We start from the raw sequence: 61,221 nt of genomic DNA on the forward strand, positions 1-61,221 counted from the left end.
CCAGCTGTTCAGAGTCATTGACAGCTGTATACTGAGCTCCAGGCTAGCCTCAGCTATATACTGAGCTCCAAGCTAGCCTCAGTTATATGTGGTTCTGCTTCAAACTAAAAGAAAATATAAAAATAAACAAGATGAAGGAGAGCCAGCAATAATGACTCAGCAGGTAAAGGTGCTTACATTTCCAACAGCCTAGTAGTGGAGTTCAATCTCCAGAACCCACGTAAAGGTGGAAGGAGAAAACCAACCCCACAGAGACATCTGCTGACCTCCACATATACTGTGGCAAGCACACACACACACACACACACACACACACACACACAGAGTGATACTAATATTAATACAACAATAATTTGAAAGAGGATGACAGCATTCAGAAGGATGGGGGAGATGTGATAGATGATGGATGCGTGGGCTGTGTGGAAGTCTCCAGCTTTTGCTCCATAGACCACATCATGGTCCTTGTATAGACCTAGTGACCCTACTCTAGTCTGCTTGCAATGAGAAAATCCTCCTGGACAGCCCTTGGCCACCCTGAGTGCACAGGGCCCAAACTGTGGAAATGCCACAGCCTTCATGCAGCTGCATCCCTAAATTCCTCCAGAAATGGCCTGGTGGGGTCGTATCTGCAAATCTCCAGGGGAGTTGGTACCTGGAGCATCTCTCCTCTCTCTCGACTCAGGTTGCTTTCCCTTTGGAATGTTTCAAAGGCCTCTTTTTGGGTACTGGTGAAGGAGGGCAGACACGGTGCCAAAGAGCAGAAAGTAAACCCCCACTATGCCTGTCATTTCCCTCTTTTCTTCCCTCTCCTCTGCCCCTCCCCCTCCTTCCTCCGATTACCCTTCCCCCCCTTGAGACTTTGAGTCAGATATTTTTACTGCAATGAGTATGTGTTGTCAATTTCTCCTGTGAGCCTCCGGGCTTCTCCTTGAGGTCCCAAACAAGGCAAATCCTATAAGGAAGGATTTCACGGAGCTCTGAGGGCTGGGGAGCCTTTTCTTTCCATCTGTCACTTTACTATAAGCTTTGACCTTTCGGTTCCCACACGAGGCAGGACCAAGAAGAGACTCAAGTCGGACTGAGCTGCCAGCAGACCTTAATAAGTAGCCTAGGATTCGGGTGGCATGAAATTGAAACATTCAGAAAAACATGCTCGCTTCAGGGGTTCACGGAAGGCTGGGTGACGAGGACGCCAGTTCTCGAGAGGTAGAGGCAAAGGATCACCACAAGTTCGGGGCTACCCTACTCTACAAATCAGTTCCAGGTTAGCCAGGGCTACTTAGGGGTGGACTGGGACAGTGAGGTAGCTTAACAGGTAAAGGGGATTGACTCGAAGTCTGACAGCCTAAGTTCAACTCCCAGAACCCGGAAGGGAGAAGAAAAGAACTGCCTCACCCGGTCGACCCTGGATGCCTAAGCACGTGAACACACACATGAACATGCTTGTGCACACATACATTTGAAAGGTTTATTTTTAAAATTCAGAAGTAAATAAAGGAAAATACAAGACAAGCTCCATTGACTTAGGAGCTCCTATCCGGAAGCTGGGGGGGGGGGCAGGAGAGCCAGGGATCCTCTGTGCAGCCCCCTTGCTGCCGGGTCAGAGGTGTCATTTCTACCCAGAAAAATCCAGATAATGGAGGTTTGAGTTCTGGCTCCTCTAGAAGCCAGCAAGCTGCAGTCACCTTGCACACTGGCTTGGGAAGTCACTTTGGGCGAGCCCCACACTGTCTCCAGCTGTTTCCTCACTGGAAGGTCTAGGGTGGTGACACAGACTTCGCAGGACTGTGTTGCAGACGGGAGCACTGAAGGGAGGGGGCCTTCGGCCTGGGCACTAGCATCTCTCTGAAAGTCAAGAGGCAAGAGCCGCTGGCCTCAGTGGCACCCTGTGCCCTCCAGCCAGGACAATCAGCAGATGGGAAAGCAAGCTTGAGACTTTGATGCCTGTGCAAGGCCATCTTCAGACCAACTTTCCCAGGCCAGGCCAATAGGAAGGCTGAAAAAAGCAGCAGAGTCTCCTAGACTCCGGGACAGAGTCCCCAGCAGGCCCAGCTCAGAAAGGGCACAGCCTTCAAGATTCACAAGGATTGCAATTGTTTGAACTCTTCCTACCATTTCATCTTCCCAAGACCTTGTTCATTTATCAGGGTTCTTAAAACGCTTTTGTTCACAAGCTGGTGTTGAGCACAGAAAAGGGTCTATCTAATATCTGAGCCCAGCTGTTCGGGGACCGAAGGACTTGGGGGGAAGTCCTTTAAAAGGGAGAAGAGGGGAAATACAACTGGGACACAGCCTGGGGAGGTGGCGGGCACTGCTGAAGGCCTCACAGGCTCCAGCTGCCTCTCAAGACTGTGCTGTTTGGGGAGTGTGAGAAAAAGAATCAGCTGGCTGGCAGCGAGGCCTCTGCCAGGCCCTGCAAATGCACAGCCCAGGCAGGGCCTGAGAGCTGGCCTCCTCCTGACTGTGGGGTTCCTGGCAGCGGCACCCCAGGCCCTGCCAAGCCCCTAAAAATGTTTGAAGTAGGTGTGACGCCTTGAGGAGCTCTTGTGAAGAGCTAACGTGATGGGAGGTGGGAGACGGCAGGGAGGGCCTGTGGGGGTGGCGAGTCCGGGGTGGGGTCTAGTGGAAAACTTTATCCAGCCCAGGGCACAGGAGATCAGGGAGCCTTTTCTAAAGAGGGCTTTGATTGCTATGAAAACATAGGACAGTTTTCAGGGCCAGCAGTGCCAGGCCAACATGGGGACCATGTGGTGTGGGCCACTGGCCATGTGAGCTTGGGACAGACTGCCGCGGCGTCTAGGCTGTCCTCTCAGCTCTGGGTTAGACCTGTGGAAGTGCACGGGCACAGGTATGGGAACACACATCTGTGTTTATGAAGTGCCTAAAGCAGAAAAGGTTTTCAGTGCTATTTTCTGTCAAACGTCACAATGCCGTGTGAGTGGCGCTTCCGCATTACAGAAAGGGTGAGTTTCTGAGTAAGAAGTACTGGACCGTAATACGAGTGCTGTGTGACCTTCAGAAATGTTTCAGCCTCTCTGTGCCAAGGACGTCTCATCAGCACGATGAGGATAGAGGCAGGTCCTTCATAGCGGCTGTGAAGGTCACGTGAGTTGTGATGGATGAAGCGTTTAGGAAGGTTTGGAACTTTGTCAGCCCTGAATATTAGAAGCTATAATTTTAAAAGGCGGGGTCCGTAATGAAACTTTGTAGCCATAGAGGAGCCAACTCAGGAAACTTGGATGGTCTCAGCTTGGCCATGACTGGGGCTTGTCACAGCACCTCTGTGTCCTCTATTGGAGGTAAATGATATTTGTCCCCGCGATGAGATGTGCCTGTTCTAGGCATAGAATCTTTGAAAGTGCAAAGCCACTAAGAAGTTGGCCATCCATGTAAATGCCTCGTGCTCACAGGCTGACCTGCAATTCCAGAACTCAGAGGCTAAGGCAAGAAGACGGTCTTAAGCTAGAGGCCAACCTGGGCTGCTGCGTGAAGCCCTGTCCCACACCAATGGCAGCGAAGGCATTTCTGAATGTGATCCCCAAATGCTGTCAACTATCCTTGCGTTCACAGGCATTCAGATCCCAGCGCTTGGACTTGGAATACCAGTTATGCCTCCTACTTGATAAGCTGTGGGCAGAGAGACAGAGAGGAGAAGGAGGGGAGAGCGGGGAGAGGGACAGAGGGAGGGCAGTGGGGAGGCCCCATCAGGGCAAGTCAATGATATTGAAGAATTGTTGCTGACCTTCTCCTTGCAGCCATGGGCCTCACGTGTGGAGCGGTGAGAGACAAACTGTGGTGTTTAGATTGGCTTTAAAGGCATCAGCGCCAGAAGGAATCAGAATTCAGAACAGACGACCACAGAGGTTAAGTGAGGGATCATGGGTATGGTGACTCGCTCCTGCAATCCCATCCCAGCATCTGGGAGGTTGAGGCAGGAGGACAGCTATTAGTTTGAGGCCAGCCTGGGCTGCAAAGTAAGTTCTGTCCAAAAACAGACAAGCAAAAACTCCAAAAACAAGAACAAAAAAAAACCCTGCAACAACCAAGACAGAAAATGAACAAGAAAATGGGGCTGGAGAAACGGTTCAGGGACTAGAGTGCTCCCTGGCTAAAACTGGAGCTGAACCCCAGCACTGCACCTCAAAATGTTAGTTCTCATGGCTCTGAGGAATACCATGCTTCTTTTTACCTTCTTACCTGTGCACCTGAGCACACACATACGCATGTACACACTCACACACAGACACACTCACACATACACACAAATTAAATGAATCTTTTCTGTTATTTTGTATATGAATGTGTGTGTGTGTTCTCGTGCATACACCATGACACACAAGGAGATCAGAGGACACCTTTCATTATGTGTGTCTTGAAGCTGAAACTCACGATATTAGGGTTAGTAGTGTCTGTATACCCAGAAGCATTTTGTCAGTCCAGTAAAACAAACAGACAAATAAACAAACAAAGAAAGGAAGACCAGTCATGTGGTGGTACATCCTTTAATCCCAGTGTCTGGGAGGCATGCAGATCTTCGTGAACTTCAAGCCAGCCCACTTTACATAGTGAGTTCCAGGCTAGTTAGGGCTACACAGCGAGACACTGTCTTCAAAAAAATTACGGGCCAAAGAAATAACCCAGCAGGTAAAAAGAACTTACCTTGCCAGCCAGATGACCTTTTAGATCCCCAGACAGCACGCAAAGGTGGAAAGAGAAAACCCGCCCCAAAGTTGTCCTCGCCAGCCACACAATGCGGCATAAGCATTCTCACATTTGCACGTGCTAACGGTAAACACAATAAATAAAAATAAAGGCAAACAAACAACAACAAACCCAAGACAGCTCAGATACTAACAACACTGACCTTGCAGAGAACCTGAGTTTGGTACCCAGCACCCATGTTCTGGTTCATACCTACATGTGACGCCTGCCTTTCAGGGCACCTGCACTCAGACATATTCTCTCTCTCTCTCTCTCAAATAATAAATCTAAATTTTTAGTTTAAAAAAAAAAACACAAAATGGGGAGGGTGAGCAGGCACCGAGTACCTAGGAACCTGAGGGTGCAGGGAACGTGGGAACTGTACTGTGGGCTTCAGACACACTGCCTCCGTTCTCCAGGCCGTGGCATTCTCATCCTTGTCTCAAGAAGGTGAGACTCAAATGTCTTTTGACATTCACACGATGTGACTGCAGGATTTCCAGGGGTCAAGTATGTCTTGACAGACTTTCTGGACAGATTGTCACTTCTGAGGGAAAAGCTCATTCCAATGTACCAGAAGTTCACCCTGTTACAGAACCAGCGGAAGAGAAGGCCCACGCTAAGTAAAACATCTGTCCGAGCTGTGCCCTTTCTCCCGCCATTTATATGGAGCCTTGGATTTTATTTTTCATAGTAAAAGACCAGTCAAGGTAGATGCATTCCAAGCTTGGAAATTCTTCCCGTAGTCCTAGGTTTCACGAAGAAGTAACTGGAGAATCACTTGAATTCAGGAGATCAAGACTAGTCTGGCCAACATAGTTAGAGTCTCTGTCTAAAAAGGGACAAATGGAAAAATGACACTTGAGTCAATGGATAAAGGGTCTTCTGTGCAAGTCTGAGGACCTGAGTTTGGATCCTAGCACCCAGGTAAAAGTCAGGCACAGGGGTACACATCTGTACCAGAACAGGAGAGGAAAGAGGTAGATGCTATAGGCTCTTTGGGCAGTTAGACGGTCCAAATGCTGAGTTCCAGGTCCAGTAAGAGACCCTGTCTCAGAAAATAAGGAATGATAAAGAATGAGGCTGGATTTTGTCTTGACTTCTAGCTACAGGCACACACACACACACACACACACACACACACACACACACACACACACATATGTATAACACAGAAGGGGGAGAGAGAGTCCTGCAGGTCTCTCGTTTCTTCCCCAGCATATCTGATTTCTCCAGTGTTGACACCACATGGTTTTACTGCTGCAAAAGCATCCCTCCTGCTGACCGTTAGAAACACAGACTAGAAATGGTCTCTGAACAAATCAGTGAGCCAGCTTTTTATGGAGCAGCTACTTCACCCAGGTGCCCTTGTGAGAGGTTAAGGGAGATCCAAGGAGCTACGCCATTCTTTTTGAGACACAGATTAGAAGCACACTCCCAGACTCTGACACTTGGTGTTCAACGTGATGTCCACCCCAGCTTGCTGCTTGGTCCCATCGCTGCTCTGCAAGATGGTGGCATAAGTTATGTGGAGTCAATATGAGGAAGGAAGGGAAGAAAGGACAAGGGGCTGAAAATGCAACGGAACTCTTTATACATGGACTATCCAGTAAAAATACCCAGACAGAGCTGGGTGCACCTTTCCTTGAGTCTACAGCCTCCTCCAGCAAGGGCTGTCACAGCTGCGTCACCCTCCACATCCAGTCACTGAAGCAAAGGCAGGGACTGATCAGGATATCCTAACATGCCTTCCCACACCCCCGGGAGAATTTGCTCTACATGAAACACAGCATGTACACCGTGGGTGGTAGCTTTGGTGTGAATGGCCCAGATCACATGCACTGACACCCTGGCTGTGTGGCAGAGTGGTTGATAGCCAAGCCTTTGGTGAGACTGTGGTTCACCTCATTTTGTTGTTACTAAATGTAGGATTCATATATATACATATATGAATTATTCACATATATACCCATACATATACATACTCATATACATGTGCATATGCACATACATACACATCACACACAAAATGTACATGTGTGTGTTTCTTTGCTTGTTATTTGAGACAGGGTCTCTAGTAATTCTGACTGGCCTTGAACTTGATATGTAGCTGGGAATGACCTTGAACTCCTGTTTCTCCTGCCTCTACTACCTCCCTAACTACTGGGACCATAAGTGTATGTTGCCATGTGTTATGCCTGGTTTATTCAGTGCTGGGGGTCCAGCCCTGTGCATTGTGCATATCAAGTAAGCACATAGCCAACAGAGTCACATCCCATGTCTTATCCCTTCCTAGCCTTGGCGACAGGAAGAGAGACAGAAGCTGATTCTGTGACACAGCCTACCGAAGTCTCAGAGGGAGGAGGGGGAGGCCCTGGTCTGTGTCCTGGAATGCTTCTGTGCATTGGCCAGCATTGCTGACAGGTGTTATTCTGCTTGGGAGGTTTCTGGTACTCTACTTGTAGGTCTTCTTCCCCCTCACTATCGCCAGCCTCCCTCTGCATGGACAGCGAACACTCTGGCATTGTTGCTCCCAGCCATTGACTTCTCCTTGGCCTGTGATTGGCACCCTGAGATTCCAGCACAATCCAGGCATCCCAGCTATGTCAGCGTGACTCAGCTGGTGCGTGTCTGACATCCACATGGCCCTTCAGAAGGCTGGTTCCAGAGGAAGGTTATTTGGAACAGGGCTGAATGCTGGATGACTGCATGTCAGCTTTCTGGGGTCAAGCTATTGAAGGAGTATCTGATGTTTTGTAGAGTCAATGAGATAAGCAGTTGGAAATCTGTCAGTTGGTGAGATGTCTATGGACATGGATAAAGTAACCAGTGAAAATGGATGGGTCCCTCCTACTCCTGCAAACCCTTGTGTTTCTCTTCCACCCAGAATCCAAAACAGAAACAGTTCCCCTAAAATAAGCCCTGATGCTGTCATGGTAACAGCTTCAACAAAACTTGAGGCTGATGGGAAACCTATGAAGAACATGGGCTCACATACTGGGCTCATAGCATTTAAATCAGGGAGCTGCCCAACCCATCCTTAAATGCTCTACCCCACCTTCAGCACCCATCTCATGAATGCTTCTTCTCTAGACAAACCTGAGTCTCTCCAGGGCACTTTTCAAGTCCCACCCTCCCACATCTCCCTATTTCCACGTACCTCAGAGAAGGGCTGATGACGTCATAAGGTCTTGGTTGTCTGAGCACATTGTATGCTTCTCCACTTTTGTTCCTGGGCTTGCTCAGCTTTCCTCAAAGCATCTTCCATTTCTCCCTGCATCCAGCCACTGAGTCCAGTGCAGTGCCAGCACACGGCCAGACAGACAGACAGACAACCTGTCCCTTGACATCCAGGCTCAGGTGATACCTCCTCATGTAGACTTCCTAGTCCCCCACTCACCTGAACCCTTCAGTCTTCCTCCTCCTGTCTCCCCACAATATAAAATGTGCTGGTCAGTTTTGTGTTGACTTGACACAAGTTAGTGTCATGAGAGGAAGGAACCTCAGTCAAGAAAATGCCTCCATAAGATCAGGTTATAGGCAGGTCTATAGGGCATTTCTTAATTAGTGATTGATGGGAAAAGGTCCAGCCCATTGTAATGGTGCCATCCCTGGCCTGGTGGTTCTGGAGTCTAAAAGAAAGCTGACTGAGCAAGCCATATGGAACAAACCAGTCAGCAGCACCCTTCCATGGCCTCTGCATCAGTTCCTGCCTCCAGCTTCCTGTCCTGATTTCCTTCCATGATGAACAGTGATGTAAAAAGGTAAGTCAAATAAACCCTTTCCTACCTAAGTTGCTTTTTGGTCGTGGTGTTTCACCGCAGCAACAGAAACCCTAACTAAGATATCCAGTCACCTTCTATTTCCCTCTACACGACACTAAGGTCACAGTTACATATTTGTCATCTTTACTCCCCTATGGACTGTAAAGTTTTTGGAGACACACAGAGATGACCAACTCAACTGGCTTTAAAATCACCTAGGAAACACACTTCTGGGTGTATCTGCGAGGGTGTTTCCATAAGGGTCTAACTGTGAAGGGAAGACATGCCCTGAATATGGTGGACCATCTCATGGACTGTGGTCCTAGACCAAATGAAAGGATAAAGCAGAAAGTGGGCTTAGTGCTAGAACTGCTGACTCTGCTTCCAGATCCTCCAAGAAGCAAACAGGCAGCCCCACCCTGCTGCCACCATGTTCTTCAGCCATAAGGGACTGTTCTCTCCAACTGAGCAAACTGAGCACAAATTAGCCCTCCCTCTGATGCTTTAGCCAGGCTCTTTACCTAAGTGAAAAATAACTAATACATGACCTCAAGGTGTTTATTTTCTTTCTTGGACCAATTAGTAAGTTGAATAAGGACCATGAGTTCTTTATCTGCCCACAGACATGTGGATGCACAGAGAAGCAAGTGCTTTGAGGCTTGATGGAAATTTATTTATAAAAAGAAAAAAATCAGTGTGGCAGGGCTCACAAATATAGTGGTATGTTATTTGTTTTTTAATAAGTAAAGCATGCCTGAAGATCAGAATGCAAAGCAGCCACAATGGTCAGTCATATAGACCAGGCAGAGCTGGCGCACACCTGTAATCCCAGCAGACACAATTGTTATCCACAGAGGTAGGGTGGGGGTAGTGCACACCTTTAATCCCAGCACTAGAGAGGAATACAAGACGGGAGGAGACAGGTCTCATGCTCAGTCTCAGTCTGAGGACTCATGGAGGTAGGATTGTCCATTCTGGTGTAAGGTAGAGGTAGGAGACAGTGGCTGGCCACTTTGCTTTTCTGATCTTCAGCTTGAACCCCAATATCTGTCTCTGGGTTTTTATTGTTTGTGCTACACCCAAATATCCATGAAATCAAAGATGCTATATGGAAGAGCCCCCAAATGCCATGAAATCAAAGAAGTTCCTATGTGAGAGGGCCCCCAAATGTCCACCAAGTCCAAGAAGTTGCTACGTCCCTTTCTCAGCATTGAGAAACGTCCCACACAGAATGAACGAAACATGGGAAAATGTCAAGAGCTCACTGTGAAACATCAATTTGCAGAATATGTTTGGCAAGATCTCATTTAGGTTCGTAAGCTCTCACACTCCAAAACCAAAAATCATGAAGGGTTTTGATGTGATTGAGCAAGTGGTGGGTTATCTGAAAACGTTGGGAGAGTAAGATATCATCAAGAGTGAATCACACATACCTTAAGCCTTTTATTTGAAGTTAACATACATTTATTTACCAACTTCTTGATGTCAAGCCAAAGCCTATTTTAAGTCTGGGTCGGCTGATTAGAGTCCAGGCCCATCTTTCATGTAGAAGCCACACTCATGGGGCATTGTGTAAGAGTTCTAGGTTAATTTGCTTTCAAGCAGAATTACTTGGCTATATGGAGACAGCAATTTTTGACTCTTATACTCCAGGCTGGCCTCCAACTCATCACGGAGACAAAGGTGACCTTGAACTTCTGACCTTCCACTCAGGTGTGCCATCCCGACTGGATGAATCTTAATTACACCATGTGAAAGCCGCACTATCTGCTTATGCTTAATAACCTTGCAGACAGCGGTCCTAGTTACAGTTTTCCTCCATGTGACCAAAACACCCAACAGAAATAGCCGAAGGGGGCTGAGCCCATGTGGAGGCACAGGCCTGTAACCCCAGCACTCAGATTTTGTACTATCACAGTGGGGAATGTAGGATGAAGTGGTTCTGTCTGTGGCAGGAGCAACACATGGCAGAGGCTGTTCACACAGCACAAACCGGGAAGTAGTGTGCTCAGAGCCGAATAAAACCTTCAAGGGCCCTAGCGACCCACTTCTGTCAGCCGGACCTCCGGCTCCATAACCCTCCAAACAGTGTCACAAACTGGGGATCAAGTATTTGAAACATGTCTGGAGGGGGGCATTGGAGCCCGAAAGCATAACAGTACTGATTTCTAATCCCAGACATTGGAGTACAGTAACAACACTCAGGAGGGCTGGGGGTATTTCTTAAGGACAACACATACTTAACATGTGGAAGGCTTTGGGTTAAAATTCCTGGTCCAAAAATATCGTGTGGGATGATAGTGGTGGTGGTGGTGGTGGTGTGTGTGTGTGTGTGTGTGTGTGTGGTGTGTGTGCATGAGTGTGATGTGTGTATAGGGGGATTTGGGTAGTGTTCGGGGTGGTGTGTGTGTGTGTGTGTGTGTGTGTGTGTGTGTGCATGAGTGTGGTGCATGTATGGGGGAGTGTGGGTAGTGTTCGGGGTGTTGTATGTGCGTGTGTGTGCATGTGTGTGTGTATGTGCGTGCATGTGTGTGTGTGCATCTACAGGATGTGGTACCCATAGGTAGCTGAGAGGAGAAAGATAGTGTATACATGTAATACATGATGTGCCCTCAGGCTGATCTACCATGCTTTTTAACTCTGTCATCACAGGACAGGGGGAAGATGAAACAGAACACTGAGCCACCAAACCTTGGCACTTCCTCTTTCTTCCTCAAAGATGTTTCAGCTCTATAGGCTCCAGGTGGAAAGGGCCCTTGCCATAACATCTAAGAACATGAGAACATGCCATGCAGTGTGGTCATAGTTAGTGGCAGAGTGCCATGGCTTAGACGGCTAGTTTCTCCTCCAGAGGGTCTTGTAAGCTAGAAGCAAAGGGTCGGATCTGCAGGGGAAAGTAGTAACAGAAATGGTGATCGTGATACATTTAGAGTATCAATCTTCAGTTGCAATGTATCTTTTAATTCTAACAGAGTAGCTGATGCCACCCTAATATCTCATTGGCTCAAGCAATGGAAATCCTAAGTATGGGGACCGTAGGAGATACTTAAGTGAGCCTCTGAGTCCAGCGCTTTCTCAGCTCCGCCTCACTGTATGGGGTAGTCCCATTTTGATTTCATACTACATTCCCTCTAGTTAAAAAGAAAGTGGTTTGGGAATTCCAGGGCTTCTGTGCGAATCACGTCATCGAAGCATTGCAAGTCTCTTTCAAAGAGTCGGGCTCACATACTCAACTCCGACTCGACCTCTGTGGCAGGACAGAAGGGATTCTGTTGACCAGTTCAGGCCAGTGTGGACTGGCTCCTCCATTCACGTAGCCCTGATTCCCCTGTGGGCACTGTGCTACCTCTCTGTTTTGTTTGGTTGTTGGGTTTGGTTTGGTTTTTGAGACAGGGTTTATCCGTGTATCCCTGGCTGTCTTGGAACTCACGCTGTCGATCAGGCTGTCCTGGAACTCACAGAGATCCTCCTGCCTCTGCCTCCTAAGTGCTGGAATCAAAGATGTATGCCACCACCACCTGGTTTGTGCTGGGTTTCATTATGTAGATTATTACCTTGATCACTGAAAGCCTATGCACTGGGAGATGATGCTGGTGTCTTCTGTTTAAGACAGAGGAAACTATGACCCAGAGACGTTAAACAACTTTGCTAACCCTGGATTTATACCACTTACCCAGAGTCAGTCAAGGTATGGGTTCCAGGGAGGGTCCTGACAGGTGCAGCAGACTCTGGGGGCTTGAGCTGGTCCCTGAGCAAGGGAAGCACGAGACCAATGGTGTTCTGAAGAGGAAACCATGGTGCAGCAGATTTGACAACATTGGGAGCAGACCAAGTTTTCTGTGGGTGGCTGCTGTGCAGGTAAGGCATTACCCACAAAGGCTTGGTCACCGGCTGATGGTGCTAATTTGAAGATTCTAGAAACTTTAGGATCTGAGGAAGCCACTCAGAGCCATGGTCCCTCTTTGTTTCCAGTGTGCTATGAAGTAGGTCACTAGCCCCCTCCTCCAAAGGCTCCCATCACCCCCATGTTCTCCTGGCCAACCATGAGCCAAAAGAAGCTTCCCCTTTTAAGTTGTCTCATCCATTTGCTTCAACAAAAACACCAAGTCCAGCGGTGAGTTAAGATATCACCATTGATGAATCAAAGGCTCATGGAAGAAACAAAGGCAAAAATGGACTGAGATCGGATCCTGGGGAGCAATAAAAGTTGAACCAAACCCCATAGAAGTAGGAAATCCAAGGAAGGCAGAGCCATTGATGTTCAAAGATGACAAGTCTAGGAAGTGTCCTCTGTCTCCTTTCTCATTGACAGTTCCAGAATGAGGGAGGGCTGCTAATGGGTTCCTAAGAATACAGCGATAAAGACAGCTCTTTACTCTTACCCTCTCCAGCTGGACGGAATAGTGGAGCCATATGAACTCCCACTGTATTACTTAGATTGCCCCCACACGCTGAGCCTGTGCTCAGTCCCTTTAGTGACCTCCATCACTCTGACTGGTGTGTGCAGGCAAGAAGATGATGGCAGAGATGCTCACTCGAAGATCTTGTCTTTATTGAAGACTGCCGTATCCTGGGAGGTGTTGTCCCAAGAGAAGCGCTCTAGAACTAGGGCCTGGGGCTCCTTGCTGCCAGGATCCAGCTCCTGCAGGTAGAGCACTCATCTGCCTGCCAGTCTGGACTCCACTGAGGACGAAGAGCCAGCAAGAGGTGTGTGGGCAAATCCTGGCCGTTGCTTCACATCAGTGCCACTTCCATCTCAGACAAACGGCATCAGGTCCCAGGACTCACACTGTTGTGGAAAGAACTGTCTCTGCACAGTCCAGAGCTGGGCCCCGTGTCTATTGGCCCACCCTAAGATCCAGGCATCCTTCCTTGCCCCACCCTCAAGAGACCGGTTATCTCCCCAGTTGTCTGGGATCTTTCCAACCACAAAGACAATCCTCCAGCTAGTCAGATCTAGAATCCCAAAATGAAGCTGCTGTGGCAAAAGTATTCTTCCCCAATTGCTAGAACATTCTTGGGAAAAGATAAAGTGGGCATATTTAGTTTCTGAATGTGAGCCACCTCCCTGATCTCTTTCTCCTTCCAGACCTAGCCTCCCTCTTCTTTCCTGGGATGAGGGTACTACTCGTGAAGGTCCAGGTGAGTTTTTCAGCAAAGTGGTACTTGGCACACCACAGGGACCAGCCATCCTTATCAAAGTCATCCCCAAACATGCAGTGTCCACAGAAATGATGTGGTGATTTGAATAGGTATGGCCCCCATAGACTCATGTGTTTGGATGCTTGGCCCATAGGGAATGGTACTATTAGGCCGTGCGGCCTTGTTGGACGAAGTGGGTCACTGTGGGGGTGGGCTCTGAGGTCTCCCATGGGCAAGCTAGGCCTAAGTAAGTGTGGCACTCACTGTTGCTGCCTGTGGCTCAAGATGTAGAACTCTCAACTCCTTCTCCTGTATCATGTCGACCTGTGTACTATCAGGCTTCCCGCCATGATGCTAATGAACTAAACATGAACTGTAAGCCAGACCCAATTAAATCTTTTCCTTTGTAAGAGCTGTCACGGTCATGGTGTCTCTGCACAGCAATGAAATCCTAACTAAGACAATGGCATCCCAAATGGAACACTTCAGATTAAACTATCCAACATAAAGGTGAAGAAGGCTCCTGCCCTCAGGCTCAGCAGCCAGTGCCAGCTCACATTCACCCATCTCCTCCTCAGAGACTGGCACATCTGCCTCTTTCTCCTCTTTCTGCTCAGCCTGGGGTGCCTGCCCTTCCTTCTAGTGGGGTACCCTTTTCAGACAGGCTTGCTGCAAACTCCATGGCATCTTCTCACTGCTTTCACTTCCCCCAAGACAGCCCTGCCCCGGAGCTGTTGAAGACAGAGGAGGAACCAGAAGTTGAAACCGGGAAACCCTCATAAAAAAGAAGGTCTCAAATGAGCTGGAGTGTTGGCTCTGTGCTTAAGAGTGTTGGTTGCTTTTGCTGAGGACCTGAGTTGATTCCCAGCTCCTCCGTCAGGCAGCTCACAACCAACTGTAACACCAACTCCAGGGGCCTCGGTGTCCTCTTCTGGCCTTCAGGGACACACACATTTACATGCACATATACATAATTAAAAGACAAAAATGAAATTTGAAAATAAGAAGTTCCAAGACCTATTTAGAAAGCTGTAGACGGGTGGGGCTGGCATGGTATCAGACCTTGGTAGACATTCGAGCATCCATCCAGTTGCCCAGGATTCCCTTCACCGTCTCCTCTGCATGGTCAGGAGCGTGTTTGCTGTGGTCCATGATGCCCAAGATGGGCAACACCAGGGAACTGTGCCCGTAGCTCCTCATTCTCACTCCCACAATAGGCAACGACACCACTCTCAAACACACAAAATCTATCATCACCCTGAAATGCTGGAACCCTGACAACGGGGAGTTTGCGGAAAAACTTAGGGGTGAAGTTGGTTTGGCAAAGTGTAAGTGGGGTGTCTGGAAAAACACGCAGACTTGAGCCTCGCTGGACTTGTACTAAATAGGTCTTCTAGTTTTCAGAGGATGTATATACCCCAACCGCCATGGAGACCCTGCAGGGAAAGGGTCGAAGCTCCAGGTGCTCTGGGACCAAAATCTAAGCTAATAACTTAATGGCAGAGGGACTGATTTTGGCTTCTGATCCCAGAGGAGCCCGTTGATCATGCTAGGCATAGCAAAGCAGGTCACATCACAGCGATGGGGAGTCAGAGATAGAAGGGATTACAGGAAGGGGTCAGGGCAAGATGACTCACTTCCTCAGCTAGGCCTTGCTTCCTGCACTTCGCCACTTCCCAATAATCCCATAATTTTCAGGATCTCTGATGGGATTAATCCACTATGGAAGCCAGAGTCTCTAGGATCATTACACAATAGACCATCAGCAGGCAACCTAATATCCAAATCCAGGAAGCTCTTGGGAAGTTTCTTAGTCACACTACACTTGCACAGAGAGGCTCCTAGGTAACGTATATAGTAAATGCCTCATGGACTATAGGCGCTCAATAGATACTATATGGTATCTTGGGTACGACTTCTTACTGTTATTGCTATCATTATTATTTGGTACGGGGTGGATCTTGGACCCTTCACATGCTAGGTAAGCACTCAACCACTGAGTTACACCCCCCTCCTCAAGGACTCTTATTTTGAAGCGACTTATCCAAGAAGTTGATTACTGGTTCCAAAAGATGATCCAAACTTTAAAAAGTTCAATACAACTCTTCTACTACTCCTAGCTTTTTTCATTCTGCTGCAAATTAGAGATAAAGTATGCCAATGCTGGGGCAGGAGAGATGGCTCAGCAGTTAAAAGCACCTGCCGTCCTCCCAGAGGGCCTGCGCTCAGTTCTAGTTCCCAGTGGTTTCCAGTTTTCATATAGGGTGGCTCACAACTGCTTGGAACTCCAGCTCTTGGGGACCTAACATCTTCTAGATCCTTGTACACATGGACATATGCGTCATGTACCACTTATATGCACATATTCGTAAATAAAATAATAAATCCTAAAGAATGTCAGTGTAACTAAAATTAGGGATCTCTATATAAATATCTCCTCTCTCTCTCTCTCCCTCTCTCTCCCTCCCTCCCTCTCTTCTCTCCTCTCCTCTTCTCTTCTCTTCCCCCAGTAAAGCACACAAAAGAAAATAAATCCAGCAGCCCTATCACGGATAAACACTGGATGGTTAAGCAGCTGAGTGACCCAGCTAAGTCCCACCAAGCTAAATGTGGGACTCAGTCTGCTCATCTACAAAAGCAGAGATGTGAGTCAGATCACCTCGGTTTCTGCTCAATCCTGAGATTCTGTGAATGTGCCTCCTCTTCTAACTAATGCCACAGTAACTCTCTTTGCAGAAAAATACAATTGTATCTTCAGAAAATATTCATATTGCTGGTGTGACATGAAAATGGAAACTGAGAAAAAATATGAGTGTCGTCTTCAAGCACATGAAACCCGTCTGCCATATACTAGTTAGATTTACGTTGTGTAAGTCTCAGAGAGCAGAATAAAACCAAGAAATAAAAATAGCAGGCAAACTTTTGCAACACACACACACAAATGGCTTTTTTTCCAACTAATTTGGAGTTTTTTGTTTCTGTACATAAATGTTTACAATTGCTAAGTCTTGCAGGAGGACTTATTTTCCTATCATTATAAAATGTTCTTTCTTATAGGAAAGTCTATTTTGTCTGGCATAATATAGCCACTCCAACTCTTCTCTGTTTGTATAGTGTATGTTTTTTCATCTTTTAACCTTCTTTTAAAAAATAATATTGGGAATTGAGCCCACAGCCTCATGAATACACTTTAGCACTGCTGAGTTACATTCCCCATCTCTAACTTTTTATTTTAAACTAAATTTTCTTTGCATCAAAAGCATGTCATATCCAGAGCATGTTTTGTTTTTTTTTTTTTTTTACTTATCTGTTCCCTTTCCACTTAAGTATTTAGGCCATTTACAGTTAATGTAATCATTAAGTCAGGATTTATGCTTTCCTTTTGTCCTATCATTCTTACAAATATTGAGATTTTTTTCTTTCCTCACCAGTGTTTTATTTTATCTTTAACAGATATTATATAACATTTGAATTATTTTATTGTTTAATTTTGCAGATTAATTTTTAGTTATTTTCTTACAGAATATTCTTGGTACTATAATTAAGATCCTACTATTGTATAGCAGGAAGTGATTCCAACTTACATCAGCAGTCAAACACTCAACACCAGTGCAACATGGTTCGTGTCTCCTCAGTGCTGTTATTCTACAAACTGCATCTTTATACATTATACATTTAGTAAATCTTAATTTTAAATAATAAAAAAATGTTATATAAAAGAAAAAATCTACATATACATTTCATTTTTGGCACCTACATAATTACATCTTGGTGTCTTTATTTATTTGTGTGGATTTGAATTACTGTTTAATGTCCTTTCATTAAAGCTAAAAGAGCTTTCAATACTCTCCCCCTTTCCCCCTTTCCCCTTCCCCCCTTCCTGGCTGGACATTTAGCACAGCGCCTCCTCAGGTGCCAACTATGTGTATGATTATTGATCCACACTTTTAGCTTCCAGTCAGTATTTTATATAGGGAGATCTGCTAGCAATAAAAAATAAAATCTGTCAGCTTTTGTCTATCTGAAAATACCTTAATGCCTCCTTCACTTTTTATTTGTGTGTTTGCGTGTGATGTGTGAGTTCACGTACATGTGGACACCATTGTGTGTGCAAGTGTGTATCCTTGTGTATGTGTGTAGCCCAGAGGTGGGTGTCAGGAGTCTTCCTTGATCTCTCTCCACCTTCTATGCTGAGGTGGGATCTCTCGTTTGGTACCCCTGCCCCGCCCCTACTCCTGCCACCAGGGCACTACTGGTGCTGTGCATTTCCTTAATTGACTTTCCTCTGCCTATTGTGTAAAGTCTATGCTCTTGGTCACCTACAAAATCTACAGCTAATCTACCCCAAAGAGTCTGTTTGATTCCCTTGTGTTCAGAGAATGCTCAGACAAGCAATTCTTTACATGGTTTTAGCCAATATGTCTGTCTCCCAGGTTTTGCAGAGGAACTTTCTGTCTGTGGCAGCATGCCTTTAGCTGTCTGGTGTGCTATTGAAGGTTCTGGTGTCACTGTCACTTTGTGTCCTCAGCTGAAAAGGTGAATGCCTTCTCCAGCTTTTCCACAGCTTATATGGAACCGTGTCTGTGGACTTCCACATCCTTAGAAATACGTATGTCAGGTTCAGTGCTTAAGAGTACTGATGGTTCTTATGGAGGACCCAGATTCAATTCTTAGCACCTATCTGCTAGCTCAAGACCGTCTTTAACTCAGGTTCCTAGGGTTCCCTCTTTTAACCTCTCAGTGCACCAGGCACACATGTGGTGCACATGCATGCAGGCAAAACACTTGTGCACATAAATTAAATAACAAATCTTTAAAAAGAAAGGTTCCACAGAGCTCTGTATGGACAGCTGGAGTGCGTACGCGCACACACACACACACACACACAGGTCAGATTTCTGGCAAAATCTGTGTGACAAACACCTAAGTTATGCAATTTTAAGGTTGAAGGTGTGTCTTGGCTCACCATTTCTGAGGACTCAGTCCACTAATATTACTGGTTCCTACTAGTAATCAAGATAGGCTACTAGTAACCAAGATAGGCTTGGTCTATCACCTAGGTACCCTTTCCCTTTAAGAGACAAGCCCCGCCCACTTCCAATCCCACAACACCACCAACCCACACACACCCCGCTGAAGCAAAGAGATCTCCAGCCCCCCCCCACCCTTCTGGAGATGCAGCTTGTGCCTTTCCATCTTCTCCCCCACTTCTCCTCTTCCCCACCTCTTCTCCTCTTCCCTTCCCCCTCCACTAAATAAGCTCTACACCCCAGATCTCCCTGCATGGTATATCTCTCTGTCGCTCTAACACCGCAGTCTCCCACCCACCAAGGGGACCCACCGAGGCCTCAGGTGTCTGGGTGGCCATTGCTGCCCCTTGGGGGCTGTTATCTGGTCACCACCATTTATAAATGATAACACCACTGCTTTTGAATCTGCAGTGAGACAGCTCATGTCTTACTATTCAAGGCGGCCAGGAATGAGGAGGAGATAGATAACTGGTTGGAGGAGGAGCTAACTAGCAGGAGGAGGGGCTAGCTTACTGGTATCCCAATATGTCCTTCAAGGGATCTCTTTCAGTGACCCATCTTCCTTTCCTCAAGTTTCACCATACTCCACTGGCACCACTAGTTGGGACCAAGCCTTTAATGCATATGTAGGGGTGTAATCAAGGCTCAGACCACATGGGGTCAGCAAGATAGCTGAGTGGGTAAAGCCTGAAAGCACCTGCCACCAAGCCTGATGACCTGAATTTGATCCCAGGACCCACATGATGAAGGTGACAACCAACTCTCCCAAGTTTCCTCTGATATACACACAAATACCTTGACATGTACTCCCCCAACACATGCACACAATAGAGGTCCAATATTATGTAATAAATAAATGTAAAAATAAATGAATCAAATCAAATAAAAATTTTAAACTAAACTACAGCAGCTTATCTCATGGATATCTCATGGATTTTCTTTTTAATTTTAAAAAAAAAAGTCCCCAGGTATCAGTCCTGACTGATGTCACCTGGACAGCTGGAACATTAAACATAGGCCAAAGACTATTTGGACAAACGCGGTGGCCCAGGGCTCTTTGCAGAGAACAAGAACTGAGTGAGACCAAATAATGAAAGCCTCTAGAATGGAGTTCTTCCAGAGAACTGCCAGATAAAGTCAGGGGCTTTAAAAAAAAAAAAGTTAAAAGGAGAGGGGAATAGGACAAGAGCAAACCCACACAGAGAGGTGAAAGTCACGGGCAGCGGGGGAAACACCATGAAAGCAGAAGTGAGCATGAGAAGTGGCCAAGGTCAAGCAGGGAGGGTGAGTCATTGGTAGAGCAGATGCAGGAAGAAAGGAGAGGGATGAGAAAATTATGGCACCGCTGTTTAAATAAAGACAGCCTCCATGAAGCCTGCGCTTCTGAATCCGCCCGCTCTGCTGGGAGGAAAGACGGAGAAGGCCAGGGCTTAGTGCTTCCCCAGCTTGAATTGTTTGCAGACACCTCTGTCATTCTTCTAAAACACACTGCTTCTTCGCCTTCCATGCTGGAAAACAGAACCTCCTCTAAAAGCGTCAGTGCCGTGGAAACGCTAGTGAAACAGATGGAGTAATCAAACACCATCACGTCTGTGAAATCATAAGTTTAATATGTTACCCCCCTCATTTCATTAAAATAAACACCATGTCATTAAAGTAAAAACGTGTCTCCACGAACTACTCTCCTGGATTCAGAGAATGTGGGAGTGGACGTGTGAAGGTCCCTGTACTTCTAGGATGGTGTAGGTGGGTTTCCCATCCCTTCTACCAAAGATAGGGGCAGCTCTTGATACCTGTCAGTAAAGAGTGTGTGCTCAGGACTCTAGAATAGACTGGTTTGAAATTAAACCACATGGACAGTAGCCACTGAGCCTCCGGCCACAGGGATGGTGCTACGTGCCGTCTGCCTTTACCCCTTACAGCTCTTCCTGGAAGGTGCTATACCATTCTGCATTTGGGGAAGCCAAAGCCCTACACAAGTCAAGGCCTCATCGATTTATTTATTTGCTTATTTATTTATTTGAGACAGGGTTTCTGTGGATGACAGTCCTGGCTGTCCTGGAATTCAGTCTGTAGACCAAGCTGGCCTCGAACTCACAGAGATCCACCTGTCTCTGCCTCCTTAGAGCTGGGGTTAAAGGCGTGTGCTATCACAGCCTGGCAGAATTGTGAGGTTTGTTTGTTTAAGCTTTAAAGGAAATGTATATCTTTTCCCCCAACATATATTTTTATTAATTATTTGGAAATTTTGTACAGTACACCTCTATCTTACTTGCTTCCCATTCCTCTCAGGTCTACCCCTCCACATCCTGGTGCCTCCCCCTGACCTCCCCATACGCACACCCCCCAAAAAAACCCCACCAAATCCAATTTGTGTTACCCAAACTCACTGGAGCATGGTAAACTCCCAGTTGCCAACCCTCTAAAGAAAACTGAGTCCTTCCCAATCCCACCCTACCTGGTGCAGGAGAATTATCTGTATTCTGTCAATCATGTATTTTAATAAAATGCTGATTGGCCAGGCAGGAAGTATAGGTGGATCAACCAGACAGGAAGTAGAGGCGGGGCAATGAGAAGAGGAGAAGGCTAGGAAGGAGGAAGCCCAATCCTCCATTCCTGCGCAGATCACCGAAGAAGCAACATGTGAGCTGACAGCTGAAAAAGGTACCAAGTCATATGGCTAATACAGATCAGAATAATGGGTTAATATAAACTACAAGAGTTAACAAGAAGTCTGAGATAATGGGCCAATCAGTTTTATAATCTTATAGAGTCCTGTGTGTGATTTTCTTTGGGGCTTGCCAGCTGTGGGGCACTGGGCGGAACAGATACCCCAACAAGCCGGTTCCTCATGTTACACCCACCAGAAGCCATAAACTGTGAAGAGTTACACTTCAGCATTTTTATTATAGTTGTTAAGGACTCTCTTTAGTGGTTTCCTGTCTGGATCGCTTTTGGGGGGGAGGGGGAAGCGGGGACATTGTCACAGGAGTCTTCAATGTCTCCTATTCACAGTTATGTCTGCAGTCATCAATACCACTACAGAAGAAGCTTCATTGACCATAGTAGTCAGTGGCAGCACCAGTCATGAGCTTCCACATGGTTTCCAGCATAGGTCGCTTAATCACAGACTTTAACATGGTTTCCATGGCAGCTTGGATCATGGACATCAACGTGGCCTTCGGCAGCAACACAGACCTTGGACATCAACAGGGATGGCTCACAGACATCAGCATTGACCCTGGATACCAAAGTGGGCTCCAGCCACAGCACAGACCACAGAAGTCTTTCAGGAAGATTTAACTCAGAAAATGAACCATTATGTCAGATAATCTTGTTGCTCAGAGTCAGGGTAATTATGCTGTAGGGCAGTGTGTTTGGGGGCAGGAGCTGCACAAGCTTCAGGTTGCTATACACCACCACCCTGCACTCAGGCACTGGCCGCCCTGCCAGCACCCTGGGCCTGACCATTCTGCTCTCAACTTAGGCATCACCACTGTCCCTCCTCCACCAAGCGGGGTGGGCAGAAGGAACAGCGGCAGCGGTGGCTCCACTGCAGGACACGTGGCGGCACTGGCCTAGCGGGCAGTAATGTGAATGGACAAGGTGAGCCCAGTGGTGACCCACGTCTCCTGGCAGGCCTATTGGTTCTACTACTTACCAATGGCATGCTTCTTTGTCGACCACAGTGGCACTCCCGTAGCTGCAGCCAACACTGCATCTTTCTAGTTCAGTGTCTTTCTACCGAGCTGTTCCATTCCTTTTCCCGCCAGCTCCATGAAGCCACGTTTCAAAAGCATCTTCCTATAAACCTGCCTTCTTCAGTTGTCCAGGAGCAATGCAATGCTCTTCAGGCTCACCCTCCACTACTGCATCTCCCTGAATGCAGTATGAATTCATCTCCCTGGATTCATCATATGTAGCGGTAGGCAGCAATATGACTCTTACGGAAACCCTAGCTCTCTTCCCTGGGGCTGCTGCATACAGTTGATGGAAGGCGACACACAGTTGAGTTGAATCTGCTGATAATGAGCAAGTAGGTAAAAATCTCGGGTTTCATTTACGAAACCGGCCTGGACAAGATGGCAGAATCATTTCTCTCTTGATAGTAGTGTATTCGGGGCTACTGGAGGCTGAGCGGCTCAAGCAAGCCAGGGCCAGGGAGGCAATGATGGCAGCTCATGTTTTCCTAGCATGGTCTTCATGGTCTGTGGGTTCGAGGCATGTTCCAGGTTCCCCCTTTTTTCTAGCTACACCTTAGGAAGGGTACACACTAAGATGATATCAGTGAAGAGACAGTGCTGAGAACGGTAGCCTGAGGGCAAGGGGCTGATGTCCTCATAAAGAAAGGAAGAGGGGTTAAAGGAACTGCACACACAGGTACCCAGCCAGCTGAAAGACTGAGCTAGGGGAAAGTCTTGCTCTGCCATGTTTTCATAACAAAAGGCAGCCCATGAGGGTGAAAAATGTCAGGAAGAACCTGTGGGATGATGCCGTGAGTGGAGATGCCAAGTCTCATGTTCAGTCCCCAGGACTCATACGGTGAAGGAGAGAGCCCACTTCCACAAGCTGTCCTCGGATCTCCACTCATGTGCCATGGCAAGTGCATGCAGTCATACATGTTCACATGTGCACACACTAAAGAAGGGAGGAAGGAAGGAAGGAAGGAAGGGAGGGAGGGAGAGATGGAGGAAGAAAAAAAGGAAGGAAGGAAGGAAGAAAGAAAGGAAGGAAGGAAGGAAGGAAGGAAGGAAGGAAGGAAGAAAGAAAGAAAGAAAGAAGGAAAGAAAGAAAGAAAGAAGGAAAGAAAACAAGGCGTGGTGACACATCTTTAATCCGAGCATTGGAGAGTGGAGGCAGGTGGATTTCTGTGAGTTCAAGGCCAGCCTGGTCTACTGAGAGAGTTGCAGATCAGCCAGGGCTACACAGAGAAACCTTGACTCAAAACAAACAAATAAGCAAATGAAAAAATAAGTGTAATTAAACATTCTTTTCGATTGTCAAAAAGTTGGAGGTTTCCATCTCTGGCTAGCTGTGTGACCTCCAGTGAGTGGTTCCCCTGTCTCCGTATCTGACCATTACATGGTTGTAACATTCTTCCTCTTCTTGGGAAGAGGCTACGGAGCAAGGAGCTCGGGGCTCACCACGCAGTAAGCAGATGCATACATGCATTCTAACTCTGGCTTTGTAGGATGTGTCACTGGGAGGCTCCACCACCAGACCTGGAGTGGAGCCTGGCCACCGCTGCTGCTGCCATTTGCCCTGCTCACCCTGCTTAGGAGAGGAGGGAGAGCATGGGGCACGCATGCTCGTACCCAGGGCACCAAGAGCAGCATAGTGTACAGCGGCCTGGAGCTCGAACAGGTACTACTCCCAAACAGGCTATCCATCCGCACGATCAAGTTGGTCCAAGCTGCACAGAGCTGTAGCATGGGTGAGATCTGAGTGCGCCCCAGGGCTCCTTTATGATTAATGAGCCTACATGGGTGTTACTGGGAGAATTCATACCAGTAGTGAGTTCTTAGGTTATTAGGGGGACATTCTCAAAAGAGATTGTGAGGTTCATATTCATATTCTTCTATTCTCCCCCCTCCTCTGACTTCCTCTATGGCTATGTAAGCCCTTTCACACATGGTAGGCTCCCGAGGGTATGCTGCCACTAGCAAAGGTGAAACCAGTGGGACTGCCCGTAGTGGCATTTCATTTTTATTTTAATAAAAAAAGTTTGCCTGAAGTTCAGGGAGTAGAACAGCCACATTGGCCAGACTTACAGACCAGGCCGTAATAACACACAACTTAAACCCAGTAGCCACACTAGTTGCCATAGAAACCGGGCAGAGCTTTTAATCCCAGTGGTGCACATCTTTGATCACAGTTCTAGAGAGGAATATAAAACAGGAGGAGACAACTCTCAGTCACAGTCTCATTCTGAGATTCCTGGAGGCAGGATTGCCATTTTCAAACTGAGGTCGAGATTAGAGCCAATGGCTGGCTGCTTTGCTTTTCTGGTCTTCAGGTTGAATCCCAGTATCTCCCTGGGTTTTTATTAATTGTGCGTCAGCTATCTAATCTGGGACTCTGAAGGTCCAGAACCACGAGACAAACAGCCTCTTTTCTTTGCTTACACACCAAGCTGCCTCTTGCATTTCATCACAGCGATGAAGTCCTAATTAACTGCAGTGGCAGACAGGGAATTAGTACACCTCCCCTGGACCCCCGGCCAACACTCTCTTCACGATTCCATGAACTCAAAGAAATATGTGTGGAGAACTGTCTAGGAACTATACTACATGCAACGATTTATCTTCCGCACGTCTCTTTTCTTTAATAGCCAGATTGGAAATAGGACATGGCAGCACATGTCTTTGTAATTCCAGGGAAGGGGAGCTTGCTGACTTTCACTGCTGAGTGGACAATCCAAACAAATGGAGTTTCTGATATATTCCAAGATTCAAAATGAATGAGAAAAAAATGGGAGCCAGCAGGGTTCCCAGTGCATGCTGCTAAGTAGTAAGGCTTGCCAAAAAGCAAGAGAGATCCTGTCTAAACATAGCAGCTTGTGGGGAATCTGTGATGTTCTTTTACAGTCAATGGACCTGGTGCTATGTGAGTTCCATGCATCTCAAAAGGAGCTTCATTCAAAGAGACTCGAAGGGGTTATGGACTGCCCATCACTTAATCATCTGGAAGAGGATCTTTAATTCAGAACCCACTCCAAATCAGTTGTACGTGCTCTGTCCGAATTAGCCAGGATTTCCTTAACCATCCTGGAGCAAGATTATACTCCATATGTTTTCATACTCCATATGCCTTTAAGTTTTGATTTTATTCTGGTGGCTGGGGGCAAGACAGACACCACTGTCCATTGTTCATCAGCAGACAACAGGTGGAAATGAGTGAAAATGAGGTAAAAGTCTTCTAATTAGCGATGGAGTGAGAACATCACTATCATTTAAAATCTTTTAGGTAGGATATACAAAGGATGTGTGGATCTGTTTTGACAATGACTATAAGAAAACCAAGGGTGCTGCCAGCGATGCAGAACCGAAGAACTTAAAGATCACTTATTATGGTCAGCTGATTCTGTGGATGAGCGAACTCAGTCTTTTTGGATCACAGACACCAACCCTGGTCACAGTACTAGTTGAGGGCAAACCAGGAACAAGAATGGGAGACCTCTGGCTTCCAGACTAGCTCTGTTCCGCTCATGCACTGCCAAGGACAGGAGCATATTCTGGTGGCATGCAAGCTACCACCTACAGGGTTTGGGAAATATCTCAGTGATTAAGAGCATTGGCTGCTCTTCCAGAGGACTTGGGTTCAATTCCCAGTACCCACAAGTTTTCAGGGGATCTGACAACTATATGCAGTCAAAACACCAATGTATATGAAATAAAAATAAGTACTTTAAAAAAAAAGACTGTTTACTATATATTGGGCCATGTCAGGATAAACTACTTTAATCTCAAATCACACACAGCCCCAGAAGAGAAGTACACACTGACCTCTGCCCTGTCAAGTGCCACTACAGGATGCTCATGGGAATGAGGGGCCAAGGACACAGGTCTGTCTTTAAGTAGTCTCAAAGGACTCAGACAGACAATCAACTAGATCACAGGGTTTGCCGTGTCCCATTCTGGTCCCTGCTGTATCTCTAATACAGGTAATATTTGTAATATATTATAAATTAAGAGCATAGCTAAGAACGTGTCTTCAGAAGAAACATGATGCAACCCAGCCAATGGTTACTGGACTCCATCTGAAATGAAGTCACTACATCTCCCTGCTATGAGTTACTCAGGTCGGCACAATATCTCATCCTAAGCCCTTTGACCGACAGTTTCATTCTTATTTACTTGTATTTATTTATGGTCTCATGTGTCTCACACTGGCTCCAAACTCCCTATGTAGCCAGGAGTAACCATGAACTTCTGGTACTCCTTCCTATATCTCCCAAATGCTAGGAGGCACATACTCTTATGCCTAATTCTACTAGGTGTCAGGGATGGAACCCAGGGTTCCTGTATATCAAAAAACACACTAGGAGAAAGAATTACTTCCCCTGTGAGATTTTATTATTTTAAAAACCCACCTATTCATCTGGTTTGCTAATCCTTTCCCACACTTAATCACTAGAGAATGTGCTTCTTAGGGTCAGGAGCTTACAAATCAATTCTTTTTCCTTCATATTTCCCAACACATTTGTTGAGTGACTAGCAGGTATATGTCCATTCTACCACCGCGTTCAGCTTTTAAAAGGATTCAATCATAAGCAAATAAAGTGCCAAAGCCAGATGCATGGAAATCTTAGCATAGTCAACTCATCCATTAAGACCAATCAAGTTCTTCCTTGCAAGTCCAAATCATGCCCCCAGCATGCCCCGCTGAATCTGCACATAGACCTGCAATGCTATCAGTCCAGCATCTATGAGCTCTCTCAACATGCATAACCCTGATGGACGTTATATAGTTTCAACAGCAAACTCCTAAACACAGAGGCATATTCTATGACTGCCCAAAACTTCAGGAGGTTCAACCCTAAGCAACACCTCATCTAATCTATGGTCCAGAACAATGCTTGTCTAAAATTGGGTCTTCAGCTGTGTGAAACATACAGCCTGCAATCTTTAGCGACTGGAGAGGAGGTATGACTCTGGTTTCTCAAGGTAAGTATGGTTTTCATTTCAACTGTAGCAAATTTCACGAGCGTTCCATTCCCGACTCACTTAGACATAAAATCGCTGGTAATTGCACTACAAAGAGTAATTATGTGAACGTCTCTTTACCGAAGCAAGTAAATTGAAGCCTTATTCAATATTCTGCTGAGGAAATTTTAAATTAAACACACTATTTTGAAAGAAAAGAGAAGAATGTTTTTGTGTTTTTTTTTTCTTCAGAAGAGAGGAGGGGGTAGAAAAGTCAGTCCCTCACCCGTTTATCACCAGACATCGGGGGGCCATGTGCTGCTCCTGATACAGCTAAAGGTTCTCAGTTAAGTGATGTTGGTGAGAACCCCACACACGTTGGCCTGCACATCCGAGTCATGATGGAAGCCTCTGCCCTTAAAAAAATATTGGTTTTGGTTTGTTTGGTTTTTGTTACTTGTTTTTTAAAAATAATGAGGTTTCATGGTCCAGAAACAATTGGTGGCCAGGGAATGCTAAGGGTAAGACGTTCCATATGAAGCCTGCTGTAAATTAACCTAAACCCTTTGCTTCACAACATCCTTTTTGATACCAGGATGGGGCTTGGGTCCTGATGTTGGCATGTCCCCATTGTACTGACATTAAGGTTGCTCTTAAGTAAATGGCAACATATATGGCCGTGATGAAGGAACACCGCTCTGAAAATAAGGCAAAGACATTTTCTTATTCACTTTAAATACTGTATGGGTTTTCTTTCTTTTTTACCCTTCGTCTAGGCAGTGGGTGACTTAGTTTCAAAAAATGTCAGAACTGAATGTTTTTAGTGTTGTGTCCCCAAACAAAAACATAACCATCTGACAATAATTTTGAGGACAAGAAGAAAGTAAAGGTTCCTGCATGCACTCAATGCAGTACTGAGACTCACTGCTGCCCCTCATCACCATGACTAACGTGACCACCACACACACACTGGGGCTTGGAGGAACTATTTCCTCTACATGGTAACAGGACTCATTTGATCTGCAGCTCAGGGAACTATGAGGAAGAGTGTGATTGCAGACAGCTGAAAGCAGAAACAACTTTGGGGTTTTTTTTTTTTTTTTTTGCTTTTGCTTTAATTTCATCCTCCATATAAACTCCTCTGCCCCAGACTTTGTTTGTTCAGTGCACAGACACTCACTGTATCAAGGTCATGCAAAAGCGGATGCCCTGACTTAATGCTGAGCAAAGAGGACACACATTCCTCATAGGGGTCCAAGCTAGCGTGGGCTGTCTAGCAGCCCGACACAAACTCAGCCCCAACAGGTCAGGTCTGGAGCACTGCATCTCCCCTGAAGGTGCATATTTAGAAGAACGTGAAACCTGGAAAAACAACCAGATGCATAGTGTCAAGCTCATTCTGTTTCTTTTCTTTTTATCAGCAAAACCATACTAAGAAAGTAATCTTAGATATAAATTTCATCCTGCCTCTAGGAAAAAAAAGGAGGAAAAGTTAAGAGCTAAAAAAAAATCATTTCTCCTTTTTTTAAAAAAAATGATTTAATTGTGGAAAAGCTGGAGAGTGAATCTGATGTGCTGTGGGGATTGTGCAGAAACTGGGCTAACAAATGCTGACACTCCTTATGTTTAATAGCTGAAAAAATATGATAGAAAATAGAGAATAATGATGAGGGTATGTAAAGCTGCAGTTTGGCTGATGTGTGGCTCAACAATGCAATGGAATCAAATGTGTTCAACCACACTAAGAAAGTGGGCATTTTTTTTAGAGGGGAAAAATGTTTGGATTTGAGCAAAAGCAAAGTGTTTGGAAAAGAAATAAAATTGACTTTTGCTTTAAAAAAAATCTGGTTGGGAGAGTGTTAAAAGTTTTACAGAGAAATGTCCACAATTTAAAATGTCAAGTGAAGGTGAAGTAAAATTTAAAGCATGTTTGTCTGTGAGGTTCTTAAAACACTTCCTTTAGCTCTTTTCTTAAAAAAAAAATTAATAATCTATTCTGTTTTCCTACCTTGTACACACAAAGCAAATGTTCATCACATCAGCCACCTAAAAGCAGCATTCTTCAATAAAGGTTCCTCAAACTGAGCCTCAAGAGCAATTATTGACATTTTTATTAATTATAATTCCACTCCCTTCCCAGAAGAAACAAAGCAAAGCTGCTTGGGTCAGACTAGCAATCATTAAACGAAAAAGAACTAAATAATAATTTAAAAATAGAGAGAATGTGTTCAAACGAAGCAAGAAAGCATTGCTCATAACCACTCTGTCGTCTTCAAAAAAGAAATAATCTTTCCAAGCTTCGCCTCTGATTCAAACTAAAAATTCCCCTAACTTTTGAAACAAATAATTCCACATCAAGTCCATTTCAAAGAGGCCCCTGACACAAGCCCCTTTACCTCAGTAAGGTCGAAAAAAAAAACGTAGAGCCAGGTGGTATTTTTCTCCTCAATACCCCACTGTGGCTACTTGATTGTGAGCATCAACTCATCCTAATTACCAGGGGCTCAAGAGAAAATGACACATTTCAGCCCTCGCGTCTCTAAACTGAAAGATTAAAAAGATTTTGCCCAAATTCAGGGGAAAGGAAGACGCGTGGGCTCACCCTGCAACTTTCAACCCCTACGGTCTCTCCACGTGTACGGATGCCCTGTGGGTCTCCAGAGAGTGGGCGGGGAGGGGCCCTGCACTTGCGCTCATCTTTCTGGACTTCTAACGGAGGTTAGCTGTGGGTGCAGCAAAATCCGTGGGCGATGTTCCCATGCAACCCCAGGAGCTTCCGTGTGTCACCGTCATAGTAACCAGTTCAGAGGATGTTTAAATGGAATGTGCAGTGAGACAGGGAGGAATCGGTCGCGCGTGGAAAAATCCCGCGTGTGACAGTAAACAAAGAACTCTGTTCCCAAGGAGCAGAAGGACACAAGTTTGTCTTCCCGGGTGCAGAGAGGTTTAGGAAGCCCCTCGCTGGCCGTCGCCACCAGCAATCGCGATACTCGGTCGGATGTCAGGGACCAGAAGAACTGGACCGCAAACCAAAGAAACCAGCTTTTTTCTGGAGCAAAGGACGGGTCTCGATTTCAAAGTAAAAAAATAAATAAAAATAAGTGTAGAAGGTGGGGGGGGGAGCTTTGGGGAGTAGAGGATGGCTGGGGACACGGAACCAAACTTTGCAGCTGGGTCGCAACTTTGACCGCGGCACTCAGCGGGTGCTTAGGGACCTGGGACCCTCTTAGCGCCTGGGCGGCCACCCCGCTACCGGTCGCGCCGCCCCCCTCCCCCGCCGTTTCCTTTCGCTCTCCCAACCCCTTCCCCCACATGTGGGTGACGTCAAAATTCCGCGAAAAAGCCGCGTGGTGGCTCCCCAAGCAGAGGCGTGGTTCCGTTGCCCCGCCGTCCCCTCCCGGGGGCGCCCCGGGGAGGGAACCAAGACCCCCGACGCCGCCGGCCCGACGCCCCCTCCCCAATCCTCCCAGATCTTTCTAGCAAATTCACTTTTAAAAAGTAAATACGTTTCCAGGGCTATTTTCGGCCGGGTGAGGCGTGTCCAGAAGCTGAATCAGACAGGAAGACGGGGAAGTTTGGGTGTTTAATTTTTTTTCTTCCAAAGGAGAGGTGCGAGGTGGGTGAGCCAACTGCAGGCCCTGGCTTCTGAACCTCCTCATGTGCCGCCACAGGGACCTTCCGGGGGTCCACGCTGAAACCCACCCGAGGGTCACTGGAGTGCACAGGGCTGGAGACTGTGTTCATCAGGTCTACGGGTCTGCTGTCGGGGAGGGTCCCGGGTACGCTTTCCCACCTGGAGCTGCTTGGTCTCCCCGTGGGAGCTTCCAGTCCTGGGTCCTTTGCCCCCTCTTTTCCGGACTTTTTTCCCCCCAACTCTTCCCCACCCCCACCCACCTTCTCACATTTTAACCCTATTTTTTTTTATGTTTTCCCCACCCCTCTTACTGAACCTTTTCTCAGCTCTACAATAGGCAACTGTCGAGGTTTTGGAGTTGTGATTGACGTTGCTGGAGTAACCCAAACACAGCTCTATTCTTTGTGGGAGTCAGGGAGGAGGCGATGACCCCCATTCCTGGACCAGAATGTCCAGGTGACAGGATTCGAACCAAGGACTCCCCAGTTTGTGGCCGACCGCAGGATCACCTGGCTGCCTGGCATCCGCCAGGTGAGCTTATTAGAATGTGTGCCTAGGTGGCAGGTTCCTGCAGAAATATGCCTATAAACACCCAACCCCCTGCTGCACCTTACACCTACAGGCTTTGTACGCTTTCCAACCGAAACTGCTGGATGCAAAAAGGAGGGGGTGGGGGGGGGACACGTCCCGGAGAGACTAAAAGTCCAGCAAAACTCGCGTTTGGTTCAGGTTTATCACGGATCCTACTCCACCTTCAGGAGTTATAAAGGGGGAGGAGGAGAACCCTTATTCTTATTGCACCCCCCCTCCCAGCAGAGCGCACTGGCGCTTCTCCTGCACACCCAAGTCCACATTCAAGAAAAATAAGTACATTTGCCCCTATGGCGGTATGTCCTTTCCCGCGTGCTAGCTGGAGGAAGTACATTTTATAAAACAATTTTTTAAAAAAAACAAGAAATTAAAAAAAAAAAACAAGAAATTAAGTTTGTTTTTTTTTTTTAGCACGTGGTCAGAGTGGCGACCGAAAGAGAGAATGCAGTTTCCAGCTCCAACCTCTCAGAGACATGCTGCCAACCTCCGCACCCTCTCACGCCGCACCCCACGTGCTGGGGACGAATTCGGTGCGAGGTTCACCTTGGGGAACCCTCAGTAGCCGGAGGGGGAAGTAGATGGGGAGCTGAAGGAGAGGGCTTCTCAGGCTGGAAGCGCTCTCACTTTCCAGTCTCCAGACATTTGGGGCCTCCGTCCCGAGACCCTCTCCTCCCCTCCCGCCGTCCTCCCCGCCGCAGGCCACCTCTCCCACCCCCAGAATCCCCTCCCCGCTGGAATTTCACTGCAAAGCCAAGAGTGGGGGAGGGAAGAGGCGAGGGGCCCTCCGCAGGCTCTGGAGACTGGAGGACCCGCCACCCAGACTTTGTCCTCCGGGTGGGCGAGCCCCGACGACGACCACCCGCCTCTTCCCCGTCCTGGAGCTCCGGATGCTGTCTTCACTGGAGGTGCAGAGAAAACCCTGAAGAGCTAGCCTTCGAGTGATGTGGAAAGACTGGACGGCCTCCAAGTCCTCGGTCGGGATAGATGGACACCTCCATACACCTATGTCGCCCCGTACTTGCTCCCCTGTCCCGGAGCTCTATCAGATCCGTTCCTCTGAGGTGGCCCTGGGGAACTTTTTAGTCATTGCTTTTATGAGGTCTTAAAACGTAAATTCACCTATCTGTCCAGGGTGATACCAAAAAGCTTCTATTTGGGAAGCCTGTGATTAAAGGCAACAGGTGATGGACAGTGCACTAGCCAAGAGTCATGCTGGTCGCGGGACTGTTTCATTTTGAGTTTGCAACTTGGGTTTTTCAATGAGTTTTTTTTCTTCCCGAAAGCTAATGGCTTCCACTGCAATTAGACATTTTCCTCGCCCGCCCCTTCCCTCCCCTTTCTTTACATGCAGTAGATTGGATACTAATTCCCGCAGCCATTGATAAGGTCCGTGGCACCCGGGCCCCTCTGTAGCCCGAGCCCGCCCGGGTCCCCGCTCTCTCTCCGCCCTCCCCGGGCTTCCTTTTGATGTAGCGAGGAAGGCGTCCTACAAAAAAAAAAAAAAAAAAAAAAAAAAAAGTAATCTGCCCGGTAACAATCAGCGCGCAGTAGCAGGAGCCCCAGAGCTATTGGCTATGCAAATAGAGGGAGGGGAGACGGCGCCCCAAACTCTTACTCACCCTTTTAAAGTGATATCCCCTCCCCCCCGCCCACCCCTTCCGCCCCACCCTCGTTTAAAGGGGCTGGTCGGGCCGGAGTTAATCGCTTGCACCTCGGCTTTATTGCCCCCCTCCCCTCCTGCGTTCTTCCTTTCACCTCCCCTCCCGGGCCTTTCTGGGAGCCCACGGGTGCAGCTCCCCCAGCGCGCCACCCCCCAGCCTCCGTTAGCTGTAGGCGCCCCTGCTCAGGCCCCGGTTCTCAGGGAAGGAGGGACTCAGTGGCCCTTGGTGTGCCCAGAGAGCCGCAACCCACGCCATGCTATCTGCACGTGCCAGCGTGGCCACCCTGCCGGGGGCCCTGGGTCCTTACCCCTTCCTCCCCAAGTGGAATACGCTGAAAAGCATGGTGGGAGAAGGAAGGAGGTGAGGAAGCACCACCGTGTCCCTTCTACAGCCTTGACCACAGGATGCGTTAGAGCACGTGTCAGGGCCGACCCAAAGTCCTGGCTGACAAGTGAGGCGCGAGACCCCGCCGGGTGTAAGATTGAGGGGTGCACGACCCAGGAGTCTCCGGGTAAAGGAAGGGTGGCCTCGCCGGCGCGGGGAGAGCCAAACTTAAACCCTCCCTCTCCCCCTCCCTGGCCCCTCCCGAGCCATTTCCTAGAAAGCTGTATCTGTGTGGCCACGCTCGCGCAGACACCTAGGGCGGCTTGTCAGCAGATGCAGGGGCGAGGAAGCGGGTTTTTCCTGCGTGGCCGAGGGCGGAGGAGGACCAGCTGCTAGCCCTGCCCCCGGCCTGCGGCGGCCCCGAGCGGCTGGCCGCGCCGCCCAATGGCGCCCCCAAGAACACGAGGATTTCTGCACGAGGGTCATATTCTCCCAGGTCTGAGGAGCAGCCCCCTCCTTCCAGCATCCACCCCTTCCTCCTCTTCCTCTCCATAGACGTGGCTTTGGGCTGGGAAACAACTTGAAAATTATCAGTAACCTAAGCTTCAGGGGCGTTATAACCTTTATCCCTGGGTATGCAAGGTTGCAATTTTCTCAAATAAGCCTTCCCTTATTCTTCAGTTAGGGGATCTACTTCTAAGCTGTATGAGCTCGTCCACATGTTCAATCAATCTACCTTCTACCGCTGGATTGTGAATAGTGGCCAGTATTCAGATCACACTGCAAGACCCCAAAGTTAGAGGGCAAACCGCCTCCCCATAGTATGGCTACAGAATGTAAGAAACGGATAGAGAAACGGATAGAGAATCAGTAGGAATCCGTGGGTTTTGTGGGTTCCCCTATCCGGGGCCCCTAGCATGCGGGCCTGGATAGAGGGAGAGGGCCTTGGAGAACTAGTGGGGGGGGGGGCGGGGGATCGTGTTTGAAGTTTGGTCGGGCCAGCTGCTGTGCTCCTTAATAACAAGAGGGAAAAGGCGGGGGTGGGGACTAGTGGGGGGAGGGAAGGGAAAGAGGGAGGGAGAGATTGAAAGGAGGGGAGGGACGCCAGGGGGAGAGGAGGAAAGGGGAGGAGGAACCGGAGAAGGGGAGGAGATCTAACTGCCCTGCCAGCTTGCGTCACTGCCTCAGAGTGAGGAGAGCGAGCTGGGGAGAGCAAGGCAGTTCCGAGGGAAGGACTGTGCGAGGCAGGCAGCCCTTGAGGCTCTGCTCGCTCACCTTCCACTCTTCCTCCTTCTCTCAGTCAATCTCTCTCTCTCTCTCTCTCTCTCTCTCTCTCTCTCTCTCTCTCTCTCCCATTTTCCCTCTCTCAAATCACCAATTTCGCCAAAGGAAGGAGGTAAGGGGAGCGCCCCCTCCCTCCAAAAACTACTAACACTTCCACAGTCGGGACCGAGTGGTCGCTGGCTGGCCATGGAGCTGCTGTGTTGCGAGGTGGACCCGGTCCGCAGGGCTGTGCCGGACCGCAACCTGCTGGAAGACCGCGTCCTGCAGAACCTGTTGACCATCGAGGAGCGCTACCTCCCACAGTGTTCCTATTTCAAGTGCGTGCAGAAGGACATTCAGCCGTACATGCGCAGGATGGTGGCCACCTGGATGTTAGAGGTTGGTGTGCTGGTGACGCTCTAAAGTTGAGGCAGTCCTACCTTCTTTACCACCACCACCCCCTCCCCCCGCCCAACACACAGGGACCCTAAAACTGCGAGGAGTAGCTCCGGCCTCCCATTACTCGTGCGCGAGGTGGCCCCGCACCCTTAGACGAGACGCAGTTCTGTCCCTTGCTAGGTGAACTGGGGGAGGAAAACGTGGGTGAGGCAACGATGTCGGGGGGTGGGGGGGATGGCATCCCGCGCGCGCGTGTCTGCATGTGGCTTCCTCGTCCTCCCATCCCCATCTTGACCTGTTTTGTGGAACAGCTGCCTTCAGTGGGGCCCCCGAGGGTGTGTGGACCTGAAAATCCACATCAACAGTGAAAGACAGGACCCCCACCCCCACCCCCGCCAGTAAAGCTGGGGCAATACCGCCCTGGCCTCGGATCCCCTGCGTGTGGTCGGTACTTCGCGTTGGCACTTTGGAGGGGGAGTAAGGGCAGAGAAACAGGGAATTCAGGAGAGCCCTGCAAGTCACACTGGAAAAACGTGCGTTTTAGGGTAATCTGAAAGAACCGCTGCTTAAGCCTTGTTTGCAGTCTTTGCGGAGAGAGCAGGGTGCCCACGTATGCACAGCTCTGGACCTGCCGTGGTTTCGCCATGTTGCTTTGCAAACTCCAATTGCAAGGACTGGGAACATTCGCCCGCTCCCCCAAGCACCCCATGATGGTGACCACCCTCTTTCTGATCGTGCCCTCACTCCCAGTCCCCTGTATACCAAGGTTACTTACAGTTTGACTGCTTCTTCAGCGCGCAGATTTGGGTGGGGTAGGAAGCGAGGGAGGAGGTGTGTGTAGAGCGGGCTAGGGGATACCCCCAAATGAGAGATCAGAGTCCCGCGTGCCTCCTTGAGAGAGGTTCCCTGATTAGTCTCCCCCAGCTCCCATCTGGGGACAGCTTTCTTAGCTACTGCCCTTGTGGGCCGCAGCCGGACACTCCGCAAGTTTCCCCAGCGGGATCCAGAGCCCCTGGGGTGGAGATACCGACCTTAATGACACCCCCAACCTCTATTCCGGGGAGCCGGGAGCCTCTCTGGGGTTTTCAGGCACAAAGGACGATTCTCGGCTTTTTCCTCGATTTTTAATAATTTTTTCTTTAAGCGGTCCCCCGTGCTCCGGCTCCAGCTGCGGCGGCTGCGGCGCGCTTCCTCCTCCTCCCTCCCCCTCTCTTCTCCACCCACCGCCCCAACAGCGGCCCCTGGGCGGCCGAGACCACCCTGGACATTTTTTTCAATTGTCGGGAATGATAGAATAGGGTCTGGGGATCCGAATGAGACCAAGAAGTGGACCCTTGGAGCTTCCAGAATATTTTTATTGATTTTTTGAAAAGATGACGAAATCCAAAAAAGAGAGTGAGTGAGTTAGAGCGCAGAGAAGTGAGGAGCCGGAGGGAATGGCAGGCAGCTGCTGTTCTGGGCTTTGCCTTAGGCTTGGGGGGGGGGGGTCTTTAGTTAGCCACCTTTTTTAGCCCTGGGGACTATCAGAGCCCCGAGGGCTCTTCGGATTTACCCTAATGTCCTCACCTCTGTTTTTACTGCCCTTTCTATTCCCCTCCCCCTCTCAACAAAAAATTTAAAAAAAATTTTTTTGGGTCGCCACGGGTTATACTTTTAATTCCTTTCCTATTTTTCTGATGCTATTTTTTTTTTCACGGTATTCTCGGACCCCATTCCACTCTGATTGTAGGTCTGTGAAGAACAGAAGTGCGAAGAGGAAGTCTTTCCTTTGGCCATGAATTATCTGGACCGTTTCTTGGCTGGAGTCCCGACTCCTAAGACCCATCTTCAGCTCCTGGGTGCAGTGTGCATGTTTCTAGCCTCCAAGCTCAAAGAGACCATCCCACTGACTGCTGAAAAGCTGTGTATCTACACCGATAACTCCGTGAAGCCCCAGGAGCTGCTGGTAATGATGCCTTCCCTGCTCCTGACTCTGCCCTCCCCCATCACTGTCTTCCATCCACCATCTCCAAGGTTCAGCTTAGAAGTCAGAATTGCCCGGAACCTCTGAAGCCTTCACACTAACCAGGGGTCTCTTTTAGTAGGAGATAGCTTAGTCTTCCTGTGTCAGGAGGTGAACAAAGCTCTCGATCCCTCATGGAAAATTGCCAGGGTGAAATTCAGTTGAAGAGAATGTGGGTGATTCTTGGGGGCGGGGTATAGAATAGTTTAATGATTTTTAATTAAGGTCTAGATTTCCACTGAACCCGGGAATGAGGTCTGAATTCTCACAAGCCAGCTGTGTTGTGTCTCCTAAGAGCCTGGAGGTATCACAGGTAATGTCTTACAGATCAATAAAGTCTCACAATATCAACACACGTATAGTAGCTGATCACTAAGTATCGACATAGCAACATTTATGCCAAGTCAACATTTGGCCTTCTGCTGGTCAGATCAGAAGGATGGGTTCTTAACTCCAGGGGGGACTGTGATCTGGATGCAGTTCCCAGAGGGTACTGTCTTGGCTCTGGTTTTCTGCCAGAAAAGCTTTCTCCACCATCTCCCATTTTCCCCCCTCCTGCAGCTTTGCTTTCTATTGCAGCCACACACCGGAAACCTGCAGCTCTTTTGCAGCTTCTGGTGCCTACCTTCAGTGGTTTGCACACCTTTCTCTTGCACTGGTAGAAGAGGACCACCCCCTCTGCCCACTCCCTCCCCCTTGCTGGCATGGCCTGGGCCTGCACAAAGTCTCCAAGGCTGAGAGAGACTGGCTTCTTGAACTGAGCTCTTTGTGAAAAGCCCTCCTTTCTGGGCTTGTGCTGCCACCTAGTGGCAGACATGTGCAAGGTTGGGGGAGGAATTGCCGAGAATGCAGAGAGGGGCACGAATGACTTCACCTTTGAACCACTGCCAGATTTCAGCTGCTTCTGGTTTGGTCTGAGAGGCCCCTAAAGGTGTTTTCTTCTGGAAGATCCGCTTCTTTTAATAATGATGCCAGAGGACGAGTTTGTGCTCACATTGCCCTAGAAGAAGGAAGAGCTGGGATTCAAACCATCTCTGTTTTTTGTGTAGATAAGCGGATCTTTATCCCAACTTTCTGCTAAAAGCTAGGGCACACTTGAAAGCTTGTAAAAAAAAAAAATAAAAAAGATCAGAATTGGAGACCAGCTTGTTTTTCTCCCAAAACACATGAAAAAGAATCTTCCATGTGCCTGATATGCTGGAGGATTTGAGGTATTTTTCATGACACCCTAATTTTTCCAGGACCAGGGAAGCTAACTTAACTCTCTCCAAATAAAGCATGGCAGCTTTCCACCCCCAATCCAGAAGGCATGGGGTCGGGAAGAGCCCTCCTATTTTAAGGATGAAAAGAGCTTGCTCCAGAAACATACCGTAGCTAGTTAGTGCTTTGTAGCCTGCCCTTGGGCTTAGCAGATGGAAGAGTCAAGTCATGGCCGGCCAGGCTCTATCGGCCAGGAATCACTGGTTGCTGGGGACGGTTTCCTTTTGAATGCACCCCCACGTTCAGAAAAGTAGAAAAGCAAAACAAAAACAAACAAAAGAAACAAAGTCTTGCAAATTCAAGCTTGCCTCAGAGAGGCGGAAGCTCAGGCCTGCACCCTTCAGGTGCACATACTCTTACGGTTTTATTGTATTTAGTCCAGTTCATTGGGACATAATTTCCCGTATTTAGTTCACAAGAGGAGAGGCACAAAGTTGTTTACTAGTGGGACTGCTGTGAGCGGCCCAGAAAAGAGGAGGCCGACAGGGTTTTAGAATCCCGTCTAAGCCCCTCCACCTTGCCTCAAATGACTGTCTGCAACATGGGGTCACAAGTGACCACCTCAGACCCTTTAGTTGCGAGGACAAAGGCCATTGAGTTAGGGGAAAGGGGAAAGTGTCCTATCCCCAAGGCTCTTTGCATGGTGTGTCAAAGGGGAGTGTTAGCAGCACAGAGCAAAACTTTGTCCCACAAGTAAAGGCCAGCTAACTGGTTGCCAATGAGTTGGGCCAAGGAAGCTTTTTGCGCTCCGAATCTGGAAGCATCCCCCTTTTCCCCCATGAGAAGTAAAGAGACTGTTAGTCCTACGGTAGAGACATAGCCAATAAACTATCACCACAGTGCCACAGTGACCTGGACTAGGTCCAGGTTTCTAGGTGGGCAGGCAGCAGCATTTTGTGGGCATCAGGGTCCTGTGGGTGGGGATAGGGGATAGGTAGAAACTTGAAGAACCTAGGGTCTTGGCAGCAGTTACCTGCCCTCTCATTATCCTCAGCGGAGCCTGACATTTTCAGCACAAGAAGAGCTGTCAGTGACTTCAAAGCGTGAGGGGCAAGGCGACAAATGAACTCCCCTCCCCCCATGATCTTGATCTGACAGCTGAGCCTTAATGAGAATCATTAAAGCAGGCCTGGAACCCAGCCCCCAGCCCAGACCGAGTCAGCCTCCGGATTTTTAGTGCTTTTGCTCCTACCCTTCGCAGGAGTGGGAGCTGGTGGTGCTGGGCAAGCTGAAGTGGAACCTGGCTGCTGTCACCCCTCACGACTTCATCGAGCATATCCTGCGCAAGCTGCCCCAGCAGAAGGAGAAGCTGTCCCTGATCCGCAAGCACGCGCAGACCTTCATCGCTCTGTGTGCTACCGGTGAGAGGGGGTCCCGGGCTTGCACTAGGGGCCGGTGGGGCAGTACCAACTGCTCTGCCCCTTTGGGTGTCCAGGCAAGTGGGCACGAGGAAGCCAGTCTGGGGTTTCGTTTCTGGCTTGTTCGCTGCTCTTTATCGGAACTAGAATATTTCCTTTCTCTGTTTCACTCATAAATGCTTTATGGGGACAGGTGTGGTAAGGGAAGAGAAATTAGGACCTGCTAAAATATTGTTTATGATGCCTAAAGTGCTCTTTGAAGATTATATTTACTGCTCACTGGTTGCGTTCAAATCTTTAATCTTTTGAGGAAAAGGACAGCTTGGAGATAAGCCCAAGAGGGAATTTAAGGAAGGTGGGGGCAACTATAGGTTAAAGGAACAGCGACAAGATAAAAATACGCAGTCCGCCCTGATAAGTGGGAAAGAGTTCCTATTCACCGTGCTTCATTTATTGCCCTCTGGCTGCTCCCTCTCCTGATGAGGGAGTAAACCTTTGAGTAAAGATTCATTTCCCAAGCCCTGGAAAAGATTTTGATACAGAACTGTTACTGGCCCACACCTGGGTAGAAGATGCTAGAATTGTGGTTCTCAATCTGTGGGTCTCAACCCCACAGGGGTCACATATCAAATATCCTGCATATCAAATGTTTCTGTCACAATTCATAACAGTAGCAAGATTACAGTTATGAAGTAGCAACCAAACAATTTTATGGTTGGGGGTCACTACAGCAGGAAGAACTATATTAAAGGGGAGCCGCATTAGGAAAGTTGAAAACCCTGACTCTAGGAGTTTAGAAGTCCAGGGGAGATGTGTCAGGAGTTCATCGCCTCAGGGTCAGAAAGTGAAGCTCAGTTCCCCAAGGGGTTATTGAACTGCATAGTTTTGATGGAGAGTTGGGGTGGGGTGTAACATTTTAATTCCTTGTAACACCTTAATTATGTGTTTGCATAGCTGACTGTCTAATGAACAATAGAGTCCATGAAGTTAAAAGGTCAGTTAGACTTTGTTACTTATCACTGGAAGACCTTGCACAGGCTGTTTCACCTCTCTCAAGTTCAATTCCCTCTGCAAAACAAGCTCTTGGCTACATCATTGCTTTAGCCTTTGCAGAACGCATAGAACTAAAGCCCACAGCGAAACATGCCCTGTGATTTATAAGGCGCATGAGCAGTACTAACTGAGAAAGTACTCCAATTGGGGAGCCCTGGTCTGAGACCTGAGCTTCTCCACTTAAGGTGGACATGGCTTTTCCTGCTACTGGACACGGGCTCCGACTAGCTTGTTTGTGGGATTCTACCTTCCACTTTTAGGTATGTGTGTGTGTGTGTGTGTGTGTGTGTGTGTGTGTGTGTAGGTTTCCTATTGCTGGTTTAGTCCAGACCCTGGGGACCTTGGAGTTACCTGCCCTTCCAACAGCCAGTGTGGGGGAGGGAGGTGTGCACACAGAAGCCCCAAAAGTCTTGGCTTCCCTTTGGACAGCAGTAGTCTGCTCCCTGCCCTTCTCCTGCTCACTGGCCTGGGCTCTAGAGGTCAGTCTCACATTGGCCTGCTCTTTTGTCTCCCAGGAACTCCTCCGTTCCTTTCCTCTCTTGCCTTGGTTCAGAGAGGGGGAGAGGTGAAACAACTTTTTCTCTCTGGCCCTAGGACAGCTGACCCCAGGACCTAAATAACACCATCACCCAACTGCCAGCCGCCAGAGTCCTGCTCTGACCTTGTCTTTTGACGAACAGACCTCTGGGGGAGTCTGTTCACCGCTTCTCTCTCCCTGATCTTGCACTGGGGTAGATAGATTCTCCTAATCCTGTATAGACCACAGGCCCGTTCTCTGTTCTTGGGGATCCCATCCCCCACTCTTGGCTGCCCTGTCCAGATCCTTGGGGCAGCTGCCAACTTTGGGGCCAAAACGGGGAGCCTGGGATCCAGGGACTGAGGACAGAGGTCTGCTGGGAGGTGGGGGCAGTCAGGAAGTCTGCCTTTGGGGGCCTCAGCCTAGCTTTAGCCAAGGAGTGGGAAGGATAGGGGAGAGGGTACCTCCAGTCAGGTCAGAGCCGTATGCCAAGTACCCAGCCGGAGGCGTAGACCTGGTGAAAGTAGAGAAGAGAGCCTCAAGCCTTCTGAGTGTGGGAAGGACCCTGTTACGGGCCCCGATCTCTCTCCTGCTCTGCATTTGGGCCTCTGCAAGTGAATAAACTCTGGAGCCCTGCTGGTGATGGGGCATGACAGGCAGTAGGCTGGACAGTAGCCTAAATACCAAGACCTGCTGCTCTTCTTCAACGACAGTCTTCTTGGGGGACATGATCTTTGGGGGGCTAAGATCTAGTGGGCCCAAACATGGCAGGACTCTCAAATAGCAGGCTCAGAGTGAGTCAAGGACCAAAGGCAGGAGGAGCCTGTCCCTTCCACCACAGCTGGTGCTTCTGGATGCCCCATACCACACGGCTAGCGCCTGCAGCCAGGGTCTTCACAGGGTCATGGCAAGGGAAGGGGCCAGTCCCTGAAGAAATGGTAGGTAGCCAGCCCCAGGGTGATGTTGCTAGTTTATGGGAAAACCCAGTTGTGAAAGAGCTGCTGGCAGAGGCTCTGAGGGGGTGTGTGGAGCGTATGTGTGTGCGAAAGGGGAAGAGAGGGTGAGGAGATCAGGGGCCCGTGGAGGGAAGCGTGGCTGACCAGCAGTCTGCCTTTATGGGACTCTGGGGTTGGTGACAGGGCAGAGAGGTGTCTTCCTTCCCTCTTCAGCCTACAGTGGCTTTGGGGAGAGAAGTGACTGGTATGACTCTCCCAGTTGGTCTCGGGGTGGAGTTTGAACGACCTGAGAGGTCTTCATAACTCCAGTTCCTGGAACTCGGGGTTCCGCGGAAGGCAGAAGTGGGCTCAGTTCTCCTGAGGGGCTCTCTACACCAGAGGTCCCAGGTCAACAAAACACAGCAAGAAGCCTACCCCCTCCCTCCCCGCCACCCCCCCACCCCCCCCCCCGCCCCCAGATGACCAGGATCTCACTTGGGTACCAGCGACCTCCTCATGCTTAGCATGTGGCTGCAGCAGCATCGAGTTTAAACTCGGCACAGGTGCTCCAGATACCCCACAGCCCCTTCTTTTTGCGCTGGGAGCCCAACTGTGCATGCTGTACCCAATTGCCTATGTTACCCCACCTCCACCCCAAGGCGGAATCCTGGGGTTCACTTAGTCATCTCTTAAAAGTGGTCATTGATTCCCAGCCCCAAGTTGTAGCCAGACTGTGGTGACCCTGAAAAGCCCGGGGACTTGACTCTTGTTCTAGAATGTAATCCAAACCTCTGGTAGCCAGGAAGGAAGAACGAAACCCACATTTCCACCGGGGCCTCTGCACTGCTCCCAGAGGGCAGTCATGGGGCCGAGAGGAGGAAGTAGCTTGTTGAACTGGAGTTGTGTGAGTGATACCGGTTATCTCACATCCCATCTGGCCCTAAGATGAATGGGTGCGTTTCTCCGGGCGCAGTAGCCGTCTCCACCTCCCACCCAAGCGAACTCTGGCATTAGCAGTTATTACCCTTGCACCATGCTGAATCCTTTCTGGGGGAGGCAGATGAGTATGTGCTGAATGATGTCACGGGTGTCGTTTGCTGGCCAATGAGCACCCTGGGTCTGGTCCTGTAAAGTTGCACCTCCCTCACTATAGGTTGAGGAAGGGGAAGAAGCAGAGAAAACAGGCTCTGGGTTTGTTCGGTCTTGAAAATAGACGACGCTCCCCCTAGTGGCGGGCAAGAATAAAGCAGCTCCTGGGAGGCTTTGTTAGCCAGCACTACTTAGGTTCCTACTTTTACTCAGTGTTAAGCTCTTTGAGCAGGACCACACACAGCATCCCAGATTTAAACTCCATTAGCGAAGCCAGTGAAATCTCACCAAGAACTGCAGATTCCAAGTTTCTGGATAGGGAGTGCTTCTCCTGGTCCTTGTCCAGACTTGGGAGCCACGCCAGACACCCAGCTGCTTCTGTGGCATCCTTGGGATTTGGTACCACAGTTCCCTGCTGATACTGCAGAGATGGTGGGACGAGTCCAGGCTCTCTATAGTTGGGTTTCTGATTAAGAGCCCTTCCTTTGTGTCTTCCTTCATCGTGTAGGAGGTAACTCTGAGGATTGTTCTAAACCCAGACTGGATTGGAGTACAAAGGTGTTCCTAGTCAGAAGTCCAACATACCCAGTGAATTGAACAAATCCCCTGACACCTCAATAGTTCCATTTTCCTGAAATGTGTCCTTTTCTTGCACCCACCCGGAGAGAGTGAGGAGGCCAGCCTGGGGCTCCTCACATGGGCATTGCTCCTGGGCTCTAGGTGAACCACATCTGAATCAGTGTGAACTGCAGGGCAAAGGTAACGACTGACTTAACAGCCACATAGGCAGTCCCGGCAGTGAAAGCAGTGGAGGGCAGGGATTAGGATGGAGGGTGACGGGCGTCTGTCATGTGTGCTTCACAGAACCCAAGTCAGGTTCTGTGCCTGGGCTGACAGCCTAGGCTATTACAGTCACTCCTCAGGCTTGCCCTGTGAAGAAGGTAAATTTGTCCTCAGACTTTTATGTTTCTTTTACGAGACAGGGTTTCTCTGAGTAGCTCTGGCTGTCCTGGAACTCGTTTTGCAGACCAGGCTGGCCTTAAACTTTGAATTTCACCTGTTTCTTCCTCCCAGGTGATGGCATTAAGGGTGTGTGCCACCACTGCCCAGGAAATTAGGACCCTTTTTTTAGGTCAGAAACGTTTCTTTTGAAGATATCCGTCTAGTGTGTATGAAACCAAGCATAACACACCGTACGGGGTGTGTTGCTGTGTAACAAATTAGCTACCCAGCCACAAGAAGTTGCTACTTCTTGGGAACACCTGTTTTTCCCCTGGGGAGAGGGAGAGTCGTGCGTGTAGGATCATGGTATAAAGTGTCAGACACACTGTGCCCAAGGAGGACTCCCCACATAAAGGTCTAGTACCTGCACCCCAGAGGTCAAGCCACATAGCCCTTCTAGCTCCACATGCTAACCTGGAGTTGGTTTTGTTAGCAATGTGACTGCAGAGTTCTACAGGGAGGGACGCTGATGCCTCCTGATCTGGAGCCTGGGCACAAGAACGGGAACATTGGGGACAATTCCCTGCCCTGTCACTGCCAGGTGCTCTCACCCAGGGCCTCTGCAGGCCCAGGGCCATGGGCTGGCTGCCTCTTCTGCGCTATGAATGTCACAGAGGGGCGCTAACAAGGTTATTGGACAGAGAAACAGTCTCCTGTGGCCCATATGGGAAAGACCTACAGCAGCGCGGGAGGCAAGGAGGCTGGCTCTGTCACACCAGTTGGGCGGATAGAGAAGACACAGGCAGGGGTTGGCGGCCAGCAGGAGTTGGGTGAGACCCCATAATATATGGCCCTCAAGGTGAACGTGGTGAATGGCGAAGGGAAGGAAGCCAAGGAGAGAGACAGACAGACGGCCAGGCCTACCCAGTGTTCCTGGGATTGAGTCCAGGTGGGAGGGGACGCATGCACGGTTCGCTGATCGGCGGAGTAGCTAAGAACAGTAGAGATTCAGTGCTGAGGCGCCGTGCTCCCCCGCTGAACAACCCTCGCAGTGACACACTGCTGCAAGGGAGCATTGCATTGAAAAAAAGGGGAGAGCCTAGGTTGCCCTGAGCATTGCACGTTCCGCCCGGTGGTCTCATTACGATCTGAAGTACGACTCCCCTGCCCCTCTATGCTCTCTGCCCTCCGTCCCCACTAGATTTGTCGGGGTCTTGCTCCAGCTCGAGATCGTACACTGGAAAGTGGGCCCCGTTTCACATCTGCTACTGGACTGAATAGTGACAGTGTCTCCTCTGTGGTTTGTGAGCCCAGGGCAGGGGCAGGGGCAGGATCAGCTTGACAATTCCCAGGTTTCCTTCCATCCATAAGGTCATCTTCCGTGGTTGATATTCATGTTAACCAGGCATCACATTCAATGCATGCATGTTAGCAGTTGGCAGGCCCACAATTACTGGATCGTAGTCAAGAAGCCCCTTAGGGAATGAATCATTCAGTAGGAAATAGGTTTCAGGTCCCAAGTTGCCCTTATTAACTGAGGTGAATCTTCTGTCTTAACTCCTTGGAAAGTAAACGTTAGTCTTTGGTATTTGAGTAAAGTTCTGGCCTCTGTTCTGATGTTCTGAAGATCCTTAACATAGGGTGAGAAGTTGAGAATTAAGTGAATTTGAGCCAACTCACCTCATCTCCTACATTACTGCTTCTGTATTTAGCTGACATGCACACACGTGAGCACGTACTCACACACACACACACACACACACGATTGTTTTGCCCGCGTATATGTATGTATACCGTGCGCATGCCCAGTGCAGAAGAGGGCATCAGATCCCTTGCAATTAGAGCTCCAGACCGTTCATGTGGGTGCTGAAATCGAGTTGACTCTCCAGCTCCTCTGTGGTGTTTCTTAACGCTTAGCCAGGGAGAGACCTGTTACTCTTAGTCAGATCCTATTGGGGATATCACTCTTCACAAGAATTCTCATGACTCCCCCATCTCCCTGTACTTGGTCTTCCTTCCTTCAAACATTGAAAGCCCATAGTTATCCCACCTGTAGGGTGGATGGAATATTGTTTGTACAATTGCATGCCTCTTTGACTCTGTCCCACCATCACCCATGGAGATGCCCATTTTAGTCACCTCCCTGGCCCTGCTGGGGCAAAGAACCTGGTACCTGGCATGCATTGACTTCTTGGACAATTGTAGGGCATAGTTGCCTCCTGAGGCAACTCACGAAGCCCTTGGTGACTTGTTGTATACACTCAGGTAATTGCCCTGCCCCTCTTGCCTCGGTGTCTCTCTTTTAAGGCTGAGAATGTCCATGGTTGGCAAAAGAGGTTCCTGAGGAAGGAGTCAAGGGAGCCAGGGATGCTAGGACAGCAGTCCCACGCCTTCTGCAGCCTGGCAGGCTCTGGGTCCCATTTTGCTTCTGGGCTTAACTCGTAGCCTCTTCTCTCTTTACAGACTTCAAGTTTGCCATGTACCCACCATCGATGATAGCCACTGGAAGTGTGGGAGCCGCCATCTGCGGGCTTCAGCAGGATGAAGAAGCGAACACGCTCACGTGTGATGCGCTGACCGAGCTGCTGGCCAAGATCACCCACACTGATGTGGTAGGTACCTGCCATCGTGGCCAAAACCAGATGTCTCTCCCAAAGTTCCAGGAAAGGTGGTTGGTTTATGATACTGGGTCAAAGGGGTTGGGGTTTTTGTTGTTTTGTTTTTTGTTTTTTTCTTTCTATTTGTCTTTGAGGATCAGCATTTAAGGTGCTGTAAGCTCCAGTAGAGAGACACCTCCCCCTCAATGTGTGCATGTTACTGGGGATTGGGCTCTGGGCGTGCCAGGCAGTCCCTCTATCACTGAGTTGCATCATCATTTTATTGTGAGACAGTCTCACAAAGTTGCCCAGGCTGACTTTGAACTTGTGATCCTCTTGCCTCTGCCTCTCTGGTAGCTGGGATTACAGGTGTGCACCGCTACCTCCTGCTTCCTTTTGTGGGCCTGAAAGCCTGTGTGTGCCTTAAAATCCAGACAGACCTTAGCAGGCTGATGGGAGGGGGAGGGCCGTTGCCTACTTTTCCTCTGTGGTGTGGGGTTCATGTCCATTTATGTACACGTTGTTGGGCCTCTGCTCTGCCATGGAGAGGCTCCAGTTCTCCTACTCCCTTCTGAGGCGGTAAAGCTCAACGAGGGGACAGCTAAAGCCGGCTGGGCAGTGGCTGCCGTGGAGGGAGCAGATTCAAGAGGTGGCCTTGTGAGCGTGATGTCAGGGTTTTCCACCATCCTGTCTCAGGCTTTCCTTTGGATCAAAGTTGTGATGAATGACAAGGCACACAGAGACCAAGTGCAATACAAATTCGAGAAACTATTATTAGCTTTAGACTTTTTCCATTCTGTGTGGATAGCCCCAAGTCTGCTGCCGGCTGCCAGAATTCAGAGCTCTTAAACAAGAGAGGGCTTTGAGACGGACCGAGATTCCATAAGGTCCTGATTTTACCGCCTAGGATATAACAGTTGGGAAGGGCTCCATCTGGGATGACGCCGAGCCCAGATAGACAGTTACCTACGTTTTCACCAGGCAGCAGAGGGGGTTAAGGAGGCAACCTAGAGGCAAGACAGGTAGTTGCAGAGCGGGGACTCAATGCCACTGGGCTCTGACTCCAGCCTGGAAACTGTTCACTGCTGTGGCTCCTGGGAACTTGGTATTTGCAAAAGGCATTTCGTTGAAAGGCCAAGGAGAGAGACGAGTATTGCTGGCTCTTGGGTCCTAGTGCTTCACCATGGAGAGGCTCAGGAATGAGAGTGCCCTGTGAAGGAATTTACTGGGTTCTAGGGCCATGTCACGTGATCATGTGATCCATGGGCCTGTGGCTGGTGTCTCCCCAAGGTAGGCTGAGCAGTGGTTGTTTAAACTCGGGGAGCTCAAGGCCTTACATCAGTTTACCTGTATTCGGATTTGGCCTTGGCCACTAGCTCAGAGAAGCCTGGGCTCTTCTCGGAACCGGTTTTTAGATGAACTGTATTAAATGTTGGTGCCCAAATGTATGTTTTCCAGCAAGGGCTCCAAAGTATAGATTGCAAAGTTCTCCGGTTCCAACCCCAGCACAGGGTGAAGAATGCATCTCTTATTCCCCAAGGGAAGTGTGTGTGTGAAGGGCCTCGTCCTTCTTGCCTTTTCTTAATGTCTCCTGTTAAGGCTCCCTTTGTAGATAGGATGCTAGATGGCTGCAAATAAGTCTTTCTTCACCCCTTCCCCAACACACAAAAATGCCTATGACAGCAGCTTGACCCTGAGGTTGTCTCCCCATTTTCAACAGTTAAAGGCCTGCTCTGATTGGCTGATATCCCGGCAGGGCTCAGTGCTTTGACTTTCCCTTGCCCCAGTCCTTACTGTTACACATGGACAGAAACTGCTCATGTGGTCGACCACTGAGACTCTCTGACTCTGGTGACCCCACGCCAGCCTGTCATTTCATACTGGAGATGCCCTCTTCCCTCTCAGACACCAAGGAAATTCTAGTCAGCCGCCAGACTGAGATACATCCAGCTAGGCTCCCATCGGTTATTTCTTTGAACAAAATTTTCAATTATGTCTGTGTGTTTGTGTGCATGTGTGTAACACAGTTAGAACAATCTGCTCTGGAGATTGGCTCTTCCTTCATGCGGATTCTGGGAATTCATCTTGGGTCAGCAAGCTTGGTGCTGGCAACTTTACCCGTTGAGTCATCTCACTGTCTCTGGCGCTTCATTTCTGCAAGGGACCAGGGTTTTGTCTTAATTTGGGGTGCAGGTGATGCTTGATTCTCCCAGTTCACCCAAGAATAGACCTCGCAGCATTAAAACCTAGGCATTGACATAGGAACTAGCCAGATTGACCTCACTTGTCCAGGTAAATGGCTGGTGACTCAGTAAGTTCCACACGTACCACTGACCCCCTGGAAGCTCACTCATTGCTTCCCGGAAGTGTTCTCAGTGGAAGGTTTTGTTGTTCCTGCAGCTCCCCAGTTGCTGAAAGTCTTCCCTTCCATCAGCACGTGTTCTCTGAGGAGCTGAATTCCAGAGCGAAGGCCAATACAGCTTCCATTTAGAATGCACTGGTGATCAGAGGGAGAATTCTGCTTTCCCGGGCTCTGTTCACCATTTTGGGAATGAAGAAGTGGTGTGTTTAGATCACACCTCCCCATTCATTTCTGGAAGCACTGAGAATGCCCAGTTGTTGCAGACTGCTGCATTAGAGTAGTCCCCGGGCACAGTGCTAGAAGCTGGACTAGGCAGACGGAGCATAGAAAATAACTTGGCGATCAATCGAAATGTAAAGTAAGGACTGGGATGATTTTAATGCTTAAGAGCACTGACTGCTCTTTTGGAGCCCCTGGATTTGATTCCCAAGCTCCCATGTGACTCTATCTGTAACTCCAGACACAGGCGGGCACAACTCTGGTGCACATAAAGTAGATGAACTACATTTCAAAAAAGAAAAGTAGAGCCTGGAGCGGCCTGACAAGATCGTGGATTAACAAATGCTAGCGTGTTCTGAGTTTAAAACGAGACAGGGCATTTCTTTAAGTGAAGGAACTCATGAGGCCGATTGTAATTTGAGCAGAATAAAGTTTGTAAAACAGGTCCTTGGACTAGAGAAACAAAATGTGATGCGACCATGGGATGGGATTCTGTATAGCCTTTCAAAAGAAACATCCTCATGGGCTTAAGCTGAAAAACACTGTGCTAAGTAAGGTAAGCCAGATCCGGCTGTCTATGAAGCAGCTGGAGAGGTCAAATTCATAGAAACAAAAAGTGTAACTGAGGTTCCCAGGACCAGGGAGGAGGAAGGAAAGGGAAGTCCATAGTAAAAGCTCAGGTTGAGATGAGTATCCTGGGCAGAACCCACAGTACAGATGTACATAGCACTAAAATATGATAAAAATGGTTGATATGTCATAATACTTTATCTATATATACATATATAGATATGTACATATATAGATATGTAGATATATACTCGTGGATTATGTATATATCTATATGTATATAGATACATATGCATTATGTGTACAAATACATATGAAACATCCTGGATCACCCCTGTGAAATGCCAGTGGGTGCTTTGGGCTGTCCCATGGATACATTAAACCAACGCTCAGGACCACATTTGCCGCCTTGTGACAGAGAGCCAACTGAAGTTCCTGAGTTCACCTTTTTCTTTCCAGTCTTTTCAGCCTTTCAGAGCCACCCTGTTTGACTCGCACTTTAAGTGACAACTCATGGATGGTCTGAAAGCAAGGCTGAAAGCGGGTCCTCTTGACTCGTCTGCCACCCGTGGACTGCATTCCACGACTCAGTGGCAGCAGATAGCTGGGATTGCAGGGACCCACGCGGCTCTGAGAAAGTGGGTCTTTGTTTTCCCATCTTGTTGCCAAAATAAACCAGAACACTCCATTCCAAAAAGAAATTTGAGTGAAAACCCTGACAGTTTTACAGGAAGGGAAATCTCAGAGGATAACGTATTTTCAGTACTTTTTACTTCCAGCTACAAGTTAAGAGTTGCTAAAAACAGATCCTAGCCAGGGAGGCAGGCTGGCTCTTGGGGAACTTCTTACCTACCCAGGCTTCCGTTGCCAAGGGTGAGTTTGAGAGCGGGGATCGACCATCCCAGACCCCTGCAGAATTGGGTTCCTTTTCCGTCCCCTCCACAGTGTGATAATGCTTTGGTCCAGCATTTACCTCACTGTTAAGTTGACCATAGGGCCTCTTGAATGAGACCCAACTAGACTTGGCTTTTTATCCCAAGCCTCTGGCAGTCATCGGGGAGTGAGACTGGAGGGAGGGAGGGAGGGAAGGAGGAAGGAAGGAGCGAAGGGCAGGCAGATGGGTTTCAAGTGTGCCTCTCATTCATTCATAACTTTTGGAAGCATGAATCATCTCTCTGTATCTACCTGTCTGTCTATACATACATAATTACGTGTCAGAAGATTATCTTAGTGCACGTCACTTAACCTTCACTCTCAACCACACGGAACAAGTTACAGAGTGGAACTTCTGGTTGATAGGGGACTCGGTGGTAGAATGCTTGCCTAGCACACGCAAGACTCTGGGTTTAGTTCCCAGCATTTCCAGGAGAAAAAAAAAAGAATTGAATTGAGGTTTTCATGCTCTAAAGATATGAGAACATTTCTAGAAGATATTTCATAGACCAAATACAGGCTCTAGTCAGACAGCCAGTTCGATCTGGGTTACATCAGCACTTCTTGCCATGCTCCCGAGAACTGCCCAGAGTAGATTCTAGAATGTTCTTCCCTTAGGCTCATCTTGGCTTTTTATGATACTGCTTATCAGTGAGGAATTAGAAAACTAATAACTTCAGGAAATACGGCTTGTTTTGGACCCCAGGTTTTCTGTGAGGTCCCTATCATCTCTTCCGTTTCCCCTTAGCCTGAGACTTGCTGTTTGAGAGCCATCGCTGTGACCCTTTAGTGGGCTTTACCAGGTCAGCAATTCTGGGAAGCTTGGTTGGAAGGCAACGGGCTAGGGGGCGGGGGAGGTGGGCTAGAGCTGGGGGCTGCCTCCCTCCCTCCCTCCTCGTTTCTGGTCAGTGTCATTTGGTATGCAAGGAAACAAGCCAAACAGGCTGTGAAGAAAGGAAGAATGAGATAGTTTCCTAAGTTGTCTCTGCCTGAGTTGGCCGCGGGTCTGGGGCTCATTCAGCCCTTTGTCCCCCTGTTGAGTGCAGTGCGTGTGTAGTGAAAATGGATTGATGCAGTTACACTGAGGGCTAATGGTTGGAGTTCCGTGGCCCATTCATGCAGGCGGTGGAGGGTGCAGGGCAGGGAGCTCGAGCCAGCAAGTGGAGGAAGTCGGGGACCGAGTAACGAGCTGGAGATCACAGCCGCTGCTGTCAGGGCTCTGAGGCTGGGGGGCCGGGGCAGTGTAGGGAGGGGGCCGTCATCAGAGAAGCTGGAGGGGTGCCCGACCTCCAGCGCAGTGGAGTGCCACCTGTCCGGCTGACAGACTAGCATTATAGCTTTCCTTTTAATCAGCTTAATTTGGGGCATCTTAACACAGTGCCTGCTGCTTTGGGAGGCTGCCGCAAAGCTGAGGTCCTGGAGTTCTCGCATGTCACAGGGATGTAGCATCTTTTCATCGGGGGCACTGTTGTCATCACCCCTACACACACACACACACACACACACACACACACACACACACACTCGGCCTGGGTCTTCCTTTCTGGAGCATCTCTGTCCATTATACCCTTCATTACATCTTGAAAGAAGCAGAGAACTTGCAGAGAAAGTTCTCACACTGGCGACTTGCGTGGATTTTTCTGTTGTCATTCAGGGACAAGCCACTCCCATTCCCCAAGCCTGTCCCCAGTTTGGTCTCTGCAGGCCCCTTACATCTCCAAAATTGCGGATACTCTGATTATTTATTAAGATATCATTTGTGAGTCCTGTCCCTTTGGAATTGCTCCGGACTCCATACTTCTCTCCTGCGGCCTCCTGGCACAAGCTATGTGGCTGGGTTGGGGGCAGGGCTCTTCCATCTCCTAAGTCGCCGCCTGCAACTTATTCCCCTGCTCCTTGTAAGTCATGACTCCCCTGCAATGGTCCTCTTTGCTTTCTGCAGGCTCATGGGAAGTTTATTTGCTCCGTTGGGCCCGAGAAGGGCTCCCACAGAGCCGTGGGGGAGGAGGGTGTTACTATACTGGGATTGATTGATGTTGGAAGGGTACCGCGCAGATTTCTCCATCAGTAGTAAGTGGTGTGCTCTCCGTGGTTCACGCAGTACAGGCTTTTGCCTTTGAGATTTCCACCTGCCTGAGCCAGGACTGAGGGGTCCTAGTTAAAAGTAGAACAACTTGTCAGGGAGTAGAAACTGATGTATAGTCCAGCAAAGACCAGAGACGGGCTTAGCAGTCGACTGTGTGAGCAGCAGGTGGAGTTGCGGCCATCTTTCCTAGGCTGATGTTAGCCCTTGTTCTCTTCTCCAAGTGAGAGGGATCATAGGTCAAGGGTCATCTAGAGTCAGTAATGAGCTGGCTGTCAATTAACGTCAGAAAGGAGAGTGTACATTTTTTTTAGAAATCTTTGGATCTCCCTCCGTTGCTTAGACTAGCCTGTGAACCTGCCCTTGGTTGACGCGTGCCTCTTGCATCATTTTGAGCCTTTGGCTCTCCAAGTCCAGTGGAAATGACTGCCAGATGTCCTGTCTTCCCTGTAGGGGTCTCTCAGCACTGTCCCTTTAAAGTCTTGGGCCAGTAGAAGGGAAGGCTTGCTAGCAGGAAGAATCAGGAAACAGCAAATCCTACAGTCAAATCCTTAAGCTCTCTACAGGCTGATCTCCTCAGAGGACCATCTGGCAAGATTCATACACTGGTACCATGGAGATGTACATTGGTCATGACGATGGGCTGGATGTGCCAACCCAGATGATCTTGCCCACAGATCAGGATGAGAGACGTTAGATCCTTGGCATGTGAGTCCCTCGTTTGGCGCTGTTGAAATTGGCTTGGTGATCCCCAGCACTGGACCACACTATCTCTAGGACCAGATCTGTGGCACATCCTTGTCTTGAATAATTGCTAATCCTTACCTTCCTTTAAACACATCTAAGATGGCCATGTTTGTGTGCCTGCAGTCCTGGATACTCCGGAGGCTGAGGCAGGAGAATCATTTGATTAAAGCCAGCCTGAGAAACATCCAATCTCAAAGTCCAAAGGACTCTTTCAGATTCCGGGACAGATAAAAACATACCACACTCGCGTCAACAGTGATCATTTATCAGTCTGCTACTTAGGAGTTCATCTTTACAGGTGGAGAAACAGAGACGGGAATCACTAATGTGTGGACTGAGCAGCAAACACCGTCCTCCTTTTTCCCATGGTTCTTAGATTCGGGGAAGCATTTCACCTCTGCCCTCTGCCCTCTGCCCTCTGCCCTTGGTCTGCCGTCACTTCTCATCTTCAAGCTATAGTTTGAAACATGGAACAGATGAGAGATAGGAAAGAAAAAAGTTGGAGGTGGGAGGGAACGGAAACTTCGCTCCTTGGTAGTCAATGCCAACTTTATTTTAGGTCTTTGGAAAATAAAGATAATGCCTTTGTGCTTGGGAAAATAGCAACCTCTAGGTGGTGAGATCTCCACCGAGAAATAAACAGAGGGGAAGTGTGTATTAAACTGTGGGCAGGCAGGGGAAGATTCAGTTTAGCCCAGTTTCTGTATGCAGAGTGCGGGGAGGCAGACCCAAGAGGCGAAGGGGAAAAGTCCCTACGAAGAGCAGTTTCCTTGGCTTGCCACCCCCAGCCTTCGAGCCTGAGCCGTAGTCCCATCCCAGTGACAGCATGACTTGCCCTCGCATTCCATGTCTCCCAGCTAATAGAAGCTTCTGCCTGGGGCAGCTTGCTCTGGATTTTCCCTACCAAATATAGACTAATAAAGGCAACAGTGCAAATTCTTGCTTATTCCCCAATTGGACAAGCCCGAGTGTCCTGAGGTTTGTAAACACTCTGCATTGTGTTTGTGAAAGGAGTTCCAGGGTGGCAGAGGAGCAGAAAATGCAGGGGTTTTCAGTTTCTGAACACTTGGAGCAGATAAGCATTCCCCTTGTTACCTATTCATTGGCTGCTGGCTTGGCTGACAGTGTAGCATCCTGTGGGAACCAAATCCTGTGCCACCTCCTAACCTTCCCAGACAGAAAACCTCCATTTGGCTCCTTGATGTCCAGGCAAGGGATTTTTTTTTAAAGCTGGATCACCTTTTGGTCTGTGGTTTAGAAGAGGAAATGCCTGGGTTTCAGCTGAAATCTCAGCTCCTATTGGCTCAATCTGGGGTGGCTTTCTAGCTGCCACGTGGTGCTAACGTTGCCAGCTCATGGACGCCACTTCATGCGCTAAGCTGCCGTGGCCTTTGAGAACATCTCTTCTTCATATGTCCTTCTATAGGAAAATGAGTATGGGGTGATGTGAGTTGGGTAGTGTCTCTCTCTGGGAGAGGTTCTGCGCCAGTAAATATGCTAATGGCTCCGGTCTGGACCTTCTTCCTCTAGGACTGTCTCAAAGCCTGCCAGGAGCAAATTGAGGCTGTGCTCCTCAACAGCCTGCAGCAGGTCCGTCAAGAGCAGCACAACGGACCCAAGTCTGTGGACGACCTGGACCAAGCCACCACCCCTACGGACGTTCGGGACGTTGACCTGTGAGGACGCCGTTCGGGGCCCGCAAGAGAGAGGCGTGTTCGTCATCTGCTCGCTCCTTCTCTCTCTAGTTACGCTTGGTTCTTTGTGTTTTAGGATGAAACTTTAAAAAAAAAAAAAATCTGCCCCCACCTAGATCGTATTTAAAGATCTTTTAGAAGTGAGAGGGAAAGGCCCTATAATTTGAAATGCATGTGGTGCCTGTTCAAAGTACGGCATACGGGGATCCCTTGTCTAAGAGAACAGTTGTTTGGTGATGGAAGAGTCATAGTAAGATGCTTACAGGAGAGCGCGCAGGCTAGCTCCATTACGTACACCTGCAATATTGGAACAAGTTAGAGAAAACTGTCTTTTGTGCTTGTGAACTAGTCCATATGCCCCTTTTAGTAGAATTGCAAGGAGCCGTGGATGCCAGTAAGGCATGCATGATTAGATTGCAGAGCAGTGAGCGCAAGAAGGAATCAGAAGCAAGAAGGGACGCGCTGGGGAGGTTGCACAGAACTACCTGTCCACATGGCTGAACCATTTTGGATGTAAGAAGCGCCTTGACGCCTCACCACGTGTTACCAAGACTTAGCATGGCAGGGTCTCTCCGTTGCATTCTCTCGCTGTCTACAGTAGCTGCTATCTAAGGGGTATGTCTTTTGCCAGTTGGACACAGATGATTGGCTCCTAAGTCTCATATTTGGTGAGTTTGTGCTTCTTCCTCCAAACATGGTTCATTGTAGATGTACCTACTGCTATCTAATGGAGGGGATTAGCTATGGGCCATGACCAAAACTCATCTAAATGGGGGCAGGTGGAGACCACAAGTGAACCTGAAACAAAGCTATCCTATATAACGGAAGAGGGCGAGGCAATCTTTAATCCCTTATTAGGAAAACAACAGCTTAGCTTCTGGTGCTGACTGGCATGTCTGGTCCACAGTTTAACGTTGTTATAAACCATTCCATTAGAAAAGCACTTTGAAAAATTGTTCTGGGTTGGGGTGGTGGGGGGGAGGTGGGTAGATGGGATGGTTTATGCAATCATGTTGAATACTCCTTCCTTCTTTGCCCCCCCCCCTTCCTAGTATTCATTTTTGGAGTCTGATGTTCTGGTACATAACTCTGGTGTCCCTACCAGGACTAAGAGGTCCTTCCGCTGACATTCCTATCCCAGCCTAAAAACAAAGGTTTAAACCATTCTGGTGGCATAGAAGGATTGAATCCCCATCTGTAATTTTCTTCTTTGGACATGAAAAGAAACATCAGGTGCGGCATTTTGTTACCTTTTCTGTTTTTGGGTTGTTGTGTTTTTTTTCTGTTTGTTTGTTTAATTTTACTGCAAAGTTGTATTCATCGTACTTGAATTTTTCCTCTCCTACTTCTTTGAGGCAATCAGCAAATGGAAGTTGGAGCCACAGTTGTCAATTGACAGGAAATGAAGCTATTTGTTAAAATATTTGCCTTTTTTTTAAAGATAAAAGATCAGAACAGGGCTGCTTTGAAGAAAGAATTTCATACACAGGCTCTGCCTTGTTTCCTAGCGTGAGGGTTGAAGACGGAGAAACAGCTAAGGGTCTCTTATCTTTTGTTTTCTTTTGTTCTGTTTATTATTATTTTTCGCTGCTAAGCTGAGATCATTCATCCCTATTCACATTAACAGTACCTAGCTGTAATGTTTCACGGTGTGCTGCTATTTTAGAAACATTGTTATAATATATTATTTTACTGCTTCAATTTCAAGTCCCGGAGTAGATGGTTGAGATGAGTTCTTTGTACTGGGAAGGCTTTTTCCTCAGTTCTTTCCTTCAGGTAGCATAGCATGGTTATATTTCATCCGTTCTGTTTCTCTCCTTTCCTTTCATGGATCTCCCACCCCCATCACATTCTTCAAAGAGAGTATTCTTTACCTCAGGTTTACTGGACAAAATCAATAATGATAACAATGTATGTTTTTGTTTCACGATACCTCGCAGCTATAGTTTCTATTGGGAAGGCCGCTAGCAGAAGGCACAGGCAGAGGGCAGGCAGAAAGCAGAAGCTGGGCATCCTAGGTAGAAGGCAGAAGAGATCTGACCTTAAGGTCTCAGGCCCGGGGATCTTCTGCCTCGCAGGCTCCCCTTTGACTCAGGCTCCCTCCTCATGATAAAAGCACGCCAAAGGGCTCCTCCACACGAGGCAGGCACTCGGCAAACACAGGCAGTGGACCGGGCAAGCCTGATTTGTATGCAGTCCACCTGGATCAACAATCAAAAATTCCGGCAGACAGTTCATAGACACACACACACACACACACCCATCTTGTAGCCCATCTGGGAACAGGACCTTCTTCTCTATAGGGCCCCTTCATCATGAAAGTTGACCAGTTTAATTCTCCTTGGCACTGATACCCCTACTTAGGATGGTCTTCAAAGTCTTCCTAGGACGGAGTCTGTGGTGCTGAGTCTCCCATCCTCCACAGTGGCAGGCAAATGTTGTGCAGGGCCAAGGTGTCTGTGGGTGGTATTGAATGGCTTCAGGTTTTGAGTCCCATTGAGTGTGTCAGATAGGAAGCATGGGCTGAAGAAGTTTGGGATGCACACCGAAAGGGAGTGAGAGGCCGTTCCTCCGGTCTCAAATATATTTAGGAAGGATCAGGACTCGGGGAGTTAGCATGACCCTAAAATTCTAGGGAGTTTGTGGTGGAACTGTGAGTGATGAATTGGGAAGTGTGACGGGGGGGGCAGGAAGGGAGCAGCCTGCAGCTAGCCAGTGTTTATCCAGAGCTCACTCTGCACAGCCCATACTCCTGGTCTTTAAGAACCAGACGAACACAATCACTTGAGTTCTCGGGCACCTGGGGTGCCTCATGAGTTACCCAAGGCACTCATGACCTTGGGGTTAAACAGAATACTGAATGAAGGAAACTGACCCAGCAGAGAAGAGACAGGCTACTGTCTGCCCCTCCAGTCCTCTCATCTGGGATGAAGAGGACACTTCCTGTCTGCCATCCTCAGAGCCTGTCTGATGAAGGGTGCAGAGTGGTTGTTCTGCCTGCTCTTTGCTTACACAAGGTGGGGAGCCTTGATTCCTTGGTGATCAGTACCCTCTGCTTAAATCTGGGTCTCCATGGTAATATTTTTGTCCCAAAGGGGTACAGATCACCCTGTGGATTTCAGCTTGCTCCCTCACCCCCTTCACGTCCTTCAAAAGGGATTGCAGACTCTGATTTTTTTTTCTGCCTTGTTAAGAAACTCTTTTTTTTTTCTTGTTGTTTGTTCTTTCTCCATCTGTGGGGGCTAAGTTGGTCCCCCAGCTTGCCAAATTTTGATCCTTCCCTGTTTCGACCAAATCTTAGTGGGGAGGAAACCCTAGTATGCCAAAAAATAATATGCTAAGCATTAGGAGATTCAGAACAGTTCCTAATAGCCAGGCAGCCTGCAAGAGGACAAAGGCTGACCATCCATTGAGTAGTGTGCTCCTTCTAGAAGAGTCAGCTTTTAGGGGTTGTCTTGGTGTGCGCTGTCCCCAGGACACCATGGAAGCGCAGGGCACATCTTGGAGGTAGTTAATCTTAAAGTGTGTGCTAACCAAGCTCTGGCAGCTCCCCGGGCTAGGGGTATATGGAGCTGCCCTGGACCCCATCCTGTTGCTAGCAGGGTAAGTGGCCCCTCAGAGGGAGCTTAATAGCTTTCTTATAGCCTAGCTATTTGGGGATCTACCAATCTGTGCCTTGAGAGCTATAGGACCAACAGACAAGATTGGACGGCTTTCACAAAGAGGGTGGATGAGCTTTCTCTGTATGGGTGGGCTATGGAGACAGGCCTGGGAGGATCACACTTGTACCTTATGTCCTGTAAATACTGATTTTCTAGTTCAAGAGGGTATACTGGTGGTGTGGAAACTGGGGGTAGCAATGAGAAGTCTAAGTAAGCCAGCTGACTTCTAAGTCCAAAGGATTCCTCTTTGCTTATCTTAGGCAGTCCAACCTTGGGAATAGCTTTAAAAGGGAAATGAATACCGAGACAGTGAAGTCCTCTTAGGTCAACAAGCCCCTCCATAGGTACACATTGCACACAGGCATTTCTCGGTGCAGACGCCGGGTGGCTCTGAACAGCTGCCGCACGCTCATCCATTTGGGTAGGAAGATCCAGGAGGTGTTGTGACTTCCTTACCCCACGTGGCCTTTGATGTTTTTAGAGTCTAACAACACAGAAGAGGTGCTCCAGCCAGAACCTGTGCCCCCTCTGCTTTTAAACTTGACTGGGCTAGCAGATAGGTTTTTGGCTCTAGTTTTAAGAAGCCATCAACAAATACACACACCTGATGGAGCTGCAGGTCACGGCTTTGCCCGCAGCCCACTCGTGGGGGAGAAGTGCCTTACTGACCGTAGCCAGCACAGTAGCCACTCGATTTCAACAGGTGCCTATCTTTGACAAAAAAGGAAAAAAAATTTAAAAGGTCTCTTAATTTTTATTGGCTGTCATTCTTGGCTGATCATCATGTATGTCGTCCCCAGCAAGTCGCCAGGTCATCAAATTATCTCCCTTATGTTTATTATCCTTCTGCCGTGTACCTCAGATCTATCAGTTATGATCTCTTGTCTTGGATTGTTTTTTTTTTTCCTTTCTTTTTTAATTTGCTTTAAGAGTGTGATACCATATCATATCGATGTTATTCTCTCACGGTGTATTCTATAACAGGTGTGGGTGGGTTTTATGGTTGGGATGCTAGACAATGCTAAAGTAGCATGATCGTGTGGGGAAAAAAAAATAAGGTCTTTAGGAAATCCGGGGGGAGCGTGGTGTCGGCTGTGATGGTCACAGTCAGCTGTTCTAAGTGATCTTTTAAAAGGCAACTTGTTCTTCTGACTCGTGTGCAGTCAGATTTGAGGATGGAGTTGGAAGTGGTTTTGGATGCAATTAGGTTATGCTATTTGGACAATAAACTCACCTTGACCTAAAATGCCTGGCCATTGTTGACTTATTTCTGGACTGGTGGTCCTCAGACTGGGCTCCACTGGTCCTGAGTCAAAACTCTGTTGGCAACAGTTGCTAACAACATAAAGTACAAACCAGAAGTAAAACCACATCCACGTCTTCACAATTCAAGGAACTGTTGACCTCCCCCCCCCAACCCCACCCTACTTTGGGCCATGAATAAAGCCAGCTACAAGCAGAAATAGCCCAGCATCTTCATGAGGTGGCTGAGTCACTCATGTTATGACTGGGCTTCCATGATATCCCCCTTGCTTTTGCCAAGTACTCACTCTCTTGACTGCAAATGAGTGCCTCACGGTGTGGGTGCCAGAAATCCACACACCATCTCCATATTTGGGGGTGTCTCAGGGATCCCCACCCTTAGCCAGGTGCCTCCTGCCTCATGTTCCTAGAAACTCCCGTACAATGCCTGACCCTCTCTGCATCTCTCAGGTGAGACCTGGTCCTCAAACGCCCTGGTGAAGGCTGGTGAGGTAGGGCCTGGCAGATGGGACAGTCGGTTATCACCTTAACACAGACAATTGCCAGGTCCTGGTGTTCACCAGTCTTGGATGGCCTAGGAATGACGGCCATGAAGAACACAAAGCCTTAACAACTAGATGTTACCATAGAAATAAGTTTCCCCTATCATTTCTTCCTCTTTCAAAAGAAGACTATTTCCCAGCTTCTTTCTGACCTAAGTCATAAATATAAAGATTAAGACTGGTCATCGGATAAGTCACAGTCAAAATGCTCCTTGTTGATGCCTAGAACCTCCATTTGC

General features: G+C 48.5%; 1 protein-coding gene and 2 long non-coding RNA genes across 3 annotated transcripts; 2 read left to right on the forward strand and 1 right to left on the reverse strand.

Moving 5' to 3' along the window:
• The first annotated feature begins 30,640 nt into the window (after window positions 1-30,640).
• LOC148122605 (uncharacterized) lies at window positions 30,641-32,698 on the forward strand. Its single transcript, XR_015737449.1, has 4 exons — window positions 30,641-30,780; window positions 30,887-31,061; window positions 31,243-31,447; window positions 31,919-32,698. It is a non-coding gene; the product is annotated as an uncharacterized LOC148122605 (long non-coding RNA).
• LOC146895293 (uncharacterized) lies at window positions 31,631-34,440 on the reverse strand. Its single transcript, XR_015001018.2, has 2 exons — window positions 33,476-34,440; window positions 31,631-32,993 (listed from the first exon to the last, which is right to left on the reverse strand). It is a non-coding gene; the product is annotated as an uncharacterized LOC146895293 (long non-coding RNA).
• Window positions 34,441-34,669: 229 nt separating this feature from the next.
• Window positions 34,670-60,423, forward strand: Ccnd2 (cyclin D2). Its single transcript, XM_048444065.3, has 5 exons — window positions 34,670-35,154; window positions 36,884-37,099; window positions 39,618-39,777; window positions 46,774-46,922; window positions 55,352-60,423. The coding sequence occupies exons 1-5, from the start codon at window positions 34,963-34,965 to the stop codon at window positions 55,499-55,501; spliced, it is 867 nt and encodes a 288-aa protein (XP_048300022.1). The 5' UTR covers window positions 34,670-34,962; the 3' UTR covers window positions 55,502-60,423.
• The last annotated feature ends 798 nt before the right edge of the window (window positions 60,424-61,221 follow it).

This window comes from Myodes glareolus, chromosome 3, assembly GCF_982192425.1.
Source record: "Myodes glareolus chromosome 3, mMyoGla1.1, whole genome shotgun sequence".
Taxonomy (NCBI): domain Eukaryota; kingdom Metazoa; phylum Chordata; class Mammalia; order Rodentia; family Cricetidae; genus Myodes; species Myodes glareolus.

Excerpts from the sequence above, each read along its gene's own strand:
- Ccnd2 (XM_048444065.3), top strand. The coding sequence starts at position 34,963 with ATGGAGCTGCTGTGTTGCGAGGTGGACCCGGTCCGCAGGGCTGTGCCG. Across the intron at positions 35,155-36,883 it reads TGGCCACCTGGATGTTAGAG|GTCTGTGAAGAACAGAAGTG; the intron begins GTTGGTGTGCTG and ends CTCTGATTGTAG. Across the intron at positions 37,100-39,617 it reads TGAAGCCCCAGGAGCTGCTG|GAGTGGGAGCTGGTGGTGCT; the intron begins GTAATGATGCCT and ends TACCCTTCGCAG.